The sequence below is a fragment of the Triturus cristatus genome, chromosome 9, assembly GCF_964204655.1.
Source record: "Triturus cristatus chromosome 9, aTriCri1.1, whole genome shotgun sequence".
Taxonomy (NCBI): Eukaryota; Metazoa; Chordata; class Amphibia; order Caudata; family Salamandridae; genus Triturus; species Triturus cristatus.
The window spans coordinates 712,303,903-712,375,991 of record NC_140592.1 but is presented as its reverse complement, the minus strand read 5'-3'; the positions used below and the strand labels follow the sequence as shown (position 1 = coordinate 712,375,991).

General features: G+C 45.0%; 1 protein-coding gene across 1 annotated transcript; it reads right to left on the bottom strand.

Moving 5' to 3' along the window:
* Positions 1-26,020: 26,020 nt before the first annotated feature.
* On the bottom strand, positions 26,021-46,589 carry LOC146798570 (transmembrane protein 272-like). The gene is made up of 6 exons (XM_085627987.1): positions 46,539-46,589; positions 37,595-37,723; positions 37,120-37,165; positions 34,201-34,263; positions 31,789-31,968; positions 26,021-28,369 (listed from the first exon to the last, which is right to left on the bottom strand). Exons 2-6 carry the CDS (start codon positions 37,625-37,627, stop codon positions 28,149-28,151), a joined length of 543 nt encoding a protein of 180 aa, XP_085484113.1. The 5' UTR covers positions 37,628-37,723; positions 46,539-46,589; the 3' UTR covers positions 26,021-28,148.
* Between the last annotated feature and the right edge of the window lie 25,500 nt (positions 46,590-72,089).

Sequence of the window (72,089 nt, the reverse complement as noted above, 5' to 3'; positions counted from 1 at the left end):
ACATGTGAAAAAGGTAACATTGTCAAATCTCTTTCTAAACACACAGCACACCAGCCCTCAAAGAATTTGGCAAGGTTTTATCCCTGACACAAGCTCTTGAATCTGTTTGTGAAAGGGCTGCCCTCCCCCCTCAGTCTGGAACTGCATCCAGCCTTTAAGCTGATGAAGCTCATTTCTGGGGATGTCTGCTCCAAAAGACATTACAAGGGTTGTCCTTGCTGTAATCTTTTGTGGAGCCTGGGTCGAAAGGTTTTGTGGGGCACCACGTGGATTTCACCTGGTAAACAGAAAAAAAACATTCTTTGGGAACAAAGGAAAAGTATTTGTCTTCTGCTTTGTGCGATTATTAAAGTTAGTTTTCCAACGGCAGAGCCAGTGGCCCACATGACTTAGAACAGAGCAGGCAGATTGAGGGGTTGGAAGACACAGTAATCCCTCAGTTTGTGAGGGATTACCCTGCACCCCAAACTCTAAATGAGGCCCTAAGACTGACATACAGTTACATCATTTTCAGAGTTCTGCCCTTGTGTGCACATGCCACCCTATTTTAACTGTTTCATTTGGCTTTGTTTAGTGGTTATAACTTAACTGTTTTGCATGGTGTCTGCGCCCTGATGTCACTCCTTTTTAAAGTTTTGTAATTCCCAACATTATGCCTTTATTTACTCTATGAAATTGTATGTTATTACTCTGGTAAACGGTAATATGCCTTTGATCAAAGCGCTTTGTCACACTCTGGGGTTAGTCAGCGCTATGAAAAACTGCTTATAAATGCAGAAAAGAAATACTAACATGTCTGAAATATTCTGCTGCTGAGTCAGAATACTACCCTTGTGAATGGACTTGTTTTCGGCAGGCTTAGATATCACTCCCGTTTCTGTTTCCTTATCGGATGCTCTCACATTCTCTTGGTAGTCCTAATAACATCCCATCTGGTTATCAGCCAGAAAAACGTAACAGCATGACTCACGACTGCACAGTGGAACGTGCACGCTTCGTGCAAGTGACATCATGGACTGCAGTTTCACTCACGCGGGTGACAGCTTCATTTTAATAGAGTGACTCGGCAGAAAGGCTCTGATTCAGAGAGTCAACGACACAACACTAGAAAGGCTATCAAATCTCAGTCAGTCCCAATTCCCATCACAATGTATTATATAAACGTATTTGCAATACTAACAGTAAATACAAAAAATACATTATCACGTTTAAAATAATTACAATATGAACAATATCCAGAATATTACCAATCTATGTTATTAAACCCTAAAACAAACAATTTAAGACACGCCTAACTGACAAAATCATAGGGAAAGCAATAGTTTTGCTAATACCTCCACTAAATGAATTAACATTTGCATATCTCCTACACACCCTCCCCTCCAGTTGGTACAATCTTGATTCACTTAATTAAAATACATTTCCCAGATATTTGGCACGCTTCTAATTTGAAAAACGGGACTATCTTTAATCACCAGTAATATGGTTTGATACAACAAGGCAACTGTGTTTACAACTGGGGCCGTATTACACAAAGTGCTTCGGTGGCACAATGGGCGTTTGTGCCCGATTTACGCGCCCGAGGCACTTTGGTATTACAGACGGGACTGCAGATGCTTCTGCGGCCCCTTCTGTAATGCCGATAGCGATGGCGCACATAAAGCACCCAGCACTATCTTCACGGGGCGTTCCTTCATTTGCATGGGGGCGTGCAATCATTTGAGGTGCAGGCCAGGGTTCCAGCAGGGCAGTCCTTCTTCTCCTTGTAGTTTCAGGCAGCAGATCTGAGTTGCAATGCAGCTCTCCCATATTTATTCACAGTTTCTGGGTGTCAAGCGGGGGGCTCCTCTGACCAGTGAGATGCAGGGTGCCACCCAGGTGTATGAAGGTGAGGATAGATGTCTCAGAGTGCGAGTCTGAGGCTGAGTCATTGCCTTACTAAAGTATTCACTGATCAACCACTGCGTTGGTTGGGCTGTTTAGCCCCCTGGTGTTGCGAGGATTGGCCCGCGGGTGGAACCAGTGAAGTTTCAGCCCAAAAAGTGGTGCCCTTTTTCTGGGGCAATAATTTTCTTTTCGGTATAGCCCCTGGGCTTTCCTTGCTGCCAGCTGGTCTTTTCAGATGGGGACTGTTGTAGAGGGAGCTTCACAGGAGGAGGGCAGCAACCTTCTCAGTCCTGCCCAGGTCAAAGGTGGGTCTCTTGCAACGCTGTCGCGCTTGCAACCTTTCTCCTGCAATTCTTTTGTACCATTGCTACTTTGCACGTTGTTCAACTTCATTTTTAAAGAAATGGAATCTTTTTATAACAGTTCTTTTTAATCTGTGTCTTTTACCTAATTGCATCCTGCACTTGCTCGCTCCTCAGCGTGTCCCCACTTCCGGCCCAAGCACTTCCGGTTGGTTCCCAGTCTAGTGCATAGAGCAGACAGCCGCTGCACAGCAGGGCTGAGTAGTGGGTGGGCGCTGCCTCAGGGTATTTTTATTGAGCTGGAGCAAGCGCAAAGCGGGCGCGCGCAACGGGCGTGCCTAAGGCAAACCCGTCTGGGCCCGTCCGCGCCCGACCCGACCCAGGGGCCAGAACCTCTGGCCCGGGCCATGTTTACTCACTGGCAGAACTCCACCACCTAAATCATAACATAGCACCGCCTGACAACTTAATAACAGCAACACTCCAATCAGAAGGGCTACTAAGGCCACGTAAATCTACGGTCCACCGCAATCACGCAGATCTTTCTCCAAATCCACTTTGGCACACTAACCCTCCGGGACTCAGTTTTGCGACCTTGAACACTCGGTCCTTGCAAAAACATAACCTAGACGTTTTCTCCCTACTGCAAGACGAAACCACAGATATATTAGGTGTCACCGAGACCTGGCTTGAGGAATCCTCAACCCAGACCTGGTAGCCACTATGACCCCTAACTACGCAGCCCTCTATCATAATAGACCAGGCAGCAGCAGAGGGTCGGGGTCCCCTTTTTCTACAAGCATCTCCTCAAGGCTGAGATGCTCTTTGCAGAAAGCATTGAAGGGGCGGATGTACTAGGGGCAAAATTCTATTTTCAGACGGCTTGCGTTGTCGCCCTGATTGTATACCGCCCCCCGAGAACATCGCCCAGGTTCGTCGAATACCTGATGGAACTGACCCACGATATGCGCTCACGGTACCAATATATAGTAATAATGGGAGACTTCAATTTCCACTGGGAGCAATCTCCCAAAGAGAGCCAAGCTACATTAAGGGACGAGGCTCTGACCGCATTGGAATTCCACCAAATTGTGATAGGTCCCACCCATGAGAAAGGCCACACACTTGACTTGGTTTGGACCTCCCAGCCACATACTGACCCTCCGGTCATTAGGCCCTGCTCCTGGTCCGATCACTATATCATTAGTGGCCGGCTCCCACCTTTGGAGCATAATACCCTTCCACCCCCTGAATGGAAAGTCCTTAGGAGCTGGAATAAGATCAGAGCAGAGGACCTGGTCTCGACCCTAAAAAAATCCAGTCCCCGAAGTCCCACTCCAGGTGACCCCGATGCACAAAGTACCGCCCTGATACAAAGGCTGAACAGTGCTATTCGCACTTTTGCACCTGCACGTAGGGAAAAAATAAGGGACAAAGGGAAAGGGGCTCCCTGGTTCGATGATACCTTACGAAGTTTGAAACAAGAACTTCGCCAATATGAAAGAGCCTGACGGAAAGCTTATGAGCCCGAACCTCGATTAAAATACCATGCTAAATTCACTGCATACAAAAAAGCTATACTAACAAGAAAATCAGATTTCTATGAACTCAAGATCGCGTTCGCTAACAATGTACAAAAAGAGACTTTCAAGATCCTGAAAGAACTTAGACAAGTGAAGCAACAGAAGCCTTCCTTTTGTACGGAAAACAGCAATTTATTTCAAGCCTTCTTCACCTCTAAAATAGAGGATCTTCTGACCGAAATCCAGCGTACCCCTACGCTCCCCTGCCTTTTAGAACCTGTACCCCAGGCCCCCTTCTTTGACAAACACCTCACCTCCTTCCCTGTGCTCATGCCTGACTCTCTGGCTTTACTTATAGGACGTGTGAAATCAGGTTCACCCACAGACCCCTGCCCCCCTAGGATTTTCAGGATGGCCTTCCCTGGGATCAAGGCCGAGATCCTTTCACTTCTCAACACATCCCTGGAGACAGGACAAGTCCCTAAGGATTTCAAGGAGGCACGTGTGATTCCGCTGTTAAAAAAAGCGGGGGCCGATACTAGGAAACTGAAGAATTTTCGGCTGATCTCTCAACTCCCGTTCCTTTCAAAGGTTCTAGAACAGCATGTACTTGTCACACTGTCACATCACCTGGAAGTTAATCATCTCCTGCAAACTAACCAGGCGGGCTTTCTGGCCCACCACAGCACGGAACTGGTTATACTCTCAGTGTTGGATGGATTGAGACTGAGGGCAGACACCAAAAACCCATGCGCCCTGATTCTGCTGGATCTATCCACGGCATTCGACACAGTCAGTTATGACTTACTCCTGTCGCGGATATCTGATCTAGGAGTTCAGGGCAAGGCACTAACATGGCTCACGTCCTTTCTGGATGGCCGTTCCCAGAGAACACAACTGACTGACGCTGTATCCAATGTAGGCACACTTCCCTGTGGGGTTCCACAGGGGTCTGCACTGTCACCCCTTCTGTTCAATGTCTATCTCCAACCTTTGATAGCCGTACTGAATCAAATGGAGTGCCAGATTTACAACTACGCCGACAACACCCAAATTATCATTCAGATTGATAATTCTCTAATCGCCCAGGCTAGAGTTCAGAACATCCTCAAATTCACTGTCAACTGGATGACGGCCAACTCTCTAAAGATCAATCCAGATAAAACAGAGGTGCTGGCCATCGCCACTGATGCCAACCCCTGGAGCAATCTCTTCAGGCCTCAAGAACTAGGCAAATACCCAGAGCCGGCACAGGCTGTAAAAAGCCTGGGCTTGAATATCAATGCCAAGCTATCCATGACCCAACAGGTATCGGCAATAGTGGGCACTTGCACAGGCTTACTGAGACAGCTACGCAAATTGGCCCCCCTTCTTACCTTTGACACCCTTAGATTAGCGGTATCAGCCCTAATTATCTCAAGACTAGATTATGGCAACTCCCTCTACCTCGGTCTTCCAGGAAAACTTGTGGCAAGATTGCAGATAGTTATGAATGATGCCGCTAGACTGATCTTTAAGGTACCCAGACAAACGCATGCCACGCCTCTCTTGCGCCAGCTGCACTGGCTCCCAATCAGACAGAGGATTACATTTAAAGGCCTCTGCATTGCACACAAAGCTATTTATGGCCAAGCCCCAAGATACATCAAAGACAGTCTAGCCAAATACAATCCAAGTAGAACGTTACGGTCATCAGAGGCCAGTCTCTTGGTCTGTCCTCGCTTTCGCTTGTCCTCCATTGGAGGAAGGGCGTTCTCCTCTTGCATCCCCCAAATCTGGAACAAGTTGCCTGAGAATGTACGAAAGGAACATTGCTTGCTCCCGTTCAGGAAAAAGCTCAAGACAGTTCTCTTTCAGGAGGCATGGGGCACGCAGTAACTTGCGCCATCCCCCACCTGGACTAAGGCAGCACCCTCTCACAGCGCTTAGAGACCGCATGGTGATAATGCGCTTCACAAATTCCAATTCCAATTCCAATTACATCCTGGTTACCTCCTTAATTCCCCTTGATCCTTCTGGACCTCCTGACTCCTAGCTCCTACCACCTGCCTTTTACCCTTAGAGCTTTGTTGCATTTGGTGAAGGGCCTATAGGGACCTCCTGACAGCCTCCGAGAGCCTTGTGAATCTTGCTGCTTACTGTGTGCTGGCCATGTGTGTGCAAGGGCCATGCAGGACCCAGAGGCTTGCCGGGGCAGCAATTGTGATGAGGTCCAGCTGTAGAACCCGGGTCTTGCGGAGGTCTTGCGGTGGTGTGTGGGGGAGAAACAGCTGACAGACGAGGCCTGCCTGCCCCTGGACAAGTCGCACCAGCCTAGTGCAGGCCACTTCCATCGGCGATAGGGCGTCGTCTCAGGCCTAGCCCACTGTCTGCCGCGATCCTTCGTCCTCCTCCACTACCCCTTCACTGCCTGGGGGTTTGATGGTTGATAGTGGCCGTGGCAGTGCCGCGTTCTGCGGTGACGGTGGTGGAGGGAACTGGTGATGCGGATGGTGCAGCTGATAGTTGATCATGGGGAGGGTAATACGGGCTGGTCTTACTCCTGGCTCTGATGACCGGGACCCCCCTTTCCTTCTCCCGATCCCCGCACTTCGCACGTGCTGCGACTCACCAGCACTGGCACTCTGTTTGGTCACTCGGCCACACCGCTCTTAGTTCTCGGTCCCGCTCTGCTCTGCGCCACTGTGTCGGCTGCAACTGCCTCCGCACCAATCTGCTCCAATCTGAACCAGTGTTCTCTCCTCGCCCAGACTGTTTACACGCATCTGTTTCCAGAAGTGGTCTAATGCACATTTAGGTTTAGTTTTCTGGAACATCATTGACCTGTTTTCAAATTCTATTTAGTATTTTCAGGAAACACAGATTTGTCATTCCTTTGAACTCAATGATTATAATGTGATTAGTAATGCTGCAAAAGATCATCTCACGACCATGCCAGTGGTGGATTAACTATTTTACTCTTACAAAAGTAGCTTGTTGCTGAAATACACTTTCTTCTATGTCTCTGCACTAGTTGGGTAAAACACTGTTTCTGTCTCATTATTTACATATAATCTCTATGTTTCTCTTTAACATTTACATTGCCCCAGAATGGAAATTTAATAATGATTTGTTGCAAGTTTTGTATGCTATGTCAGTATTTGTAAACGAGGAAGCAGATTGTTTTATTATTACAGGGATGTAAATACAAAAGTATCATACAAAAAGTTGGAGCTATCTCAGTCTCCCGAGATGGAGCTGATTTGAAATATTCCCAAAGCTTTTTTCCCAACAAGTCTAAAAAGAGACACTGGATATACTCTTGTAGATACATTAAGAGAAATGAGATGTATAACTTTGAAAGATTCCCACCTATTATTCAATAATAGATTATACAATTGTAACGTACAAAACATTTTGTTTCGTTAATGATTTTAAAGTGGATATTTATGAACATAGTGACAATTATTTTTTCCATTTAACTCTTGACTTTACCACCTCTGCCAGTCCCTCCAGGAATTTACTAGGTGCCAAATTAGAAATAAATTACATCCGTGTCTAGACAAATATCCTCCATCTATTGCTGTTTTACTCTGTTTGATCTGGTCTGGGATTGGTTAAACTTCCCCACAACCCTTTTTTAGGTCGAGCATTCGAGACCTCTTGTATATACTTTGTCTTCCACGAGCACCCGTAGACAATAATATTTTTTTCAAATCTTGTATTTTCAGTGATATGACCACCAAAGGCCCTGAATTTATATCAAAAACAGAGCTTTGGACTATACCATTTCCTGCTGAAAGGCAATATTTCTCTCCATGTGTTCTCATACCTGGCGTGTCACGCAGTTTGATGCTTACTTTCCCTCCATGTTACAGAACAGTAGATGTTTCAGCACCCAGGCTAATGTGCTGCATAGCTAAATACATATAAGGTCCCAAAGGCGAAAACGATTGCATTGCAAATGCTTGTTTCAGATATTATTACAGAGGACATCACTATACGAAAGAGCAATGGACCTTTTAGTCATTCAAATTTAGATGAAAAATGATAAGCCTACTAGGAGATGCACTACAAAACGAGAAGTAACTAAGCAAATGTTATGTTATAGTCCAAACAATTTAATTCGTAGGCAATATATTAAGCCTAGGCAAAAATTTTATTTCGCCAAAACAATCATAGTAATTTGGTAAACTTGCATTACTCTTGTGATGCAAAATTACATAAAATTACGCAATCTCAAGAGCACAGGAACAGAGAGTGAGCAGCTGATGACTCTCTGCTGCAGTTCCTGTTCTGTTGCATTTAGCACTATTCTCTTAGTGTGAGATTGTTAATTTTGGATGTGGGCTGCTAAGAAAATGCAGAGAAAATAGTACTAAATGCAGGGCTACCCGCCTTGAGTAATTTAGCAGTAATTCCGCATAATTACAATATAGCACATTATGCAATTAACGCCCTTCCCTACAATGTGAGTCATACTTCAGAATAAGAGTGAAACGTATAAGATCCCGAAAGAAAAAATTGTGAAAACTCTGTAATAACTATTTCATTACTCTGCGAGGATGTGCAGGGCACCATTTATAAAAAAAAGCAGCACCAGAAAGTTATTCAAGAAAATACTGGCATTTTATTGCTCTTTCCTTAGACGCTTGGTGCTCTCCTAATCCAATCACTATCCCTGAAAATGTATAGTTTCAATATGTATCTGAAATCTATACTCAATATACAAAATCTCTGAATAGTTTTCTCACAAACACACATTTACACTCAATTGTTCAGCCCCTTTGGCTGATCAAATTGTTAAGTATATTTATTCAGCCTTATTATCCAATGAACTAGGTCCAGTTCAAGTCCCCATAGCTATAAAGAAACAAGCATTGGCATAGCCAATAGGTCTCGCCTGGCTTTGGGACCATATAAGTGTTTAGCCATGCAACAGTTGCATAACTAAACACTTATAAGGTCCCAAAAGCGAGACCTATTGGCTATGCCAAGCGGCCGTGCGGCCGAGAATGTGATCGAACATCACAGCGGCCGTGCGGCCGCTAAAGTGAAAGTAATCGCGGTAAAAGTGGCGCGCGCGCCCGCGCACATGCACTGTAGCTCTAGGCTGGCCTGGTAGCACTTTTTGGAGCCCTCTCAATAAGTCTCGCCAGACCAGCGCATGCGCTGGGTCAGGAGAGACCTAAAAAGACTATGAGCTCAGGGGGATATCTTGAAGCCAGTACTTGATGAATTCCATCTTTCAGGAACAATTGCATGCAGTTGAAAGGGTAGCATGATCCTGCCGTCAATAAAAAAGGTTTGCAAAAAGATCCCCTCATTTCTCGACAAATTGCTTTCCTTGATAATGCCGGGAATGTATTATTATTATTAGAGCATTCAGAAACATGGGTTGCAGAAAAGGGCATCATTCCCATCAGACAAACAGGTTTTCAAACTAATTATTCCTATTTAGACAACATTGCTGTATTGAATACAATATTATAAAAATACCTTAAAATAAGAAATCAGACAACCTATGTTGGCTTTTTTGATTTTTCTAGTGAATTTGACAACGTAGACAGACCCACACTATGGAGGAAATTAGCAGCCCTTAATATTCCTGATGGAAATCTAACTCTGATAAATGAACAACCAACTGCGGCTTGAATTAGGATCCAGAGGGGCCTGAAAGAGTCCTTCCTCCCCATATTCCAACTGAGAATGGTTTCAAGCAAGGGCGCCTCTTACCCTCTCCGATTTTCTTTATACAAGCTTCCAAAAAACATAGGGCCATATTATCAAGGAACTGCGATAACATTATCGCCGCTTTAGCGGCAGGAAACTGTCGCTAAAGCTGCGATAATGGGCTTGATAATATGCCCTTTTAAATTCCCATAGAAGCCCAGGTTCTGGTGTGAACCTGGGCTTCTATGGGAATTCACAAGGGCATATTATCAAGCCCATTATCACTGCTTTAGCGGCAGTTTCCTGCCGCTAAAGCGGTGATAATGTTATCGACGTTCCTTGATAATATGGCCCATAGATACTACGTTTTCTGTCATCCCTACAGTAGGAGGGCGTTGTCTCCATACACTAATGTACTAAGACGATATCAAACTCTTATGTCTATTTCCCAAAGACTTACAGTATGCATTAACTGTACTTCACAAATACCACAATCAAAGTTAAATCAAGTTGATCCTCCTGGACCTCCTGGACCTCAGTGCCGCCTTTGACACGGTGGATCACCGTGTCCTTTTACATCGCCTGGCTAGGGCAGGAATTGTGGGCTCAGCACACGCCTGGATTAACTCCTTCCTATCAGGCCGTTCATTTCAGGTGTGGGACGGCAACTCTCGCTCAGACCCCCTTCCACTGACTCGTGGAGTCCCGCAGGGGTCCTCGCTTAGTCCCACCCTGTTTAATGTTTACATGGCCCCCCTGGAAGACGTCGTGACCCCCTATGGGATCAAAATTGTCAACTACGCTGACGACACCCAACTTGTCGTCTCCCTCTCCCAGCTGGACAAACACCCAGACAGCCTGCGGAACTGCCTCCAAGACATCTACTCCTGGATGTGCGAATCCTCCCTAAAATTGAACGGTTCTTAAACCGAAATTATGCTCCTGGGCAACAAATGGTCATCAATCCCCGCTTCGGTGTGGCCAGACACCTTTGGTGAGATACCCACTCCAAAGTCAGAAGTCAAAACGCTAGGCGTTTGGCTGGAACCAAGCCTCACCATGAAGACCCAGGCAACCAAGACCGCTGGATCATGCTTTGGCCTCCTGCGGTCAACCCGAAAAATTCTCCCTCTCCTTCCTCCAATATCCAGGAAACTGCTGGTTCAAGGGCTCATCCTAGCCAGACTCGACTATAGCAACGCCGTCTACCTCGGTGCACCGGAGTTTACCTTAGCCAAACTCCAACGGGCACAAAACGCCGCGGCAAGGACTATAATGGACCTCCCCCCCAGAGCCTCTGCCAAATCAGCCCTCAAGGCCCTGCACTGGCTCCCTGTCCGCCAACGAGTTGAGTTTAAGGCAATGTGCACCAGTCACAAACTCATTAATGGTGCCGGCCCTGCCGCCCTGAAAGACCTTGTCGCCCCCTACAAAGCCCCTAGGGCACTGCGCTCGGACGACGAGCATTTGGCCATCGTCCCTAAATTTAAGAAGGCTCGGACCGGTGGCCGTCGCTTTTCGGTCAAAGCCTCCTTAGGCTGGAACGCACTGCCTCGCCACTTGCGCCTGGAACCCTGCCACGCCCTCTTCCGGAAAAAACTAAAAACTTTCTTATTCCCCACATAATCCTCCGGTCGCCCCTCCTCGTGGGATATCACAGCTCTATAGCGCGGGGATGCCTCCGGGTCACCAGGCGCTTTATAAATTTATAAATAAGATTACCACTGCTTAAAGTAAAATTATGATTTTTAAAGCTGGAAAAACAAATCTTTTTGGTTGGCACCTTGGAGGAGAAAAAAGTTGAAATGTATATGTAGAAAATCTGTGCTTCCGGTTGGGTCAACTGGGATTTTTTGCCTTTTTTATTAAGCCCTATGTTTGTTGGCTATAGAACTCTGTGTACTTTACTCCAACTAAAGTGCCTATGTTCTCCCTGTTGAACGTAGTAAAATGGATAGACTTCTGATTGGCACATTTAATATACTGTAAGTCCATAGTATAAGGTATCATCTGTACCCAGGGCCTGCAAATTAAATACTACTGATGGGCTGCAGCACTTATTATGCCACCCTCTATAGTAGCACTGTAAATCATGTCTCCAGGCCTGCCACAGCATTCTTGGTGTGCAGTTTTAAACTCCCATTACTACTTGTCAAAATTAACCTTTTGCCAGGTTTAAGCCTTCCTTTTTGACACTTATAAGTCACTCCTAAGTTAGCCCTTAAGTCCAGAGTCAAAAGCCCATGCAGTTAGGTGTTCTAACGAAGTTTGATCATAGAGTTTGAACGGATTATCAGGAAGAGAAATCAAACGATAATTAGCAGGCAGATCCCGTTTGTCTTTTTGTGAATGGGCTTCACTATTGCTCCCTTTCAGGAGTCTGGGATAATGCCAGTAAGCATTACCCATCAGAGAAACCAACTCAACATTAGTCCCCATTTCTTATGATCCTTTCTAAATATCACAGATGGAAACCCATCCGAACCACCTGCCCTAGAGGCATTCACATTTCTGATTATGTTGGAAAGCATTACTGCCATCTGAGTAATTGCAATCACTTTCACTACAGCACTAGCCTGGAACACAAAATATTTTTCAAGGTTTTCACCCCTATATAGTGAATATATAAAAGTGTACCAATCATCCTCACTTATCAGAGCCTCAAGAGAGGACTGCGATAAAAGGGTTACTGAATTTACTAGCCGCCAAAGCACTTACTATGTTTATCAACAATGGCAGATAGCATTGACTCCCAATTTAACCTACAAAACTCTCTCCTTTTGTGGGCACATAATTTGTGATAGGCGATGTTCACAGTCACCATTGCGTTTTTTTAGCTAACATCACTAGGATTTGACTTGAAGTGACAACTACTACTATTTGCCAGACTTCTACCCTCCCTCCAATCATCATCAAACCAACTGTTTCCTTTACTTCTTATACTACTAGCTGAATGAGGTTTACCAGTTTGAACTGGGCTAACAATTGCTTTGTTAACCCGGAATACCAATCCAATACATCTTGAACTTTTTCCAGGTCAAAATGCTCAAATTCCATTGTGGAAAAAGCCTGCAATATATCTCGGAAATCAAAACTCGTATTCTCATATAGTAAATTACATCAAGAGATGAGTTGGTATTTGGACAGGGCAAAATAATCTTCGCTGTACTTCAGACTAAGGGCAATATGATCGCTGGGCCCCATGTCTAAAACTCTGACATCTTTTACCTAATGGGACAGGTGCACTGGAACCAGCAAATATGCAATGGCCAGATTACTAGTACCATGTTTGAAAGTTCTCATAGCAGAAGTATCGTCATTACACCGACCATTAAAAATTATCAAGTTCAATAAACGCGACAGAACCTCTGCGTCTCATTCTCTAGGAATTTCAGGAAAAGTGCTTTCTGGAATGTGTAATGCTAATCATACCTCTTTCATAGCCACATCAAGCTCCTTAAAAGTTGATCTTTCATTAAAATCCCTCCCAACCACCAACAATGCATCTGGATAATCACACATCAATTTCCCCATATCATTAACCAGATTCAGCAATTCACACTGTGGCAGGGGATGAATTGGAGGAACATACCCTGTTTTCTCAGGCAGGTCGCTCCCCACGCCGCACCGCACCACCTGTGTATCCATGTCCCCGTGAGCCCGCCGCTGCTGAATGCCAGAAGTTCAAGGACTGCCTCCACTCGCAGGCTACCACCTGCGCCTCATACCTGGTGGCCAGTGGTAAGCCGTAGGTTCTGTGCGCTCGCTCTGCCCCCTTTCTGCCTGTCTGCCCTGCTGCGATTTGCGATTTGCCTTTTGTAATTGTGTTGTATTCTGTTGATTCTGTGATTGTGTTTTTATTCTGTCTTTGCCCCTTATTTGATTTTGGTATTGTGTTTTTATTCTGTCTTTGCCCCTTATTTGATTCTGGTATTGTGTTTTTATTCTGTTTTGGCCCCTTATTTCTCCTGTACTGTACTGTGCCTCTCTGTTATTTCTGCCCGTTCTAACTCCCGTTTTCCCCGCCACTGCATCCCCTGCTGCCTCGCCCCCCTGCTCGCCCATTCGCCGCCCTGGTCCCGCCTCCCAGCTGCTGCTACCTCCTACCTCCCCTTATATGGCAGGCGCACCAAAGGCGCGCCTAAGGCAAGCCCATCTGCGCCTGGACGGCGCCCAGCACCAGTCCCCTGGCCCCCATGAACGCCACGACTCCCGACACCGCTACGACGCCAGCACCCTCCATGCACTCAACGCTGAACAACTGCACACCTGCTTTCTGGCCGCCCGAAGCACACCAAAGGACCCTTCTCCTGCCGGAGCTGCAGCTTCACCAGTCTCCGAGCTGCCAACCCGCCCACCAGGACAAGACGCCACCACCTCAGATGCATACTACTGAACACCCGCTCCGCACGCAAACACGCAGTGGAACTCTGGGATCTGCTCGCCACATCCTCCCCGGACGTCACCTTCCTGACAGAGACCTGGATGAACGACTCCTCGGCACCTGACATCGCCATAGCCATCCCGGATGGCTACAAGATCACCCGCAGAGACCGCACCCACGGAGTAGGAGGCGGAATCGCCATCATCCACAAGTCCATCTTCAAGGTCTCGACCAATTCCGACGACACCCTCAGCACCGCCGAACACCTGCAGTTCCAGATCCACACTGATCCCAACACCACCCTCAGAGGAACTCTGATCTACAGACCCCCCAGACCCCGGCCTCAGTTCAGCGACTCCATCGCCGACTTTGTCAGCACGCACGCCCTCGCCTCCACGGACTACATCCTCCTCGGTGACCTGAACTTCCACCTCGAGAACAACAACAACACCAACTCCACCCCCCTGATCGACAACCTCACCAACCTTGGACTCAGACAGCTCGTCACAACACCCACCCACTCTGCCGGCCACACGCTTGACCCCATCTTCTCCGCAAGCTCCCACGTCTCATTCAGCCACACCACCGAACTCCACTGGACCGACCACCGCTGCATCCACTTCACCTTCCGGAAACCCACCACGCACCACCGCACCCAACAGATCCCCCACTGCAACTGGAGCAAAATCACTGAGGACCAGCTAAACACCGCCCTCGCTAAAAGCACACCCACCCACCCCACCGATCCCGACACCGCCGCCAGCAACCTCAGGCGTGGGATCGACGACTGCGCCAACACTCCCGCCCCGACCAAGAAACTCTCCAACAGACGCACCAACAAGACTGCCAGCTGATTCTCCACGGACTACCAGACCTCCAAACAAACCTGCCAAAAACTAGAGAGGAAATGGCACCGCAAACAGACACCGGAGAACCACGCAGCCCACAAGAACGCCATGCACCAACACCATCACCTCATCAGATCCGCCAAAAGGACCTCCTTCAAGGACCGCCTCGACAACAACGCACACAACAGCAAAGAGCTCTTCAACATCGTGAAGGAACTCTCCAACCCCAGCTCCAACACCAACGACATCCCACCATCGCAAGACCTGTGCAACTCCCTTGCTACCTTCTTCCATCGCAAGATTGCAGACATCCACGACAGCTTCGACAACCTGACTACCCCAACAGCCAACAAAACCTTCGACCCCACAGCCACCACCCACAGTGACCCCCTGCTCACCTGGACCTACATCAATGACGACGACACCATCAAAATCATGAACACCATCCACTCCGGCTCCCCATCAGACCCGTGCCCACACCACATCCTCAACAAACCCAGCGCCACCATTGCACCCCATCTCCACAAGGCCATCAACATCTCCTTCGAGACCGCAACCTTCCTGGAGAGCTGGAAGCACGCTGAGATCAACGCCTTGCTCAAAAAACCCAAGGCGGATCCGAAGGACCTCAAGAACTTCTGGCCCATCTCACAGCTCCGGTTCCCAGCGAAGGTCATCGAGAAAACCGTCAACAAACAGCTGACCCGCTACGTCAGGGAGAACAACATCCTGGACCCGTCCCAGTCCGGGTTCCGCAGCAACCACAGCATCAAAACTGCCCTCATCACCGCCACCGACGACATCAGGGCCCTGTTGGACAACGGCGAGACCGTGGCCCTCATCCTCCTGGACCTATCAGCCGCCTTCGACACTGTCTGCCACCGCACCCTACGCACACTCCTCCACAACGCAGGAATCCGAGACAAGGCGCTGGAATGGACCACCTCCTTCCTCTCCGTCAGAACCCAGAGTGTCTGCCTCCCCCCTTTCCGTTCTGAAGCCTCCAAGATCATCTGCGGCGTACCCCAAGGATCATCCCTCAGCCCGACATTGTTCAACATCTACATGGCCCTGCTCTGTTCTATGATGGATAAACCCCTGGCCACCCTATCCTCTTTCCCTCCTATGTTTGTCTAACTGAGTGTGGTGAGGACGATGGGACCAACTTTGACTCTTTACAATGAGGGCTCTATCATTATGGAACTTTATTGTAACTATTCATTCATGCGAACGGTGTCGCACCCACCAACTCCTTCTAGCGCCTATTCTCTGGCCTCCACCCGGGGGCCACAAGAAAATCCTGGTTACATTTTAGCCCTCCATGTTCATTTAGAAATGTGGGAAATTCAGTATAAGAGCCCTCCCCTGATTTGACAGCGGGTGCACATATTGCCTCACTTCCATCACAGAGACTAATGCAATTTGTCACCAAGACTGAGCCTGAGGACACCACTGCGTTCCCTGTCTCCTCTGAAATAAACAGTACACTGGTCAGGTCATGCAACCTTCCTGAAACCAACCAGGGCCAAGTCCTTTTAGGAAATCTTCCTAAATCTTTTAATATTGGCAAAAGTCACTTAGCAGCCTGGATCTATCTAGAAGGTGACAAACTGAATGCTGCATTTTCCTTTTAGAATGCATATTTGGGAATAACAATGGAGGTGCCAATTGCTTACAAGCACCTCCTGCCTGAAATAGGGAGAAATTGTTTGTATCAAGACAGGATTTTCTTTAGTCAAATCACTACTCAAACGTAAGGGTTAGGCAACGATCTCCCCTTCAAAATTGTAATACTTTGAGTATTTTGTTGTGTATTTTCTTATTTTTGTCCCCAGAAACCTTTTTTGCCACTTTTGAACTTTCCTTGATTTCCTAAATGTCCCCACTCCCTTTCTCTGGAAGTTTTCCTAACCTCACTGTGCCTTTTTCTGCCCGGCTTTCCCTTAGTGGTTAGTTGTTTACACATCTTAGGGGTAACCCTTGGAGCTGGCAGCTTGGAAGAATCTAGGAGTCTGGCTCAGGGACTCCATTCCATGTGGCCTTAAACAGCTCCTATGCTTTCTACCTACCCTCACTTCTTGAGCTCTCCTTCTCACCCCAGGTCTCAACAACATAGTGAGGCTGCACTTAGATAAGACCCTTTGTTTCCCAAATACACTACCCTTTTTTTTAAATAAGAAAGGGGCATCTAGAAACATATATCTCATCATTTATGGTGCGAGTAGATAAAGGGAACCCCACTATAGGAGAGGAGAACTAGGATCAGTGATAACACCATTTAAATCTCCTTCTAAAATGTCCTCCCATGAACCATCCTTTAGTGATTTAATAATACTTTTGAGTAGGTGGATAAGCTTAACATTTCGAGTAATGCTCAAAACCAGTGCCTTTAACATTCCCTGAAAGGTTGTTTGCATTAGGGAAAGGTGATTCCACATTGACAATTGTTGGGCAAAATCAGAAACATTTCCCAGGGAATTGGTCTTTTTTGTTTGTTCATGCTTAACATGCTTATCATCATCATCGTCAGTCCTTCACCTGGGCCCAGCGGTCGAGTCCTTGCACTCCTCGTACACGGCAGAAAAAATACAATCCGATTGACCATTATACGGTGGCTCAGACAAGGTTACACCAGACCCAACTCCTCTCCAAATTATTGGGTAGGATGAAGATCCTGGGGTTCTGGCTCCTAGGGCTCCCCCTTCTGATATTGGAGTCCCTCATTCAGGTCGGAGAGACTTGACGATTCATACCTCTCCGAATCTCACTGACTAAGCTATGCTCCTGAGTGTATGTGGAAAACCTGTAAAACGTCCTGAACATTGGGAGTTGGGGGGTGTAGCACTAGATATTCACTGCTAAGAAGGGGCTGCCTCTTTGTATAGCAATGTTCCACTTTTCCTATTTTGCTGAGTAAACTTGTGCAGGCCTCACGTAAGCATACAAGTGGTCCAACTAATCTCTGACAATATACAGTTGTCGACGTTATTCTGCGTATTAATTTGTGATCTTATAAGGTCTGGTACATCCATCAGTACCAGCTATGGATTGTGTCCTGCAGTATTATTAAAATCAAAGGACACGGGCATCCTGGCCTCACTCTATTGCTGTTACCTGCAGGACTGTGGCAACATTTGTTTTCCCTTTGTACTGACGGATATGCGTGGTGGAATCCCCTAATGCAGCAGACGTCACATCCGGTCTCCTGCAACAGCTCATAGGGTTTTCTCTGCTCTCTGTTTAACCTGTAAAGAATGGCACCGCATCAACAATGCTCATTCAAACAGGTGCACACACAAACATAGTATATTTCCTTGACATTGCAACCATGTTTCTCTTTCTTGTTGCACTGGTCAAATCACTGAAGAAGGTTCAGAAGGCAAATCCAGCTACACTCAGGCGCACTTCAGACTGTAAAAATTATCCAGAACAGCACCAAACCTACAAGTCGAGCATGATGCAACTCTGCATGATCATCAACTAGTCTTTCAACTTCAAATGTAAATGTAATAAAGAATGCTGCTTCCTTATTTACATATGATTAACTATGGTTCTTAAAAAGCTGATCATATTTTGTGTAATTCTATCACTTGAAGGCCAGTGGGGTTATGTAAGAAATGGTGATATTATAAAGCGGAGAGTACATTTATATGGTCTGTTTACCTAAACCAATATGCATGAATGGTTTGTAGAAATGATCGACTTGCAAAAATGCAATGACATATCTGGTACATTTGTAGTAATCAAGATGTGCTAGCTACTAGGTAATGTACGTGTTATATGTGTTTGTTTTGGAAAAAGAAACGCTTGGTTTTCTTATGAAGGCCCTCACCCACCAACCTAGTTGGTGGCATGCTTCATCATCGGGCCCCACCCGAGGCACCGAGTGTGCCTCAGGTGTGCTACGACGCCTGATTACAGCGGAGCAGGTTTTGTGTCAAGTGAGTGTGCAGCGGGGGTGTATTGAGTGAGGTTTTAAAATACTGTTCTCGAGGTCCCAAAAGATTACTTTATTAGTGGGCCCTGGGCAGGGTTAAAAACAAGGCTTTTTAGACGTGGTTGGAGAGACTTATAGTCTTCCACGTCCAGTGTGGTCAACTAGTTTCAGCCAGGCCTTATTTGTTATAACCGGCTTTCTTCAGGACCTATGTGTAAGGGGGTGAAGCAAGGGACTCACGTGTTGTCAGTGCCTTTATGTGAAGCACACGCTAAGGTGCTATAATTTTAAGAGGAGGTTTTCCTCTCGGTTTGTACTTGGAAGGAAAAGGGACGAGACAAACACATAAACATATAAATTATGTAACACGTAGTTTTTTAGGCGCATGATGTGTGATGGCGAAGCCATGGTGCCTAAAGGTGAGCGAATCAATCGACCGTGAATTTGCGGAGGTGTCGGTTGTGTGGCATAGGCCGGATAGTCATGCTATGCGATAGCGGTGCTAATACCTGTAAGCGAGTAAAAGCCTTTGGCTTCTCCTGAGTGCGCATTATTTACCGCTCGCAGTGATTTTTTAACCCTCTTAAACCCTCTCTCCCTCTCAAACCCCCCCCCCCCCTCCCAGAGTGCATAAGACTCTCAGATCCCCGCCGGAGACTCATGAAGTGTGTCCTCCGAATTTAGGGAGTAAGCTCTCCTTCTAATCGGGAATTGCCTTTACCTTGGTCACCACAATATTTTACTCGCTTACAGGTATTAGCACCGCTATCGCATAGCATGACGCTCCGGCCTATGCCACAAAACCGACACCTCCGCAAATTTATGGTCGATTGATTCGCTCACCTTTAGGCACCATGGCTTCGCCATCACACATAATGTGCCTAAAAAAACTACGTGTTACATAATTTTTATGTTTATGTGTTTGTCTCGTCCCTTTTCCTTCCAGGTACAAACCGAGAGGAAAACCTCCTCTTACAATTATAGCACCTTAGTGTGTGCTTCACATAAAGGCACTGACAACACGTGAGTCCCTTGCTTCACCCCCTCACACATAGGTCCTGAAGAAAGCCAGTTATAACAAATAAGGCCTGGCTGAAACTAGTTGACCACACTGGACGTGGGAGACCATAAGTCTCTCCAACCACGTCTAAAAAGCCTTGTTTTTAACCCTGCCCGGGGCCCACTAATAAAGTAATCGGGTGGGGCCAGATGATGAAGCATGCCACTAACTAGGTTGGTGGGTGAGGGCCTTCATAAGAAAACCAAGCGTTTCTTTTTCCAAAACAAACACATATAACACATACATTACCTAGTAGCTAGCTCATCTTGATTACTACATATCCCTCGGGGAAGCGAACTAGCTACTCTAGTTCCTCACTCTCCTCTTGATTTCAAACATTTGCGGCAGCGCACAGCTGTGAGAGACGTATACCAAATGGCCGAAAACCAAGGTCTAACTTTCACTGAAAATGAGATCAGCGAGCTACTTGCTGACCCTCCCTTTTCGCTGGACATCAACATCTCCCAAACTATAGCCCAAACCACTGACTGGGATGCACTCACCGAGAAAAAACTCAACAGGATTCTTACATGGGGTCATCCTAACGGAATACCTACGCACCAACACAGCCTGAGGGGCTTACTAGTTACCAATGCCCCTAGAATCTTCCTGGATGATGCCACTTTCAGGAAAGACTGGGCCCAAATAGCGTGGCATTGCACAAGAGACTGGCTTGTGCTTATCATCAAAACTGCCAAACGTCTCTCAGATGCAATGCTTATTGACATCCAGGCTACAGAGACACACTTCAGAACCACCATCACCTCATATAAGAAGAAACTTGAGGAATCTAACAAGGAACTCACAGAGTACAAAGAATACCTGACACAGGCAAAACTCAGCAAATTTCAGAAGGACCTACAAAAATTCAGTTACACCAAGAGTTACCCATACTCTGATGACAACTACACGGCACTACAAAGACAGGACAGATCATCAGATACATCAGGGGACAACTCCTCCATATCAAGTGACTCAAGCATGGGATCACTAAGACAACAAAGAAACCGAGGACGGGCACCAAGATGGCAACAACCATGGGGAGCACAATACCATCCAAACTCGAACTTTGGCCCAACTCACCCTAACTTTGGACCACCAGCATTTACCCACCCCCACCAGAATCCCTACTTTGGCTGGCCCCCAATATACCACCAAGCCCCACAAACGTTCTTTGGACAACACCAGAAACCGCCTTTTTTAGGCCAGGGCAGACGATCCAGGGGCCGCAGACTGAACCAACAACAGGTACACTGGTCAGACGAAGATGGCCCAGTGAGCGCGAACACGAAAAACAAAACGAAGGAAGCACAACCGGGACCGAGCGGGAGTCACTAACCACTCCACATCAACCCCCTTCACTTGTCTTCAACCTATCCTCTTGCCCATTAACTATGATGGAAGAGAAGATACTGAACAAAGGTCTTTCCTTCGTCCCTACCAAACGAGTGGACAAATTCCACCTGCACATGGAATTAGCTGATTTTTTCAGAAAACTAAAGCTCAAAGCTTTCTTTGAGAAACAGCAACCTTCTGAAAACACGGTGGGCGCCAACGAAACTGGCCTTAGACCAAAATATACGTTTACACTCCCACCTTCCAGCATTTCGGTTGAAATAACAACCTTTGAGCAAGCAGTTTATAATGAAGTAGAGAGAACCAAACAACCTGAGACCTATAACAACCTCTCCATACAAGAAAGAGAGGCCCTACGGAACCTCCAGGATAACCCTAACGTCACAATCAAACCCGCTGACAAGGGTGGAGGAATAGTGATCCAGAACAAACAGGATTACACTGCTGAATGCGTCAGACTCCTTGATGACACACGCAACTATAAACGCCTCAAACAAGACCCCACTGAAGCCCTACAAACAACCATAACTAACTTGGTCCTAAAAGCTGAGAACCAGAACCACATCTCCAAACAGGAGGCAGCCTACCTATGTAAAAAAAAAACTAAAGTCCCTTACTTCTACACGGTCCCTAAAATCCACAAGGAAACAAGACCGCCAACTGGACGCCCCATTGTGTCCGGCATCAATTCACTCCTGGAGCCACTCTCCAGGTTTTGTGATTTCTTTCTCAACCCCCTGGTACAGGCAGCTTCAACCTATATCAAGGACACCAAACACCTGCTATCCCTAATTGGGGACAAGAGCTTTGATCCCTCTACCCAACTACTAGTGGGTTTAGACATTGAGAGCCTGTAAACGAGCCTCCCCCAAGATGCCACCTTAAAAATGCTTGATGAAATGCTAACCAGAACTCACTGGGAACACTCTACCCCAAGAGAGTTCACCCTAGAATGCGCCAAACTGGCCCTAAAAGAAAACTACTTTGAATTTGAGGGCAATTATTATTTACAAACAAACGGTACCTCAATGGGCAGTGTTTTCTCACCGAGTGTAGCGGGGCTCTATGTATACAACTTTGAACTCACACATATCCTTTCAGCTACCAACCCCTACAAAGAGAGGATATGTTTCTGGCGCCGCTACATTGACGATATTCTAATGATATGGACTGGTACACAAGACTCACTCAACCACTTTCTCGAATGGCTTAACAAAAGAGACCCGTTCTCACGATTCACCAGAACAGCCAGCAAAGAAAGAATACCTTTTCTGGGTCTCATGATAGAGGCCAAAGAAGGCACACTAAAAACTTCTACATACTATAAACCCATGTCAAGAAACTCTTTACTCCAATTTGAGAGTTTTCATCCACGACCCCTCAGGGAGAGTCTCCCACTCGGACAATTCTTGAGCATCAGACGCAACTGCAGTTCCCCTGCTGACTACCATAAGCAATCGGCTGACTTAGTCTCAAAACTGCAGGAACGAGGATACCCTAAGAGGATAATTGAAACCACCAGGAAGCGCGCTAGGAATCAGAACCGAGACGCACTCCTGGAAGAAACCAGACGACCAGAGATGACAACTCCCCTGACCTGTGTCACAACATACAACGGTATATCCAACCAAGTGGCCAGAATTATCCGCAAAAATTGGAGAATAATAAACACTGGCAACAGAAACTGGACTCAACCATTGTTTGCGTACAAGAAATCTAGCAGTTTAAAGGACCAGCTAGTGTCAACCCGCCCTAAGGATACTACACCCCCGCCTAGAAACACACTAAAACAGCATGGGGCCTACCCAATGTGGTCGGGCACTACCCCTGCGGTGACTGCAGCGTCTGCCACCTCACAGGTCACAGCAAAACCCTCGACCTGGAGCCAGGCAAAACATGGCACCAACTAAAACACACTAACTGCAACTCCACTAACTTGATATACCTTATAGAGTGTCCCTGCAAACTGCGATATGTGGGAATGACCACAAGAAAGGTACGGACAAGAATTGTGGAACACAGGAGCACGATCCGTTGCAAAAAAAACAACAGTAGACTCATGACCCACTATCTACAACTAGGTACACACACCCAACGATCTGCGATGGACGGTCATTGAGCAAATACCTGTCCACCAGACCAACAATGAGAAAATAATCCTCACCAAGGAGCAACGCTGGATCTACAGACTTTCAACCCATACCCATGGGCTGAATGATAATATACCGTGGAATAGCCTCAGCAGCTGAGCACTGGCTTTCTCTTTCTGGCATCCTCACACGCCTTTATATAAATTTGACACACAAGACATAACATCTATTGTATGTCATAGCTCTCAGAGTCACCACTACTTGTGACATTACACGCACTAGCTAGCCCTGGCACCCCCACATTAACATGTGGCAGGACATGCACCCGGTCCTCATTTTTACTGTCAGGCATTCTCTACCCCCGTCATCCACATGGGGTAGCATTCTCCCTTTGCCGCATTCTAATGAACAGTGGCCTCCCAAACGTCACAGCCCTGGGAAACCCCCTTCCAGTGGAACCCATCAAACCATCATGGGCCGCTTTAGCGATACCACGCTTCACTTTTTACTTTTTATTTTTACTTTTACCTGTTACTTTTAATTTTATTTAGCCTTCACATCCTGGCTACCTTGGATTACATTTCTATTATTTAGAACACATTTCCATTATTTAGAACTCGTATGCCATAGGAGTGTGTCTTCTGTGTTTACTCTTCCCTCCACAGACGCTTTCCTCTTGATGCTACTCACATGGGAGCCACGCCCCGCGTAAATGATCCCCAGCTGCGGCGTTTCAATGCATACTTAAGCCACACCGGCACACGGCTTCCGCATCCACGGAGCTCCGGGCCAGACACTGCAGGTGATCCAGAGGATCCAGGGACAACGCCAAGTAAGAGGGGAGAACCATGCTCACTCGCGGTACCGCCACCAGGATATAGCCTTTGGCTTCTCCTGAGTGCGCATTATTTACCGCTCGCAGTGATTTTTTAACCCTCTTAAACCCTCTCTCCCTCTCAACCCCCCCCCCTCCCAGAGTGCATAAGAGTCTTGGATCCCCACCGGAGACTCATGAAGTTTGTCCTCCAAATTTAGGAAGTAAGCTCTCCTTCTAATCAGGAATTACCTTTACCTTGGTCACCACAATATTTTACTCGCTTACAGGTATTAGCACCGCTATCGCATAGCATGACTATCCGGCCTATGCCAAACAACCGACACCTCTGCAAATTCACGGTCGATTGATTCGCTCACCTTTAGGCACCATGGCTTCGCCATCACACATCATGTGCCTAAAAAACTAAGTGTTACATAATTTATGTTTCTGTGTTTGTCTCGTCCCTTTTCCTTCCAGGTACAAACCGAGAGGAAAACCTCCTCTTACAATTATAGCACCTTAGCGTGTGCTTCACATAAAGGCACTGACAACACGTGAGTCCCTTGCTTCACCCCCTTGCACATAGGTCCTGAAGAAAGCCAGTTATAACAAATAAGGCCTGGCTGAAACTAGTTGACCACACTGGACGTGGGAGACCATAAGTCTCTCCAACCACGTCTAAAAAGCCTTGTTTTTAACCCTGCCCAGGGCCCACTAATAAAGCAATCTTTTGGGACCTCGAGGACAGTATTTTAAAACCTCACTCAATACACCCCCACTGCACACTCACTTGTCACAAAACCTGCTCCGCTGTAACCAGGCGTCGTAGCACACCTGAGGCACACTCGGTGCCTCGGGTGGGGCCCGATGATGAAGCATGCCACCAACTAGGTTGGTGGGTGAGGGCCTTCATAAGAAAACCAAGCGTTTCTTTTTCAAAAACAAACACATATAACAAGTACATTACCTAGTAGCTAGCTCATCTTGATTACTACATATCCCTCGGGGAAGCGAACTAGCTACTCTAGTTCCTCACTCTCCTCTTGATTTCAAACATATCTGGTACATTAGCAAGTGTTGTGCTCAGGAAGTAAAACATCCAAGAACACAAAAGAACATTCAAGAAGAAAAATGCGACAGTGTATGTAAAACAGAATATTTTGATTGTATTTGTTCATCCCATTCATATCCAGGTGTGAATTATTTAAAGGATGCCAGTTTTCCAAACAAATTAATGTATTGAAACCACAATAACAACGACAACGAATAAAAATCATATATACATAAGGCATCCTGGAGCAAATGGTTGAAAGCCTTATGTAGAAACATGGGTACCAGGTGTAGCTCCGTTGCAATGAGAATACTGCTGACCCATACAAACAAATCTAGTGTAATAGCAACTGCTAAATTCCTAAGCCGGATGTGGTTGATTAGTGAAAAAAAGAGTCCCAAGCCCATCCAACCTAGTGATTAGCAAACTGAGTAAGCCGACGTACAAACGGTTAGGATAACATTACACTGGCAGCCCGACGAGTAACGTCTAATGCAAACTTCTGTTTGGCATAACTCCAGTCATGGGCATAGAATTTTATGCTTATATTAGTGTTGCATGTACTGACGCATCATTGACAGTTCTTATGTTGATCTCTTTACTGCCATTCGAGGATGTATATATATTTTTTTCTTATCAATTGTTCACTTTTATGATATTTTTATGGAAATCAACATTTTTAAGCATTTTAGAACAATATGTGTGGTTTATTAATGAATACAATGGTCTTACGCTTTTAGTGAACTTCTTAACTTTTATACGGTTCTGAAAACCTTGAATAGCAATGTTAAATAATTTTGTATACATACAAACTACTATGATAATAGGGTGTACCTATCCTCTAATGGAAATCTTGTGTGTATTGTTGTGATTGTCTTTTGTGGTCTCAGTGATCGAAATAAAGATTATGAACTAAACTGAACTGAAAAATGCAATGGCATATATGGTACATTAGCAAGTGTTCTGCTCAGGAAGTAAAATGCCCAAGAGCACAAAAGAACATTCAAGAACAAAAATGCGACAGTGTCTGTAAAACACAATCTTTTAATTGTATGCGTTCATCCCATTCATATCTAGGTGTGAATTATTTAAAGGATGCCAGGATTCCAAACAAATAAATTTATTGAAGCACAATAACAACGACAACAAATAATAATCATATATTCATACATGATTTTGAATGTGTTACCAGTCACATTTTCTTCATTAGTAAGAAGTGGTGGGGTACTGGAAAAAACTATTCGCTATGCATTTTTCTACCTCTAAAGTTGTATGTCAGTCATTACCCTGTCGCAAAGGAGTTAGACACCTGTGATTCCATGACCCCCAAATGTTTTTAATTTTGACTTGTCACATTAAGATAAAATACTGAAAGGAGAAGCACGAAATAATCACTCACATAAAATAAATACTATTGTTTTAAATAGAGAAATGTATAACTTATGGCATTCAGCAATTCGCCTTAGAGGTACTTTATCACTTTTTTGTTTTATATAGCGTGTGCTTGACCCAAAGGTATCAGGTATCGGAGCGCTTTACACGAGCACCAGTTACATTACACAAGGAAACATTAATTTCAAATTAGATCTATTTGTATACCTTTCTTATTTGAAATACACATTCAGGCCCGGATTTACATATTTTTGACCCAGTGCAGCATAGCACCCACATTATTTTCGAATCTACCAAAATTGGCCTTAAACTGGTGTTGCTCAGTCTGATAAATCTCAAAGGGGCTGGCTGCCTTGCGCCACGCACAGCGTCACATCATGGTACATCTGTGAGTGTTCACTGTCGAGCATAGGGTTTAAACTGGAGACATACCATTCCAGAACTAATTCCTACGTGTAAACAAACTCAGAAGGCTCCAGTGCATAGGATATGTGTTGTGCACTGCATCCCATATGGAATGAAATGATTTAAAAGAAATAAAAAATAAAATGTACCTTTCTTGAGCCTTCTTCTGCTAGGCAAGGCCTGGTCTTGCTATGCTACATAGAGCCGGATTTGCGTCAGAACCTGTGCATGCTTGCGTTGATCCACCCTAGTAATGCCACCTTCAAGCAACTGTTTGTGTGATCTGTAAGGTTCACCTTCCCATTGGAACATAGATTGTGCTGTTAATAGTGAATAGCATGCGCCACTTTGTGGATGCTTGCACAGGCAGGAAGCCTTAGTAAACCTCGGCCGCCTTCTCTTTCCAACAAACGCTTCCATCTTACACTATTTCAACAGTGTGGCTCAATTTTTTCAATTCCCAGAAATGTTGGCTGTCTAGGGTCATCATAGTGATCTGAAAAAAACCTTTGTTGTGAGCCGTAGGTGGTAATCTTTTATTATTTACCATGATAGTTCGCTGGTGCACCAAATTATGCTCATTGTTGTGTGCTGTACCAGCCAATTAACAAAACTATTCTAGAAAAAATGATTTCCTGTGCAAATCTTGGTTAAGAGTTTACTGATTTTGTAGCCTGTAAAATAACTCGAATCGCAACACCTGTTACTTTTTTGTGACAGCGAGCAACCTTATATAAATCAATATTAACCCTCCTTCGATAGGAAGAATGCAGTCCGAATTGCTGAAATACATACCCTCTAAAAGGAACAACAGCAAACCCAGTAAATCTATTAGTTCTGTGTCACTAGGATGTTCAAAATACAGTTAATTACTTAAGTAGATAAACAGTTCATGCAGCTGCAGCCTGTGCAGTGTGGTCGGGCCAAGTTGGGGGGGATTCGACAGACGACCACGAGGGAAAATTAAATAATTATTTTTTCATCGTCTTCATCTTTCAAAATACCCCTTCTCCCCCACTCGGCCCTGATGCCCCACAGGTCTTACCTACACCGGCCGTGGCTGAGTTCATGCCATGTTTTCCGTTGGCGCTATACATGGGCCACTTGTCAGTGACCCTCTCTCATAGCCAAGTTTTACCTTTGGTCCCTACATGTGTCCTGCCTTTGTGCAAAATCAGGATACACTACACCTTTGCTTATCATGTGGTCTTTATTGTTAAACTACGTGCCTAATAATAATAGGGTTGGGCCATCATCCTGGTGTGTAGATGATGTGTCAGTCAGGAGGAAAGGTGGTCCCTAATTGTCAGTGCAACAAAACCATCCATTAGCAATTATGAATTTACAAAATAACCAATTTCTTTCTTGAGGCACCGTTGTGCAAATAGTCCATGGAACTGCAAGTTTTCTAACAAAATGTAAGGATTTTGGGGCCTTAAGTTCATCATTTAGTAACACAGGAAACGCAAAAGGAGCACTGAGAACAAAGACAGCAAGAGGAACAAGAAGAACAAGCGAGGAAAGAGGAGAAAAGTTTGACAATGATCGCGGGGAGAGACAGCGCCAGGACGATCCACTGGATGATCAAGATGGAGAACGTAAATAGGTAGACGGTTCTGTTGCAGTTTGTGTAGTTGGGGTACAGCGGGAATGTCCAGACGCTCCCTGTTGGGTGAAAAAACAGAGATTTATCATATCCCCAGCACTGATCTCAGATCCTTGCCGGACCATCCTTAAAATAATCCTACATTTTTGACTAACCCACATTTCCACAAAACCCATGAGTGCAACAGCCACCATGTGTCACTTAAAACTCTACTTATGTGTACAACTCCCTTTTCCTGGCATAAGATGTAATCTCCAGAAGGTACATTGATACCAATGATAAAACTATGAATCTTTCAGTTAAACAGTTCTATAATATAAGCTTAAAGACACTGTATATTCGATTTACATTAAACAATTCGGCCAAAGCTCTCTTAACGCATGAGGGGGGGATTAGAGGACTAATAACATTAAATATCACAAAAGATACGTGTAAAATTTCACTTTAAATATTTACCATGGAAATAACAGAGATGCATTTAGATAGCGTAACCTTTTTGGAGAAAAAAATATTCGCAATCAGGAAGCAGTCATTGGGGGGCTACAGTAAAACTGGATGGACCTTAGCGGTACTAAGTGAGATGTGTCGCAGATTAAGGAAAGTCTCTCCGAAGTCCCTACTTCAGGTGTTTTCACTCAGTGGGGCAATCTCTGACCCCCACTGATAAAAGTTTGAAACTTTAAGGTTATTTTTTATGTTAAAATGGCTTTCTATCAGTGGTGAGTAAGGTAAGGCTCTGTTTGAAATACTTTTTGAGTAGGATATATATGTTTTCCCTTTATCATAGCGCTCAGCCTACAACTGGTGGTAAAATCCAGTTTACCACTTAAAATATAATTTTCATTTCTGTGCTGGAAAAGCTGCTTGGAAGCTTCAGCCAAGATGGTAGAGACCTGGTCCAATTGTTTTAAGAAAACAAACCCACTCTAGCCCAGTAGATCAGGTAGGCCTTATTGCTTAACACACCACATTCTGCATCTCATGATAAACAATGTACTTTTCAACTGTCAAATCTGGCAATTCTGGGTTGCCCAAATTTTATGAACAGTGTGGACTATATTGCCCCTGGTAATTAGTGGGTGCTGTAAACTCCATACAACATGGAATTCCGACCCCTGAGCAAACTCTGGCCTGCTCACAGGCAGGGCCTGCAGAGGAACTACATGTCTTGTGCTTATGTTTGAGTTGTGATTGATGCTGGGTTCCTCCATTCTAGTCAAGGCGTAAATAAATATGTACCTGTCTCCCTTTACAGACCATTGAATAATAATTGAATGAGGGTGTCAAGATTTGAGAAACAGACAGGTGCCAAACTCCCCTGCCCGTATCTCCACGAAAGAACTGAAACTCTTCACCGTCTCCGTTTACTTCTCTCCCTACCCAATGTCCCCTCTTGGCCAATCCACAGCACCTCCTATCAATTTATGCAGATGTCAATGATTGTTCTTATATGAATTTTACCTGGCCACACCCAGTTTGTAAGTTAACCAGACATTTTTTTTGAAGCTGCATCTGTCAGTACAAAATATCTGCTGATGTAAAGCACTGTGATAACCTCTGGGGCTACATCAACCCAATATAAATATCGCCAATAAAATGCAAAAAATAAGAGATCTGGAGGCAGGAAAATATAGGTATTTGGAATCAATTTATGGAACAAGCTGTTACAGGAAATTTGACTTGGGACAAATATATCATATTTTAAATGATGCTTCAAAAAATTACATTCAGACCAATTTTAGTAACCACTATAAGTGCTCTTAAATACAAAAATACACAAAGAATCTTAGTATTTTATTAAGAAATAGAATGTATCACTTGTCTTACCTTGCCCAAAAATGTAAATTGTGGTGGGTATTTTCTGTTGTGATGTTAATAAATTGTACAACTAGCCATTCAGAAACAGGAGCATATCAGATCACTTTATCTGTAAGTATATTGATAATGATAATCAATATACCCACCACTTCATGCTCATTCACTATCTTGTAAATGGCTTGTTGTCTCATTTTAAAGCCCTTTCTTCATCCACCATCCTATGGATGGCACTTTGTGTTTATAAATTATGTTGCAAATGGACTGCTAATTTCATTAGTTATCTCGTGATTGATAGCTTCCAATCGTTGATGATAACTTTCCCTAGAACTGTACGACATAAGTAAAGGTATTACCTGTGATAACACTACATGAAGGTCCTAAGTCAAAAAATAAACAAAATGCCGCATGATGCTGTATGTGCTGTCCCTTACATCAAAACTTCAGAACATTACTGCATCACCAAGCAGGAAGATTAAAGGGTCTATCGGGCCACCCTTAATGGCGGAGCTTCGTCATGTATGACCCTCAGGGATCAGAGTCAGGGCCCCTACTCATTTGAGCCACCCGGCTCTACTGGGTACCCGTCCCAGTGATCCCTGACAAAAGAAATCTCCTGCCAACGGTGTGCAACCAATAGTTCAAAGAATACAAGAAAGTGCAGTGCGATAATGTGATGGTGTACTAAAAATGACTACGTGGTCAAAAAATCTGTTTAATGTGAATTGACCAGGTGTCATGTCTAAAAAACCAAATTAGTCAAAAACTTAAACTTATATATGACTATTTCCTGACTTGGTCTGTCTAGGTCAAACACTATCAGGCAAGGCAGCACGAGGAAGGGGGTAGGGCCGGTAGGCTGTTGGCATGGCTGATTAGACCAGACAGTAGGGGTGCGCCGATTCCTAGTGTCACCAAGGTAACAGGGCAAATACTCTGTTCTATTAACGGGGCGTTCCGAGAATAATTATTCAAAGAGACGGAATATTAGCGTATCTCGATGAATTGGGGTTGCCGGGATTAGAGCGATACATTAGTAACTCACTAGCGACGCCGGTCAAACTGGGTGAAATCAGGAAGGCAATCAAAGAGAAGGCACGGGCGAGTTTTACATTGCATTTGTGAATACATTAACCCTACGATTGGTACAACTGTCAGGAAATAGTCATATATAAGTTTTTGACTAATTTGGTTTTTTAGACATGACACCTGGTCAATTCACATTAAACAGATTTTTTGACCACGTAGTCATTTTTAGTACACCATCACATTATCGCACTGCACTTTCTTGTATTCTTTGAACTATTGGTTGCACACCGTTGGCAGGAGATTTCTTTTGTCAGGGATCACTGGGACGGGTACCCAGTAGAGCCGGGTGGCTCAAATGAGTAGGGGCCCTGACTCTGATCCCTGAGGGTCATACATGACGAAGCTCCGCCATTAAGGGTGGCCCGATAGACCCTTTAATCTTCCTGCTTGGTGATGCAGTAATGTTCTGAAGTTTTGATGTAAGGGACAGCACATACAGCATCATGCGGCATTTTGTTTATTTTTTGACTTAGGACCTTCATGTAGTGTTTGTAGATATGCTTTGGGGACTGAAGGTAGTATAGTCGTTAAACTGGTCCCTCTCAGACCCTTTTGTAGAGCTTTTTGTAATTACCTGTGATAAGCCAAGCAAACCAAAAGAGGCTCAACAGCGCAAGGATGCCATAGACGAGCTTATTTGGCCTCAGTCCAGCCACAATAGAGAGGAGGGACATGACGATGACGGTGACGCCATTGACGATGAGGTAGATAGGGATGAAGCGTTGTGCTGGGCATTCATGCAGATAAACATAACCTGTGAGTATGAAAACAACAGATCAGAGAAATAACTACATTAGGTGTTACATTACAAAGCAATGAAATATTGCCAAAGAAATCTTCAGTAGGGTGGCTGATATTTAGTTTTATCATCTACCAGGAAATAACACGTTGCCAGATACTCCAGACTCACCTGATAGGAGGAACTAGTCTTATTAAAATGTATAGAATGCAGACAGTATGGCCTCAAATCTCCAGGCCACTAAGCACATTCCGAGACAAAACCATCTTGGGATATGCAGTTGTGTGGTTTGTTGTTGAAAGACAATGGACCTCATTCCAAGTTAGGTCAGAGAAGGCTTTTACTACACTTGGTAATACCATTACCACAGAATGAGGTATTTACCACCCCAGTTATGGTAAATGCCTCCTCTTCCTAGTTTTCATCTTGCAACTGAGACATAACATGTACAATTATTAAGGTAGCACACCAAATTCTGGTTTGTGTGTGTTTCTGTTCAGGAAGGTCCTGGCTTGGCAGTTCGGGCTGGACTATTCCTATTGGAGCAGGGTCAAGGTTGATTTGCATAAAGCTGGGTCCAAAATGAGTCGGCATTGTGTGCCAAATAATGATGGATTGGGATGCGGCCTGAGTAATTACCAGTGTCTTAGATTAATTCAAGCATTCCATCCATCACGGTTTTGTATACACACCAAGTTCCACATATTTTGGCATTCCTAATGGCCTTTACCTTAATTTATTCCATCAGGGAAAACTGTGAGGGTATGTTTATCAAACAACTCAGAATCCCCATCCCTTAGTTTACACAGAGATCAGCATTTAGCCCTGAACTTGAAATGGGGCCTAAAGCAGTTTAGCTTAAAAACATATGATTTAACACACCGCCTGACTTGACTCTGGTTTTCTTTTTAAACCACCTGTGCCTTGTCAACTTCTTTTTCTCATTCTTTTCTCCTCCCTTTCTCCAATCCTCATCTCCTCCTTTGCTTTGTTCTTTTGCTCTCATTCTAGCCATCTTCCAATCAATCATTTCTATTGGACCCTCTCTTTCTCTTTCTTTCTCTCCCTGTCTCTCACATTCTCACTCTCTCTTCCTACCGGTCAGTTTCATGTTCTAGCTAATTCTTTCAATCTATTATTTTAATTGTATTTTACATGCTTTTCTTATAGCTCATCGGATCATTTTGGGATCACATGACAATCCATGACTTACACTACTGACTCAATTGTAAGTTGTGAGGCATTATATAACACCCGCAGTCACACCTCAGAGCTCTCACAAAAATGTGAGACAAAAGATTTCATGCTTATCAGCAGTGTCATAGCAAGAATGTTAATGAAATCCTATCCTATGAAAATTGTAGAGTGTATGCTTAGGTTGGTTGAATCTAAACACAGAAACCAACGTGATTCCCTTCGGATGAGTTACCTGCAATAATTTCAAGAAGTGAGGTGAGTCACATCCTGAATATTGGCAGAGGTTCCCTCAACCTCTTGCCCTTGGATTACAGTCGGGGAGGTGAGAATTATTTTTAAGAGGCACTCAATTAATTTCCTATGACAGCTCTCTTTAGGGAAACATTTGAGTCTGTCACGGCTACTCAGACATTTGTATCAGTGCATTTTGGTGCTTGCAGTTCTGTTCTTCCAAAAGAAAAAAAAAGTGCTGAAGAGTGAGTAGCATTAGGGTTTTGGCCAAAAGAGGTATTTAAATAACTATCCAGAGATGTTGTGTGTGACTGTTTCCAACAGAGACTACTTTACGTGTATTTATTGAGTTTCAAAACATTGCAAATGGCCAACAGTCCAGAGATAGCTCCTTTATAGGGTGAAATTAGGGATGCCTTAGTTGAGCGGAGAGGTTGGGGTGGGCCTGTCGCCGGAGACATCCCCTTGGTGGGATGTAGTATGGACTTAATGATCTACCACAAACCAAAGTGTCACAGCAGTTCTGCTAGAGTACTAAAAAAATCTTTCTTAAAAGAGATAGACAAAGATCGACCACGTCCTCGTTAATGAGTTAGATCCCAAATCGCATGTTGTACACCAAATAAGGCATTACTAGTCAACAGGTTATAAGTATGTACCCATTCAGCATAAAAAGAAAACTTTCCAGGGATGGTATCTCCTAATCTCATGAGGTGAACTGGAAAAAGGGATGAAAAGAGGATAGAAAAAGAGATGCATATGTCAGGGTAGAGGGGAGACGAAGGAGTACAAAGAGGCAATGAGATCTTTTGATCTTACCAATGACAATCTCAGCGATGCTCAGTGCTATCCAAACAAGTGACATTAGACCAAGAAGCCATTCTGAAAAAGAAGAAAACATATCAATCTCTGAAATGCCTACTGCTACTCATCTGTGATACTAAAGGTAGAAGCTATTTATAAAGATTAAATAAACAAAAAACAACTTTCAAATTAAACGTTCAGTCCCTAACCACCTCACCATCTCGCCAACAACAGGTTAGCATCGAAAACAGCTGATTTAAAGGCCATCCGGACCCCGCTAATTTCTATAATTCTCATCTCGTTCTGTCGTATAATTCTCAGCCCTTTACTTCTTGTAATTCTCAGCAAAACATGTTTCAAGTCACACAGCAATTGATTTTTCTTTTTAGTTCATTTCAAACATATTTTTTGCATATTTATTGTTCTTTCCTATTTTAAGCAGTGAATTATAATTTCCAATTGCAAAATAAGTTCATGCCATACTGTTACTCTACTTTGTAAGTTAAGAACTCATGTAAAATCTTTTTTGCCAGCACGCATTTCACTCTCGGTTTTATTAACTGTGTGCTCTCTGAAGGCAAGTATTGTCATCCGACTCAATGTGTGCCTTTCGTTCTAAGAATATATCGAAGGAAACCTCAGATCCCTCTTCTAAGTTGTTACTGAATAGCAAGATTGGTTTGCGATTCGGTATTTTGAAGGGGAGTGTTTAGGGCATCCTTTCCAAACAGCGATTCGCAGTGGTATGTATTAATGTTTTGGGACCAAATTTCGTTCACAAAACATAAATATTGTACCACCAATTCAAAGTTGGTGGTAACCCATTCAAAATAAGAATGAATACCATGGGGCCACTTTCCCTTTGAGAATGTAACACAAATATTTTTTAAGCGCGGGCAGTGGTCCCAAAGACCACTGCCTACTCTTAAAAATTTACTTTTAAGCATTTCATTTTTTTCTTTTTAAACATTCAGTTTTTCATGAAAGTTAAACGGCTGCATTTTAAAGTAAAAAGTGTTGCTTTAATCAAAAGCAATCACAGACAAGGTGGTCTGCGGACCCTAGCAGGCCACCATCCCTGTGATGGCTATGATTTCTAATAGGTCGCAAACTGCGACCTATCTCATGAATATTTATGAGGTAGGTCAATTTACGACCCATTAGGAATCGCTAATTGAAACTCAACAAGTTTCATACCTTAGGAATAGTGATTTAATAATTGCGATTTGCAGGAAATCGCAACTAGGAAATCACTCTTCCCAATGTTTGTACATCTGGCCCATAGTTGACTCCACCATCACCCCAAAAGAAGGACATTCTCCATACAACCACCAGCCTCAGTGTGACCACATCATCCCTATCTTCAGGGCTCCTCTGTAGCTCCCAACCCCATTATGCATTAAGTTCAAAACGTTTTGTATCATTTAGTAGGTGATCTATTCAAGCAAATCTAGCTAACCAGCTGAAAACGACCTTCTTTCCAGGCCCCAGCCTCAACAAATAACTGCTGTAAATCATTGATTGAATACTAATACCCAAAGCTGTGGTATCCATTCTAATAGAAGAAGTAGGGTCTGAGGGACAGCTTCCACTTTGCAAATGTGGGATATTGGGAATGGGAGCCGCCAGAGTTCCAAGGTACTGCTGCATGCATCCAGCAAGGCATTTGCCAAATATGTCTATTTTTTATTGCAGCTCCTGTTCTTTTAAGCGCAGGAAGTGGAACGATAAAATAAAATGTTGTTTAAGAATGCAAAGGCAGGGATGAGGTTCGCTGCCTCTTCAGTCCTCCGTCCCTGCCAGTCCGCACCTTTCGCAGACAGAAACCTGCCTCATTGATGTTAATAGGACAGGATTCTGCAAATCCTACTGAATGTTCATTTTGTGCTCAAGAGTAATATCTCTATCACAGTCGAAAAGGAAGGTATGGTAACAAGGTGTTCGGTGTGTACAAACACCAACTGAATTGCGATTCAGCCCATAGTACATCTGGAGCCGTGTAACAAATATGGTGCCTTTCCCTCTTTGTGCAATGGTGCACCTTTAAATAGGTGCGCCGTGCGCAAACAGGGAAAGAGCGCAATATTACATGAATGCTCTGCCCCTAGGGCAGCCGCGAACCAGTGCTGCCCTTGGGGCAGCGCATTCCAGATAAATACGGCGCAGCTGCTTTGAAGCTGCTCCATGTTTAACCGTGCAGGTGGCACCTGCTTCCACTTTCAAGAGGGGTGAGAGATTCCCTTGCAGGTGGATGGAATGAGTGACTGCACCCGCCCACAAGGGGATGTCTGTGAGGTCCATGGAACTCCCTTTCTCCCCTCTAGAAGGCTGCCTTTAGTCATGTCTGCGTCCAAAATAGGGCGCAGGCGCAGAGTCAAAGTGCATGGGCTGACGGCTCTGTGCAAATGAGGAAACACCCTCTGATGATAGCGCTGGTGTTCCACGTGCGCCAGAGCTATCTGTAACACAGAGTGGGCTGTAGAAGCCTCTGAGGCCCCTTCTGTAATACCAATGTGTCCCGGGGTGCACAGAGCAGGCGCACATGCCCTTTGCCCTTTGCACCCCTGAGGTTCTCTGTGTAATACGGCTCCAGGTCCCCAAAACCACAGGGACCTGGAGACTGCAATGACCTGTCATCTGTGCAGATGTTTGTGTCGGATGGTATGTCAAGGCATGAATGGAGATGAGGGTGAAGACTCCATCAGTGAGCCATTCATGGAAAAGCTCAGCAGTGACTAGGCACAAAGGTGGAACTAATTCATGTGCATTTGTGAGAAAAGCAGTGACTGGAAACTTATTTTTCCAAATAGAAGGCTTTCCATTTCCAGGGAAACTCAACCATCAAACACCAAGAAATCTCCAACACCAAGAACGTCCCAGAATAAAATGATAAACCTAGTTAATTTAAATGCAGTAAAATAACCAAATACTCACTGAAACACTGAGTGGCACAGCAACAGCAACTCTTGACTGATGTGTCCTGTGCAGACATAAGACAGTGATTGCATTAGAACTGAGATCAAGTTGGGCATTGAGAAGCTTTGGGTCTGCTTTGTACCAGCAGGGAGCTGTGACAGGCGTGCCTTGATGCCGCCTTTAACCATGAAATGCGCTACGAAGCCTCAATAAGGGTGCGCTATACAAATGCTAAGTAAAAATGACAGTAAAGAACGAGATGAATTTTCCATTGAGATATGTGTGTGCGCCCATGCTGTACCACAGGTCCTCTTTGTGTTTCATAGTGGCATTTGTGAGCATCACATCTGTCCTTCCACAGCCAACAAAGAATGTTCTAGAAGTGAAAGAGAACTACACTTCCAATCTTCTCTTTCAAGTATAGTAGAAGCCCTTATTGATTCCATATTGATATTTGTTGATGTTTCTACGCTTTTTACATCTGTCTATTTACCTGGCAGTCCTGATGCACTCTGTCTTGGGCCATGACTCTGTTGCTTGTCGGTTTTCTTCGGATTCAGTCCCACGGCTCACCAAGGATGTTCTTATGAGCCAATGATGGGCGTTTTTCTTGTTGGCCGACCTGCAGAAAATTTAGGATTAGTTAGTTCGATAATCCCAAATGCACAACTTTGTTTGATATATTTTGTTCATCTCAACTCCACTCTTTCTTTCTATTGGTCTCCCTTGCCACCTCACTCCTGACTGCCTTGAACTCTTTTTCTTTGTTGTCAGTGCTTCTTTCCCTGTTTTATGCTGCAATCTGACTCTTTCTTTCACTCATTAGCTTGCTTTACCTTTCTTGCTCACTGATCCTTTCACTTGTATGTCAGAATATCGACCAAAGAAATATCATGCTGCAAGAATGTTGTAACAAAAAACATCTACTGCCAAAATATTGTGGAGGTAGGTTCCAGGGAGAAGGAAGAAAATAAAAATACCTTCACTTTAACCATAACTCTGATCACACCCAGCATGCCAAGTGAGCAAACCTGCGCCTAGGAGAATTTTGTTTACCTTCTCATCCTCCTTCCATCAATTCATACATTTATGCTTTCCCCATTTATATATTAATCCATCCATCCATCCATCCATCCATCCATCCATCCATCCATCCATCCATCCATCCATCCATCCATCCTTCCTTCCTTTCTTCCTTTCACCATCGTTCCTTACAATCTTACCCATCTGCCCATTCTTCATTCTTCCTGCCATTCACCCTTTTATCTGTTGATCATTTCACTCTTCCATCTATCCTTGTGTCCTTCCATCTACCCAATCTTTCATGCTTCCATCCATTCATTCTTTCACCCTTCCATCCTACTTTTCACCTTTTCTTCATTATATCTTACGACATGTACTTCCTTTCTTGCAACCTTCCTTTGACCACCAGCTCTTTCCTCTCTCTTTCCATCTACCCATGTTTATGTCTCTCATCCTTATTTTGTTCTTTCCTACTATTCTTTCTCATGCTCACTTTTTTATTTCACCCTCTCTGAGCATTTCCCCTACTTTAAACATTTCATCATGTCTCTGTTTATTTTGCAATGAATGTCAACCCACCTACCAAACCTCTATGTTCATTTTTTAACTAATCGTATTTATTAGCATTTTGTTTGCAGACAGGAAAGCACCATACAAATCGAATTAACGTTTTCGGGGGACCCAGTTACCCCGCTCGTTCACCCAATGAGCAACCCCCGCATATGCTGCTTAAGGGGGTGGTTCACTGCATCACTGGTTACGTGTATATTGGTAAGTATAGATTTACTATTTTAACTTGACATCTACATACTTTAAAAATCAATTTTTGGACAAGAGACATATATGTAGTGATAAGTACAGCAAACAATTACTGACCTAGCTGATATTTTGGTTGTCAGTATTGTTGATATGATATTTTTGTAGTGTGACAGTTACACTTGATATTTCATCACCATCCTCCTCCCCCATTTCTATTAGGCAGTTAAGAGTGTACCAATAACGGTTAAGAAGCCCAATGACGTCCTGACTTTCAGTTTCAATTTCCCAAACACTATCTGATATTAGACAAAGGGCCAGATGTACGACCCGCCAATTAGCGAGTCGCAAATTGCGTCGCAATTGCGACTCGGTCATTGGAATGCACAACAATGTCTCAGACACTGTTTGTGATTCCTAATGGGGTCGCAAATTGCATGCGTCATTAATATGAATGAGGCAGGCGCAATTTGCGACCCCTTTAGGAATGGCTAGCATTCACAGGGATGATGGCCTGCTGGGGTCAGCAGGCCACCATGTCTGTGACTGCTTTTTTAATAAAGCAGTTTTCTTTTTCTTTAATGCAGTCCGTTTTCCTTAAAGGAAAACAGGATGCATTTAAAAAAGAAAAATGAAACTTTTCAGTTTAATTTTTTTAAGGGCAGGCAGTGGTCTCTGGGACCACTGCCTGCTCTTAAAAAATATTTCCCCACATACTCACAAAGGGGAAGGGGTCCCCTGGGGACCCCTTCCCCTTTGCGAGTGGTTTACCACCTACTTGAAGTAGGTGGTAAGCGGCAAGTGTTTTGCTGCCGCAAATGCGGCTGCAAAACATTAGTACATAGCATGTTGATTCGCTATTAGGAAGGGACGCCCCTTCCTAACAGCGAGAGTGGCAAATGCTATTTTGCGAGTCAGTGACTCGCAAGATAGCATTTGTACATGCTATTACACTTTTTTGCGGCCACAAACGGGAGGATCTCCAGTTTGCGGACGCAAAAAAGGGTCGTACATCTGGCCCAAAAGTCATTTAACTGTGACTATTCCTAGCCTTTCTCTCGGGATTATTTCACTACTTTTCACTATTCATAAGCCTCCCACCTGTTTTCTCTTATGTGTTTATCCATTTTTCCACTCCACGCATACCCATTATAATATGTCACATTTAATAATGTGGAAACTGTCTGTTTTAGGTGTGGGGATACATTTTGCGCTTAAACATAGAGCGAAAACGCTAGAGGCATGAACAAAAGCTGCTTATATTCAGGTCGTTTGTGTTATTCCCGTGCTCTGTGGGATTAGTTTTGGGAAATTCACATAACAATTGTAAAGCAAAATTCATAAAATTACGCATGTTGCACCGGTGTATTAGAAATGTTGACTAGGCTTGCTGATAACTACTGAGTACATGTTCTTATCTGAACCAAATCCCACAGTCCCATCTAAACGTAATTAGCACTTTAATCACATCATCTCGTCCATTCATGAAAATCCGTGATACTTCAGAGAGTGGGAGTTTGCCTAAGTAGGTGAATTCATACAATAAAGGACAGAAGTTGGGGGCATTTTAGAGGGGGCTACATGGTCCAGCATCACCATGGCCACAGGAGGCAGTCCCTGGTCTTCCCCCTCGCGTGATCTACCACGTGCTATAAAGCGCGAAGAGGAGTCCCACTCCACGGATGAAGTTGGCGGCATTTTAGAGGAGACTACATGGTCCAACACCATCAGAGCACCAGGAGGAGGTCCCTGGTCTTCCTATCACCTGATCTACCAAAAGCCATAAAGCACGGTGAGGAGTCTGGCTCCACGGGTGAAATTGGCGGCATTTCAGAGGGTACTACACAGTCCAGCATCACCAGGACCCCAGGAGGCGGTCCCTGGTCTTCCCCCTCACCTGTTCTACCAAGCGGTATTAAGCGTGGCGAGCAGTCGCGCCACATGGGCCATGTCCGGGCCAATGGTGGTCCCGTCCTGCGCCCGTCAGCGACAGGAAGAGGGAGGGCAGGCCACCCCCCTTGGCCTTGCGGCCGAGTTGCAAATCCCCATGCTAAATAAGGTCAACTCTTACGAACATATATCTGCTGACTTTTGTGGTGCCTGTTTGGCTGTCCTTTCAGACTGAGACCAAATATGTCAAAGACCGGATCCAGGACTCATCATCAAACAGTCTCCCCCACTGAGGCAAGCGGTATTAGGCATTTAAAATAATAGTAACCCCTCATGGTGTTCCCACATAAGCTTGTATCCTGGCCAATTTTTTGTGTATTTTGGAGGGAAGGCTGTTATTTGTAGTATGACTATTTAGTTAAAATACCTGCAGAGGGATATTTAACCTGTCGACTGTCGGGGAAAAGGAAAAGCACCGAAAAACTCACTGGTGAACCAATCGGGAAAAAGGCAGTAGACTGTCCATCCCACAGCAGTACCCTACAAGGTATAGACCATCTTATAAGGAGGTAGATCAAATCCTTCAACCTGATGCTTCTGGTGCTAAGCCAAAAAAGACACAAGTTGCCCAGTTGTTTAAAAAAGTTGGGAAGGGCAAATGGTCTCATTTCATGTCAATTAGCTCAATAAGAAATGCCCCGGGGGAGTCCACTATCGGCAGTTCTCCGTTGTGTATTTCTTCTAATTCATCTAAATCCCACATTCCACTAGAACCTGTGGTTACATGATCTAATCATTTTTCTGTTTTGTACTCTAATGATACGCCGCCAAATGACTCTGGAGCGCTTGCTAATCCCCCCACAACGGTCAGATGTAGCGGATGATACCTGTGCCCCAATCAAAGAACTATGGGTGGTTACTAATTCTTTATGGGCTGAGATTAAGGCCCTATGTGATGAGTTACAGTCCTCGCCGAAATACCAGCACCTTGAAAACTCATCGACAAGCCAGTTTGAGTGTTGCAAGGATTCACATAACCAGGTTCCATTACTTTACCCTGATTTTACTCCTAAACCTATACTGCCTCACCCTAGTTTCCAATTGTCTATAGTCTAATACTAACCCTAACGCTTTTTTCCACAGCTGTATGTTATATATGACTGGTATCCCAAGGTGCCCTTGTGTGTCGAAGATGACGCTTCCCTGCTAAATAAAGTGACGCACTGGATTAGAGACGTGATTAAATGCTGCACTGTAATACATTCTGACATAATTAGAGCGAGTCGTATTTCACACTCTGACTCCTTTGACTGCATTAGTTTACAGTTCTCACATTAAGCTTTTGTGAATGGTCTATTGTCTTTACAGGCACAAACCTCTACCCCCAATAACTCCCAGATACCGTTCAAAACAAGGGTCCCCCTACTTTAGAGACAGGAACACCCTCAGACCACATCTTCTCTTTCTTGTGTGGATTGACTGGATTGTTCTGTGAATCCTTCATCAATTGGTAGTCATGACCGAGAGCAGCCCCGTGTGTAGGTTCCTCCAACTAATTTTTGCATCTTGCACAGTGGACAATTTTTCCACTCTCTAGACGTGCAGGTCCAGTGATTTTTGTATCATCTCTTGGAACTTTGCGGGACTGGGGAGTAAGTTTGCCCAGGGGGGCTCAGGGCCCTTTATGAACACAGCCAATATTATTATGTTTAAAGAGTCCTGGGAGGTTGTCCCAACCCATAGAAAAGGGTATAAGAAATTTCATGTACCTGCTCGCAAACCCAAACCCGTTAGACTTCAGGTGGTTTATCCACATGGATTAAGATCCCTCCGGGAGACCACGTTAAGCAACTGCCAATCAATTCAATGGATCTACTTGGCCTCGAGGTTGCCCTTTAGGTAAATGTAACACTACTGGTATTTTAATGTTTATAGCAGGAGCATTCCCAAGTAAGCAGAGTCTTCCATTCTAGACCAACTGAATGATATTACTAACTCAAAATCCAAGTGGGAGGTAGTAGTAATTGTAGCTGGGAGTTTTAACACGTTTCAAACCTACCACTTTCCAAAGGGAAATAATCGGTGACGAAGATCAATCCTGGGGTATTCCCCAGATTGCGGGTCCTTGTCTAAAGTTCACATCAAAGGTAGACCTGCAGTTGCTGGACCTCTATATATGTTGTCATCTGAGGGCCTGCAATGGCAGGGTGACATCCTATGTAGAGAGGCGCCCAACTTTAAAAGGCATTTCAGCCAGAGTTGTATTGATTATTGTCTTCTGGACCTCCGATTCTGGGAACTCATTATAGATATGGAGGTTTATATGGGACGGAGAGTGATCATTTTCCTCTGTTTCTTACACTGCATGACAAAACAGACAGGCCAAATAAGGACCCTTGATTACCTTGTGGTGATATATAAGTTAGCAATGATTGAAGGAAGGTAGGATGGGAGACTGTATTGAATAATGAGAATACATACGCCCACATACGCCAGGGCCTGCCCCACATCTTGCTCCTATTAGTTCATCCTGAGCTGCCTTCCGATAGGGTACTGGACGTCCATGCTAAATGGTTCGCGGAGTTAAGAATCAGGCTTTTTCACCAAACCCTACTCAAATAAGAACTCTACTGTGACTGCATCACACTCGTGGTTTAACAGAAATTGGAGAATAGCAAAGAGCCACCTCCTCCGTGCCATCTAGGGTGGGCTGCCAAACAACATCCAGACTGCTAAGCTGTCAAAAAATGTGCAAAATCAAACTGGGATATGGCCATTTGGACCAAAATGTTGACCGCTGTGTACCCGGGGAATCAGGCAGCCTTCTGGCATGTCATCTCACAAGGCTCCAAGACAGTGTGGGCGAAAGCTGAATCTAACATTGCTCCCCAGAACTTGTAACCCACTTTAAAACCCTATACTCCTCTTCCCCCTCCCACCCCAATCCGGAGACCCAAGATAACTATGGTCCCTTACCAGCCACAACACTCGGTGTCATTATCTACAACTCTGACACCTCCAGAAATGAAGAATGTTTCACTGTGTCGCAAATCACAGAAGTTTGGGGAAAGCCCTTGGCAGCATTGAATTCCAGGGGGCCTGTTCATCTCCGAATCCACTATTTGTTCACCATACCTTACCCGTCTCAATAACACCATCATGGCAGGAGCAGACCTCCCAACATCTTGGAAAGGTGCGGAAAGAATCTCTAACCTTAAAAAAGGCCCAAAGACAGATCCGGCAAAGTATCTCCCAATTAGACTCATTGACTCCAGTCAAACAAATAAGCTAATACTACACCGATTGTTACTCTGGATCAATGAAACCAAGATTTTGACATCCTTTCAAGCCAGATTCCACACCAACACTAGTATGGTCGACCAGATTTTTAGGTACCAACCAATAAGTTAGAAGGAGGTCGACTTAAATGGGGCTAGTCTTTTGTAGACCTTAAGGCGGAATTCGATATGGTCCCTAGAGATAAACTATGGTGTATTCTCAGAGACCTGGGACTCCCTGGCCCCCTTCTTAATATAATTATTTAGCTCCACTGAAGTTAATTCTGCACAAATCCGTTGAAGAGCCAATGGGGAAGCCACTGATGCTTTTGGGATAGATAAGGGGGTAAGGCAAGGCTGTATACTTGCTCCCATGCTGCTTTTGCTGTTTGTTAATGGGGTATTGACTATCTACTGGCCTGCGACAATGATTCCCCGGTGCAAGGAGAAACCAAGAAACCTGCTTTGTTGTTCTCAGACGATACGTTGTTGGCATTAAAGACTCTCAAAAGCCTGTAGACTCTCCTGAATAACTTCAATTTAGTTTACTCAGACCATGGCCTAGCAATCAATGAAAGCAAAACTAAGTTTACGGCCATCCACCCCTATAGAGGCTTTATAGGGAATATATCCCTTGAGGGGGTGGAACTAGAGTGAGTGACAGACTTTGACTACCTTGGCATACACTTATCCAGCTGCAACACCTGGGTCAACTACTTTGTAAAAAGCACTCTCATTTTTAAACACTGGGAAGCTCCTATTTTAAATTTTGCAATTAAGACCAACTCGCACCCAGTCTCCACTCTTCTTGTTGTCTGGAGGGCCCAAGCCGCAGCTGCTGCTACATATGGGGCAGAGCTCTGGGGCCAAAGAAATCGAAATGGTATGAAAAAAGACGAGAATAATTTCCTGAGAGCAGCACTCAAATTACCGCTAAGTACTCCATTAGCCTTTAAGCAAGACTTAGGGTTATGGCCTATAGTTTCTGTAACCCGCCTAAAGCCAATCCTTTGTAGGTGTTGTGTATGATCGACTCCTGAATCTGAATATTACAGGGACGGTTTAAGTTATGTCTTGAACAGATCACAGGGCGTGACGAAAAATCCGGTGGTTGGCTTCTGTGATGCAGTTTCTCAGCTCCAGGGGTTTGCATGAGCATTGACTACATCCAAGTTCTATTACTCCCCTCGCTATAAAAAGCTGATGTTTGCCCACTGGGAGAACAAGGAGGTTAAACTATGTAACCAGATAGGCCTGGGGCACCCGACTGAAAGCTTCCTTGAGTTCAAACCAGTATCACTGTTTGAGAATTACATGACTGAGATAGATGCTCTATTAACTAAAGCACTTTATTTAAGGTTCAGGCTAGGTTCACTCCCTCTTGCTACACTCACATTCAAATGGAAACCTGACCAAGGTGGATCCAAAATGTGTCCTTTATGTGGCTAGGGTGAAGAAACGTCCGACCATCTCCTATTCTTTTGCCCTACCTACAAACAGAGGAAAAGCTGATAGTTCCCCAACGTCGCTATCTAGGAGCCCGCCACCATAAGATAGCCTCGAGGATATGTAGAGCAGATACGTCCTCTGTTAAAGTTTCACTGTAGGCAAGTATCTCCAGAGTATATGGCCCATTCGGAGCAAAATCCTCTCTGTCCCACTTCAGACAACCTGGCGGACCCTTGGTAGGCAGTACCTAGGCCTCTGACTGGTCAGATACAAATGTATTTTAATGTATGGTACGGTTTAATTGTTTTTACTTAACTGGTGCTGTTTTTGAGTTCATAATTCATCCATCTTAAATAAATTGTTTTTTGACTCTAGATATCAAAGTATAACATTGTACTGTTTGGTTTTACTGTTTTTATCAATCTAGTGCTATTACTGAGTATGTAACACATCCTGAATTGTTTTTATCTTTTTATGGTATGATGTATTTGCACTTCCACTGAAGAATTGTTACTTTTATGGTCTATGACCGAAATAAAGCACCAAAATGAAATGAAATGACTGACTCAGTTAGAATACAAACCACCTCAAACCGTGGGAAAGAATTGCCTGTATACTCCTGCTTTAGGGTTGAGACACTAGGGTACACTGAGAACCTGCCGACTTTCTTAGATCCCCCTTCATGTCTTTACGGACACTGAGTATATAGTTCACTGGTCACTTTTCTAGACACACTCCTAGCTCCGAACTAATCCTACCCGAGAGATTGATATGAACTGCTTTCGCCGGGTTTCAAAAACCTTGGAATAAAAATTCATATGAATATCCCCCAAACACTTAAATAGCACGTGCATCTATAAATATTACAGATCAATAAGAGAAAGGGCGCTTTACTCACACTCTCAGGAAAATTCAATAGTACACATTCCAAATGTAGTTTGTTGAAAACTAAAAGCAGTCGCTATTTTACAGCAGCTTCAAATCCCAACATGGCAGCAACCGTACCCTCCGCAAATAAAGAGCGTGCATTCAAGCACTTACCTTCCTGTGAGTCTGAGGATTGTTGGCAGAGAAGGTGCCGGGCTCTCCAAGTGCTGGTAAATGTGTGTGCCTCGAAAGAGGTTTTATAGCACCGCTGCCACATTGTCTAGTATGTAATTAACGGCACACACCCGACACGAAAGCTCATGAATATTCATCACCTGCTAGGAAACAATGAAACATGTTGGCTACTGAATTAGGAATGTTGAAGAGGAAAGTCACGTTTATACTATCAGCTCGACCAGGACAAATTCTGCAAATTGATTAGGTACAAAAAAATCCTAGAAACAATGGATTCTTAAATACATCACCCACCGACACGTGAAGCATGAGCAGCACATTCGTACCTCTCAAGCAAGGGCTAAATTCGAATTCTGTACTTTCTGGTCGACACTTTGAGAGCGACATAGAACCAGCTGTGACATGAAGGCTTTTAGCAAGGAAGCAGGGTGATCAGGGGTTCTATAGATGTGTCGATCTTGGGGGTCTATTTTCTTCCTTCTGAGGTGCCCATGTAATGCCATTTATTACACTGTAGTGCACTGGAGACTGTAATTCCTATTTAAAACGTACAAACAATGTCCTTGGTTCAGACAAGAGGTGGTATCGCCACTAATTCTGATATTGTCATGGAGTGCCTACTCAGTTATGGTGGTCGTCAATAACACCATAGACAGAAGAGTGCGCTTCCCAATGCATCGCCTCCTTTGAAAGTGGGGATATGGGAGATCATACAGGAGAGCACCATGTTTACCCAAGTCCTTATGTTTTAGGAGTAACTTAGGGTTAGGAAGGGTGCTGGCCTTGACTGATCCTCACCCTCTGGAGGCCCTCAAGCTCCATCAGAGACTGAGCTGTGGGTGCCTATGTACTGTGTGCACAGTCTAAAAAGTACTCACAGACTCAGTCCCCCTGTGGCCAGCAGTGTTGTCTTAAAGAATTTTTGGGGCCCCGAGTCAAAAATATATTTCGGTGCCCCTGTTTGCAAAAACTTTGAATTTTATTACCTACGTTTGTGCTAATTGTAGCCTGTTTGATGCCAAACAAACTTTAGGAAATGGGTTTCGCACAAAAACAGTTGAAGTATTCCTTTTTGGGGACCCAAAAAATTCTTAACATGACACTGGGCAAAGAGACCGAGGTGGAGGTAGGCAGAGAGAAGAAGAGAGGTTCAGATATAGAAAAAGACAGAGGTGAGCTAGAAAGAGATCAAATTTCCTTCCCCTGTGGGCCCCATGGAAGGTGAGGGCCCTGGGAAATTGCCCACTTTGCCCATTCCTTAAAACATCTCTGATGGCCAACCATTGGATGCGACTGCACCCATGTGAAGGGAGGGTCTTGAAGGGCAGCCCACAGTCACACTAGGATGTTGTCGATGTATGGGTGATGAATGTATGACGTTACAACGCATACATTCGCAACGCGGTATTTTACATTGCATTCGTTACAACGACTTGCGCTGGAGGGTGCTGGACTTAGGAATAGTATGATTTACTATTCCAACTCCAGCCTACGTTACAGTAGGGAAGGTGTTGGAATAGTAAATCATACTATTCCTTAGCTTAGAGAGCCATCCAGTGCAAGTCGTTTTAACGACTTGCGTTGTAATGCCCGCAATGTAAACATACCGCGGTGTAACGACCTTGTTGTGAAGGTCATTCTCCATGGGTAATCGGTGTCTATATTTCCTCCTCCGGTCCTCCTTTCACATTTAAATGCTGCCTTACTAGGAGTATGAGCATGCGCAAAGTGAATTCTCTCATTTTCATGGGGTACGGCTCTGTAAATGGGAGAGCACTCTTATTTCCAAGGCATGAATGGGGGCTACCTTTTAGACTCTCTCGTGATCAGTATTACTGTGCAAATTCTTGTCTCCCCTTCAGTAATATCAGTTGTCAGAGGGTGTCAACCAGGGATTTTACTCTGCACATTTTATGCAACATGCAAGAAGAATATAACATTACTGCTTAGGTGTCATCATTTGGGTGCCTAAAGTTCAAAGGTTAGATTTGGCGATTTTAGAACTGAAAATATTGCCTAGCACAACTGCTTTAATTGTTTCATTCATTGCTAACTGATTCTGCTAAGTTCTGCCCATCTCTGACATGTAAACCTGTCTCTCATGTCTAGCACCTTAGCCACACAATTCTTTTTTTTAGCATCTTTTTATTGTAAAAGGAAAAATAAAAAGGACAAAAGGACACTTGACAGCAGTGTTTATCACACCCAGCGTCAGATCACAATTGCATGTCTTATAAATATCAAGATATTTATCTCCAAGTTTTGATGAGTTGCTCACCCATTTCCCCCTTTTTAGATCTCAACAATATTGCTATTGTTCGTAATCCTCAGTCCCTTCCAAACTGGGAGGTCTTCCAACGGGCTGACAGAACATCCCCCACCCCCGAATTTTTGTCCATTTGTGTGGGCAAAATCTCCCTTCGTAAACCACCTTCTCTGCCTGCATGCACTAATCCATGTTGGTTTCCAAATCCCGGGATGTGGGCCCCATCTCCATCCTCATTTTCTAGCTATGTTACGTTTGGCCACCATGAGGCCTAATGTGACCCACAGTCGTTGCCCGGCTCTTAGATTTGCTGTCTCCCAAATATTTAATAAACACCATTGAGGAGAAGCCTCTGCCTATTCCCCACACAATATCATCAAACGTGTTACAATCGCCTTCCAACAGGTCTGAATCATTGGGCAATTCACCCACAGGTGTAAAAATGTGCCCTCCTGGCTGCAGTTCCTAGGACATTTTGTTGACTCTAGTTTGCTCATTTTTACTAGTGTTGTGCATGTATAATTTGTCCTGTATAGGATCTATTGTCCGACCAATCTGAATTGTGACCGTATGGCCACCTCCCAAGGGGACGCAAGCGCCTCTAGCCACTCCTGATCACTCAGGTCCCCCAGATCTTCCACACATTTGACCCACACTTTCTCCAAGATGTCAGGGGAATTGTTTAGTATTTTTCAATAGGTTAAAGATATTGCTTTTTTTTCAGATAGTCATCTAGCAACCTATCCTCCTGAGGGGAGGAGACCGGGAGATCGGTACCCTTTGGAATGGCAAGTTGTAGATCATTCTTTATGTGACTATATTGGTAGGTTTTTTACGACACCAACTCGTAGTCCCTTTGGAGGTTCACCCACATGTCACCTACCCTTGAGAGGCCAATAAGGTCCCATTTATCAAAACCTGGCTGGTTTGCTAGAAATCCCAACTGTGCCGTATCTGATAGAGGAGTGGCTTGGGTTATTTTCTCCCTCCACCCTATAGCCGCTGACGCTATATGCCATATATTGATTGAGCTTGATGTTGGTGTTTGCTACTCATGTTCCTCCTTTGACCCCCCCGGATCACATATTGTGTTTATCCATCCTATAGGCTGGGTCATCATGTGCTGTATGTACCCACTGATTGATCACTATAAGCTGCGCTGCCCAGTAATAATATTGAAGCACCGGCAGAGCAATCTCTCCATTATACCATCGCTTAGTCAATTTTTTTAACGCTATTCGTAGAGTCCCTCCATCCCACAGGAGTGTCCATAGTCCACTTCAGCTGCTCAAAAGTATGTTGGAGAGGCCAAGTAGGGCGAATTTTGCAAAATGTATAAGAAGCGGGGAAGCGCAATCATTTTGTATGAGGAGGCCCTGCCTATCACCGACAAGGACAAAGACCTCCAATGTTGTACATCTTCCCAAAGCCGACTTAATGGGGGGACTGAGTTGCGTTCATAAAAGACCACGGGGTCTCTGGTGACATAAATTCCCAGATATTGGAATCCTTCTGTTGCAACTCTTGCTGTGCACGTTCTGGGAAGTTTCATTCTTGGGCCACAGAGGACGTATATCATCAATTTATCCCAGTTTATGGTGTAACCAGAGTAATTTTGATACAGGATAAAGATATGGAGCACCCTGTGTAGGGTGGAGTAGGGTTTCGCCAAGTAGAGAAGGATGTCGTCTGCATAAAGGGAGATCCGATTCTCCTAATCTGCAGTCCATCTAAGTCCCCTAATAAGCGGGTCACCCCGTATCAAAACCGCTTGTGGCTCCAGGACCAGCGCAAATATCAAGGAGAAAGGGGACATTCATGTCTCATCATTCTTTGTAATTTAACAACAGCCTAACGCCTTCCCATTTACCATCACTTGTGCTAAAGGTTCCGCATATAGCAGTCGGACCCATGCTCAGAACTTACCCCAAACCCTAATCTCTCGAGGACAGTGAACAGGAAGAGCCATTCTATCATATCAAACGCCATCTTGGCACCCAAGGACACCACAACCGCCTCTTCTCGAATGCTGTCAGCTCTCCCCAGTACTTCCTGAAGACGCCGCAAGTTAAGTGCGGTATTTCTACCAGGCATAAAGCCTGATTGGTCGGGGTGGATTAACTTGCGTAGCATTGGAACCAATTGGGTTGCCAACACTTTCGCTAAAATATTGACCTCTGCGTTTAGCATGGATATTGGTCTGTAAGACGCACTACTCCCCGTGGTTTCCCGGTCTTGTGTATCACTACTATATGTGCAAGCCTTTGGTTTTCGGGTAATTTCCAGATTTTAAGACTTTCCTGGTACATCTTCACTAAGTATGTGGCAGTTTTGGACTCTGTCAATTTGTATAGTTCAATCGGTAAGCTGCTCGGGCCCATTGCTTTCCTGGCTTTTAATAATCGGCTAGCCTGCACTACTTCACAGTCTGTAAGGTCTGATTCTAAATGATCCTTGACCGCTGCCTCCAGTGAGAGCATATCCAGAGTTGCTAATAGTTCAATCGCTTCATTTTGGGTGAGCGAGCAGCTGGTGTATATAAGTGCCTATAGTAAGTTGCGAAGGCGTCTGCTATTGCCTGCTAATCCCTCACTTTCTCTCCCCCCCATCTAGAGTGATCTCAAATACCCATAGGAAAGCTTCTTCTCTCTTGTTCAACTGTGCCAGGATCTTGCCCGCTCTGTCCCCCACTTCGTACAAGCGATGTAGGGTCGCTAGGTGTTTGGCTTTTGCCGCATATCAGCAATATCTCTATATTCTTTAATTCATAGCCTATGTTGTATATCCGTTTGATCTGCAGTAGCAGTTCAGACTCTAATTTTTGGATTTCTCCTTCTTTGTCTTCCAACAGTTTCTGGTTTTCTTTTTTGAGTCTGGTGATCAAAGAAACCCCCTGGCTTCTAACCACAGTCTTGAAGGCCCCCCATAAGACCCAGGCCGATTCTACTGATCCCTCATTTTCTTCAAAATAACAAATCGTCACCTTCTGCAGAGCAGCTTGAATTAGCCACACAATCCTTGAATTCTTTGGTCAGCTCTGAAAGTTTAAATTTTTCAGTTTCTGCATCTGCACAGGTTTTGTTTCAGTTGCATGAGATGATGTCCTCTGCTATGGAATAACAACTGGTGGCCTATGGCGGCGGAAGTCTGTCCTAGTCCAGGTACCAAGGTTAAGAACTTGGGGGTGATTCTGGATGAGCAGCTTAATCTGTCAGCTCAAGTTAACCAGCTAACTTCCTCCTGTTTCTTTCTCCTAAAAATATTGAGGAAAATGTTCCCGTTTAATGCATACAAACTTCAAAAAAAAGTTGGAGTGGCACTTTTTCTATCCAAACTTGACTACTGCAACGCACTCTTTGTGGGAATTGATCAGGCACAGGAGAGGAAGTTGCAATCACTGCAAAACGCTGCTGCCAGACTGCTCATGAACATCCCCAAGGGACGCCCCACATCAGAGGCTATTAGAGCTTTACATTGGCTTCCCGTCCAGCAAAGAGCCAATTTTAAGGCTCTTTGTATAGTACACAAGACCCTCTATGGAGGAATATCTGAGGAGGTGCGGAAACTTTTTACAATGTACTCTCCAGCTAGATCTCTTAGATCCTCTACGAAGGGCTTTGTTTGTATTCCAAAAATACGCAAGGCAAGATGGGGGGGTCGTATGTTGTCATTCTGTGTGGCCAAACTCTGGAATCAGATGCCATCCACATTGGGACTTTAACCTAACCAGATGATGTTCAGGAAGGAGCTGAAAACCTGGTTGTTCTCTCAAACTTAAAGCTTCAGAGTCTCACGCTAGTTATCCATGTGTAACAGTCAGCACCAAGACGCCACGGCATTCGTGCGCTTAATAAGTAATATTTCAAATCAAATCAAATCAATGTCTATTAGATCCCTGTGTAAGAACACATATACATTTCCATTCTGTACTAGTGTGCTTTAGCTTTATGCTACAGTTTCCCTGGGATGCCCTTGTAACCCAGCTCTATGGTTCACAGACTATTTCATTTATTTAATACATATTTTCAGATGTCAAATTGGCATGAGCAGAGACTTTTTTTAGCACAATAGGTAACGGCATGACAACTATTGGCCGCAAATTTGACACTACCTTTTTCACTAATCTAAAAACAGCCTGTAAGAAATTGGGGGATTAATTGAGGGGCGTGAAACTCTCCTCAAGCTGAAACCACAATCCTTGTCAAGGTGAAGTTGCAAGCAAACCCCAACATAATCTGTGCTCAGCCCTCTAGTAGCTTGGCATTGAGCAGTCCGACTTAAAGGCAATGTGCAAAGTATTTGTGCAGCACTTCAAAGAGTAATACAGTGGAAAACACCACACAAAAAAGATGCCACACCAGATAAAAAAAATTGAGAAATTAAGAAATCAAGATCAAACCGGCAAAAATCCAATCAGTAGAACTAGAGATATGCAAGTTTAAATATTTCAGTAAAAATAGCACCAAAAAGCCCAAAGAGGCAACTATGGATATCTGGTCGCGCCAGACTGGGACAAAGCCACATGTTCAGGCCGACCGTGATGGGAGCATGGACCGGCTACAAGGACCCAGGTAAGCCCACTGAAAAAGAGTATTTTAAATCCTGCTTTACGGAGTGTAGCGAGGTCCCGCTCAGAAGATGAATCGCTCAGGCAAGATGATGCATTGGTTTCAAGAAGCGAAGCTGTGATGTGAGGTCCTGCATCATTGTTGAGGATCCTCTTGGTAAGAGCTTGCAATGGAGAAGTCCGGTGTGGAAGATACAATATTGAAGGTGATGTGTGGGTTCCGAAGAGCTATGAGGCTGAGATGCAAGAAACTGTGTCGCCATCGAGGCTGCTGTTGACGAGGGGTTTGTGATGCAAGGGCAGGTGTTAGGAAAGGTTCGAACTAGTGACAGTTCCGATGCAGGCTGCAGGATCGATACGGAGTCCTTGTATCAGGAGAGCCCTCAAAGCACAGACGATGCATCAGTTCCGAAAGTGATGCGTCAAACAGCAAAGGCAATGCTCCGGGTGTGCTTGTGTTGTGCCATGCCGCGGAGGAGATCCATCGGTTCTGCTGACTCCATAGGTAGTGCTGGGGGAGCACCTTCAGGCCCACTTTGAAGGGTCCACAAGTGGGTTCAAGGTTGTTGAAGCATTTGTCCCTGAAGCTCTAGTCAGGATTCACTTTGGAGTCCAGGCATCAACAGATGCAGGTCCAGTCCTTCTCACAAAGGCAACAGGGCAGCACAGCAGGACAGCAGTCCTTCACAGCTGCGGTCCAGCAGAGTGGCAGTACTATCAGCAACACAGCAGTCCTTCTTTCTAGCAAAGTATTGACAGCACCAGAAATATACTGAAGGGTTGGTATCTAAGGTCCATTATTTTTACCTTGGCCTTACTTTGAATTGGGGGATGCTTCTAGAGGTTTTCATTTGAAATTCCCAATCATCATGCCTTCCCTGTCCTGGCACCAGCCTAACTGCAGGGGGTATGAAACCCTTTGTGTGGGGGCAGGACACAGCCTGTTCAAGTGTAAGTAGGGCTGTACCCTGTCCCGCTCCCCCATCCTGTCAGTGATGGCCCATCCAGCCGCCTCTAAGCTCTCTATAGTGTGTGGCCGTCTAAGAGGAACAAAGCAAACACAAGGAGACGATGGACGGAGCCCTTAAACTTTTCAGACACTCACTCCCAGGCACAGATCTGGGTTGAATCCATCATCATTCTTTAGCTCACTTCTCCACACCAGTTCAGACCCAGCCATATGCAAATCAGTCTTGACCCTGTGCCTCATGGGAACAGTCCAGCCCAAACTGCCATGCCTGGTCTTCCCTAGACCAGAAACAAGGATCCTGAGAGCGATTTCAGGGTAACACCCCCCATCAGCCAGGCTAGCTTGAATCCAGTGTCAAAGTGAGCAAAGGACCCATGCTTGGGCATACCCTGCCAATTTGTGAGAAAGTACTTCAGGCATGATATGCAATTAAGTTCTTAAAGTCCACCACAAGTCAAGTCCACCACAAACTCAGGATAAGGAAAGTCACAAAATAGTCTCCTGACCTTATGAAGAAATATAGCCTTTGGGCATTTCACTGATTTGGGTCACTTCCTTGGATACATTTTTTAATGATGACAGACAGGAGACATGTTATCTCAAATATTAGTATATTTTACTCTTAATTTGTGGTCTCATTTAACAAGCGGCGATGAATGAACACTCACACATTCTTGTATGGCACTTAAGGGGCTTAGGACCCACATCCACGGGAATTCTGGTGCACCGGAGTCACATCAGCATTTTCTGGAGGATCCATTTCCTCAAAATATCTCACACTTCATCATACTTTGAATTTTACCTTGTAGCTTCTACTCTTACACTGTTATTTTGAGCGATCAGGCTTGTAGGCTGATGTTTCTCAAAATGTACAAGGTGCACCAAGCTGCAAACTGCGTTTTTATTTATAAAATAAAATACTTTTGATACTGTAAATTAGAAAAGAGATTAACATTTGAAAAGAACCAGTTGCAAAACATACTTTTTTACTTTGTCCCCAGTCTTCTCTGAATGAGATGCTACTTCTCCCTAAGTCTTAGTCTAAAATTTGTCTGGATTGGGTTAATCAGCAAGTCACACACCACTCCTGTTAGTAAACAAATCTATGCGTTACCTAACTTGTGCAGATCACTGACATGTCTGTATGCCAAGCATCATGCCTGTGAAACGTGAGGTCAAAAACAAGTATAAACCATTGTTATATATGGCTGACCATATGTACACCATGTGGAACGATAGTTTGTCCATGACCATAACAGGCCACACCCTATGTATTTTATACACCTCTCATGTTGTTGAAACATTTAACGATTAGTGGAGGCAGAGCAATCAGGACACTGAGAAGGCTTAGATTCTCTGGAGCGCCAAAATGGTTTTCTCTCGCTGGCCTTTGGAGGCCTGCTGATGTGATCAACCTTTTCCAGGAAGAGGCCAGTGCTGCAGTGTCTCTGAAAGTCCTGCAAGCAGAATGAGGATATCATGACACCATGAAGGAGAACTTTCCGAATAGAAGATCTACTTATGGATAAGGGAAGATAATAAGTGCATCAACAAATACGTTTTTATCTTGGAGTAGACTAGAGAGAGGAGCAGGGTGAAGAAGACTATCACATCACAGGGGCCATTTTGAATGATCTGCCATTCCCTCCATCATTCATTGGCAGACTAAAGTAGAAATGCTGGAGAATACGGTGAGAGGTTCATTTTGAGGAAACTGGCTCCCCTTCAATCTACAGAGGGCGAAGTCTTCCAAGACATAACAGACATAACATGCATTCGGGATTGAAATACTCAGGGTCTCAAAGCTTCCTGAGCTGGGCCCGGTAGACAGTATGGTGAGGTTGGGCTCACTGTGGTTGTCTAACTCCAGTCAGAGATAAACAGCGAAGATAGCAGGAGTCCGGAAGCTTAACCTCCATTTTAATGTCAGTAAATTGCATGTATTAACTTTTTAATACATGGCATTCTGTAATCCCTGTATCGACGTGATGTAATTTCTTTATAATCGGTGACTTGTGATGCACCATTCTAAAAAGAGAGGCCATAACTCAACTATTACGAGGTTATTACTATTACGAGGTAATTACAGTTGAGTTCTGAGGTCATAATTCCTACTTCTAAAGCCAGCAGCCGAGGAGAAAGGTAGGTCAGTTCACAGAGCATAACTGAAGCAGCTGTTCAAAGCAACAAAAACGGAACACTACTTTTCTTCCTTCTTCTCTACTCTTTAGCTTACAATGACAAGCAGAGAGAACATGTTTATTTTTTACCCTCCTTAGATAATTAGAGAAAAACTAGAATCTCTCTGCATGTTCCTATGCATTCCAAACTAGTGCTGCTTTTTATTTTTAAACTAGATTTCTAATATATCTTTGCAATAAATAACTAACACGTTATTGATTTGTTTAATTTTGACCTAGAGGTTAATTTTTATTCTTCATTTTTGTAAATGCGCTCACTCTTTCATATGAAAGAGTTACGCACCAAGATTTTAAGTTGTTTGTGTGAAAGGTAATAGTGTGACCCTGTATTATTATTGGGATAAAGTACCCCCTGGTGTACCTGATAAGGATATTGGAGTTCCTTAACCTTATAAAGTATCTCAACCATTGGCCTCATTCCTCTATATGGTTATAGAAGTCCTTGGTGACTTGCAATACCCTTAAATGGTACAGCGGGGGGGGGGTACTTCATCACTTATAATAATTTTATTGAGGAGAGAAGACCTGTAGGTGCTCAAAAAAGAGATGATCTCTAAAGACAACAAGGTACCGCTGTGGTTCCATCACATCTGCGGATAAAGGATGAGGAGGAGATCTTCTAGTTCACTCATCAGGCAGCATCCTGAGAGTTTTTGAAATCCCACATTTTGAGTGGAACGGAGGGGGGCGTCTCAACAGCTTATAGGGATATATTCATTACACTATATTGGTGCAAGCTAGCTTCGCTCACCTTAAGTGTCACGTCAGCCTGATAATGTTTGTCTTTTTTACTGGATACAGAGACTATTCACAACTGACATACGTGTTTAGTTTTGGATCGTAAAAGATCAAGTGTTATTCATGTTCCCTTCTTCTTCCCCTATACAAGTAGGCAGTTCAAGAGAATAACTGTGGTGACATTTCTTACATGTAAAAAATTGTTCGCTGAAATGGGTTGAGTTGTGCCCTTTCTTCAGTTGTACAGGTTTACGATTTATCTGGAATGTGTATTCTTTGAAAAAGATGTTTTCAAAATGTGTTTTATCTTATATTTAATGAAAATCATTTAAAAATATTCCAATGGGTAATCCAGTGAATGAAGACACAATATGACTTAACACCCCAACAGACGGAACATTCTAGAATTCTGTTCTCGGTAATATTTCGAGATGCAGGATGGGGGAAGCAAACTGTTATTTCCTCTTTACTGGATTAGACATTTGAAATTGGTGTACGAGAGGTTTCAACTTCAAGTGCATGGGAAAAACATAACCAGTGATTCTCTACACCTGCTTAGACTGCTGAAGGGCATACCAAATGTCATCCCTGAGGTTCACTGCTATTGAACAGTGAAAGCTTTGGTCCCTTTCTGACTGGATTATTATATTGCTAATTTATTTTTTTAGACAATAATTACATTATTTAAACTTAATTTATACATAATATTTATTAACTTAATAGATAAATATAAACATTTTTATTCATGTGGGTTTTTGAATCAATCTTGAAAAAATAATATTAATTGTATTTTATATACCTAGACTAATTAAATATTCATTCAAAATTAAGATTAAAGTGCTGCAGAGTTAATTCTAATTTGTACTACCTTTAAAAGAAATATATAACATTAATTAACATTAATATTTAACATAAAATATTTTAACCATATTTGTTTTAAACTTTTTAAACTTTCATTATTTTCCCGTAGACTTTACCATACTGAGATCTCTGCTCCAGTTGCAGAGGTATCCACCAAGTGTGCGGAACTTAAAAAACGGTTGTAAACTCATCAATCGTAGAAAGCTTTGGGTCATAGATGACGTTTTTATTGACTCCACCCATTGTTTCAGGGAGTGTTGACTATCTACACTTTTGAGTAACTTTAGACTTGGAAATAGTGGTTAGCCAAAAGTAGTAAAATTACTCCAAAAGAGTAAGAGTAAACTTGCAGGTGTAGACATACTCGTGTGTAAATTTACCTTTGTGAATAGCCCAATATGTTTTGTTTATCTGCCCTTGCCTTCTGTTGATATAATGCACATAAATACTGCACTTTATGGTTTGGTGTATGTACCCATGTTCCCCAGAGGATATTAGGATGCCATGTATTTTTTTTTACAAAGCATTACCTCAGGCATAAATTCTATTCCTAGACTAGTGGAGAAGTGTGGCTCAATGGTTAGAGTGGCAGACCTCGCTGCAGAGCACTGGTCTGGGACCAAGGTTCAATTCCCGACGCGGCATGGGTCTTGGGCTATAAATTCCACGGACCTGATATTTTCGCCTCAGTGCCTATTCTAATCATGGGTCCCAGGCTGCAACTCTGGGCAATAGCTTGCTTAATCTCCACAAAGGCCCCAACAGCGCTGGGATGCCTGGCTTCACCATGGAGGTGCCCAGGAGTGGACACTTCACACGGATAGCCAGGACGGGTTCCTACAGCGGTATGAGTACAGCGCTGAGATACCCCTAGGGGTGATTTGCGCGCTATATAAGTACATATACATTTACATTTACTATCTGAATAAGCACAGCTAAATCCCTTTGGGAGGAAGATGCGGCTTACAAATGCTTCAAGTAAAACAATTCTTTCATTTTTGGATATCCTTTAGTAGAACTATGGCTTCTTTGGATATACTCACGCTCCTTTGGCACCCAAAGATATTCCTCACATTCCAGAAAACAAATTTAAACTCAGAAAATGGTTCTTGTCATACATTGAGAAAACATGTGAAAAAGGTAACATTGTCAAATCTCTTTCTAAACACACAGAACACCAGCCTTCGAAGAATTTGGCAAGGTTTTATCAAGCTCTTGAATCTGTTTGTGAAAGGGCTGCCCTCCTCCCTCAGTCTGGAACTGCATCCAGCCTTTAAGCTGATGACGCGCATTTCTGGGGATGTCTGCTCCAAAAGACATTACAAGGGTTGTCCTTGCTGTAATCTTCTGTGGAGCCCGGGTCGAAAGGTTTTGTGGGGCACCACGTGGCTTTCACCTGGTAAACAGAAAAAGAATATTCTCTGGGAACAGAGAGAAAAAAAGTATTTGTCTCCTGCTCTGTCAGATTATTGGAGTTAGTTTTCCAATGGCAGAGCCAGTGGCCCACATGACTTAGAACAGAGCAGGCAGATTGAGGGGTTGGAAGACACAGTAATCCCTCAATTTGTGAGGGATTACCCTGCACGCCAAACTCTAAATGAGGCCCTAAGACTGACATACAGTTACATCATTTTCAGAGTTCTGCCCATGTGTGTACATGCCACACTATTTTAACTGTTTCATATGGCTCTGTTTAGTGGTTATAACTTAACTGTTTTGCATTGTGTCTGCGACCTATTTTCACTCCTTTTTAAACTTTTGGAATGCCCATACTTACACCTTTATTTACTCTGTCAAATTGTATGTTATTACTCTGGTAAACGGTAAATGTAATATGGCTTTGTACAAAGCGCTTTGTCACACTCTGGGGTTAGTCAGCGCTATGAAAAACTGCTTATAAATATAGAAAGAAATACTAAATGTATGAAATATTCCTCTGCTGAGTCAGAATACTACCCTTGTGAATGGACTTGGTTTCGCAGGCTTAGATATCACTCCCGTTTCTGTTTCCTTATCGGATGCTCTCACATTCTCTTGGTAGTCCTAATAACATCCCATCTGGTTATCAGCCAGAAAAACGTAACAGCATGACTCACGACTGCACAGTGGAACGTGCACGCTTCGTGCCAGTGACATCATGGACTGCAGTTTCACTCACGCGGGTGACAGCTTCATTTTAATAGAGTGACTCGGCAGAATGGCTCTGATTCAGAGAGTCAACGACACTACACTAGAAAGGCTATCAAATCTCAGTCATTCCTAATTCCCATCACAATGTATTATATAATGTCTTTGCAATACCAAGAGTGAATACAAAAAATACATTATCACGTTTAAAATAATTACAATATGAACAATATCTAGAATATTACCAATCTATGTTATTAAACCCTAAAACAAACAATTTAAGACACGCCTAACTGACAAAATCATAGGGAAAGCAATAGTTTTGCAAATACCTCCACTAAATAAATTAGCATTTGCATATCTCCTACACACCCTCCCCTCCAGTTGGTACAATCTTGATTCACTTAATTAAAATATATTTCCCAGATATTTGGCACGCTTCTAATTTGAAAAACTGGACTATCTTTAATCACCAGTAATATGGTTTGATACAACAAGGCAACTGTGTTTACAACTGGGGCCGTATTACACAAAGTGCTTCGGTGGCACAATGGGCGTTTGTGCCCGATTTACGCGCCCGAGGCACTTTGGTATTACAGACGGGACTGCAGATGCTTCTGCGGCCCCTTCTGTAATGCCGATAGCGATGGCGCACATAAAGCACCCAGCACTATCTTCACGGGGCGTCCCTTCATTTGCATGGGGGCGTGCAATCATTTGAGGTGCAGGCCAGGGTTCCAGCAGGGCAGTCCTCAGAGGCGTAGCTAGAGCTTGTGGCGCCCGGGGCTATCCCTCAGGTTGCCGCCCCTAGTGGGAGGAGGGGTGCTGGGGAAAAATGCAGGCGAGCACTTGAAAGAGGTCCGAGAGATACATAGTATCGCCGCTAATACTTACCTTGATCATGCAAGTTACATGCACATACATGACACGGTCCAAGGCTACACAGTTGAATATACCGGTGACCAGCAGTACAAAGGAGAACACACAGACTGCATGATCTATCTGGGGAAAAACCGCATGTGACATCCATCAGAGAGCTGTGTGAACGATTACCTGGTAATTCCCTCAGCACAATGCAAACATGCACATACATGACACTGTTTGGGGATCCATCATCTACAGCTGACATTAAATGACCAAACATCATGGTTCCCCCATTAAAGCAGTGGAGACATGCACAAACGCGATGTGCTCTGACTTGAGGTACAATAATGCAATGACGAACTCGGAACAGCATGAACTACTGAGGAGAGGTGGGGGCGAGGTGGTACACATAAAGCCTGGCCTTAGAACAGAGTCACACCAGTCTCAACAGTCAGACCCACACCATTGCAGCCAGAGAGTTTCTGCCAAACTCCTAGTGCCTACTGTTTGGTGCCAATCTAAGTTGGAGTGTGTGCAACAGCTAAGTTCAATTCAAGTCAAGGGAGATTTCTAAGATCTCACTATCTTGTCACCAACCTAGCACCAGCCTGCATTAATTGAGAGTCGCACTGGTGGCCCACCACAGCAGCAAGCCACTATAGCAACAACAAGGTACGACCCTGCATCACCATCCACCAAAGCATCCATGCCTATCAACAGTGCCAGCTTCTTAACTGATGTCTTCTCATTCCTTGGGAATCCCAGGCCCTGCCAACTTGCCTTACCAGCACTGCCTCATTGCTACAGGACCTCAGGAGTATGGCCTTACCACAGAAGGGCCTTATCAGTGTTGAGGTACGCATGATCTTCCTCCACTAATGCCTTATCAGTGCTTTCAGATTCCAGGTATTATTAGCTTTCTCCAACAATGCATTATCAATGCCACAATAAATGCTTTGCTACTAAAATCTCCACACTGTTGCTTCCCCAAAATTTTCAGATTTTACACTCATGACAGTGACATGTCTTATAAATAAAAGGATGTTTGTGGGATTACCGATCCATATCATGGTAAATCTCGAAAATGCTTTAATGGTAAAGAAAACTAGAAAATAGCATACTGGGACCCATGTTAATGGATGCTTGTATCCTTTCAGGCGCCAACCATCACTTGTGGTATTGAGGGGAAAAACTGCCATTTGCATAATTTTCAACACGCTTGCCGCGTGAACATACCTGTCTGCTCCTCTCCTTTCTTTCCTGTCTTCAGACGTTCCAAACAAACAACTGTGGAGATACCTGTGATGCACTGTAGAAGTTCCTCTTGGGTTGGCTCTGGTCCTCCACTCGCCCCTGGGACGTACCCATAAGCAACCACAACAAACACGGTACGTCGGGGCGGCAACAATCAGAGAACAATTCAAAGCGTACTGTAGCAATACAGACCCTTGCACGCCTACATCAGTGTTGCCAGATTTTTTCACAACTTTCAAGCCCAAAAGCAACAAAAAAGTAGCCTAAAATAGCCCAATGTTGCCACTCCATTAACTTACGTGTAGCCTGTCTACAACATTTAAAAAATATACTTCTATTTCAAGGATATGTTTAGTACCCACATTAATCAGATTACCTATATTTTATACACTAAAATCAAAGTTGGTCTGTCAGGAAAACTGTCACTCACTTGATATCGCATGGTGTGGAGAAAGCTGCCCAAAAATGTTCTTGGTCCAACTTTGAGGACTGCAACTGCGGAAACGTTCTTCTTGGGAAAGGTGCTCTTCAGCATGAAGCTCCTTTTGCATACTCAAGTCAGGCCCCTCAGAGTAATGGCAATATAGGCCAATGCTCCATGTTTTTTCACACTTGTTTGAATGCTCCAAGAGCAATGCTGAACATCTCTTTATATACGCAAATTACATATGTTACGTACTTTTTGGTACTCATCTGAAGAGAGCAGTCCATGGCATGGGGTGCAGAGCTTGCTGCTTGATGTTCCCATGAGCTAATACCCGATAAAGTGCAAGTGCATTCTGAAGACTCAGAAGAATCTCCATCTCCTGTTCTTTGCAAGGTATCAGTATGGTGGATCCTTGTTCAGCCAGTGGAAAGGTAAATGTTTACTGCCTTAAAGACGTATACTATCATTAATGCAGTAGGTGCAGTGCCAACGGGGTCCGTGGGTGTGAGAGGCCTACTTCCCTCCAATTAGGGGTGAGAAGCCTTTCCTCCATTAGTGCGCCCATCTCAACGGCCACAGTGGTTGCAAGAACCTACCTACCTTATGACCCTTCTACTTACAGAAAAGGGTGTTTTAACCCACAAACTCACCACAATGTGAAAGGAACACGATTTTTAAAGTGTGCCAAGCTTAATACAAAACATAAACCTCAAATGAAGGTCTGCGTGCATTACAAACCTGCCAAATAAGCTAGGAACTACAAAGACACCAACAATGAAGTATGGACGAATTACACTTGGACATTCACATTGCCAATAGCACCAGCTCCAACAAATATGAGAACAATTGAATTCCAATGCTTATTTCACACAGCTAGCACGTTTCTGTGTGCGAGGCAACATGAAGTATTGTGGCCTGATCAAAGAAAAATGGTACGAAGGCAAAGAAAAATGGTACGAAGGTGCCTGCAGGCGATTCATAGCTGCCAAGGTTTCAGATTGCTTAAGTGTGACATTTTCACATTTTTTGTGTAATTATGAGTGACATTCAACGACTACGAGTGACATTTTCTCAGGAACAAAAATCAAGTAAAGAAGATGAGGGAAACATATAAACATCAGAAATTATAGCTATTCCAGCAACAAGAAACTCTATGAATTTCTTAAAACTATTTCAAAGCACCAGAAATAGAAGGACACTATCCGATATGGAAAATAAACTGCATAGTTGCCACGTTTTAAGAGTGCTTAGGTGAGCCATTTTCAAAGTTTCAGAGTACTTATGAATGACATTCAACTACTAATGGTATGACACTAAGAGTGACAAGGCAAAATCAAGAAATTAAGTACATGGAAACAGATAAAACAAAAGAAATTACACTGATTTGAGCAAGGCCAAACTATAAAAAGAACTGCTGCAGAGCACCTGATCCTACTGTAAAATGATCGTATGCCCACAATCTACTCACATTGTACATGATTTTACTCTTGTGATCACTACTACTGCTTGCGAAACCACAGACAAATTGCACGAACACCGTGACAGGAAGCTAGTCGAGTATTTCATATGATTTTGCCTTGACCCTGCCAGCGTAGCAGCAATGTGTTTATGGGGGGCCAGCAGGATTTGTTTAAAAGAAAAACCTGATCTGTCTGGTGCTAGTCACGCGCTGACCAGTGACAGAACCAGGCAGGCTGCTGAGGCATGAGTGCATTAAAAGGAGCCTGCCCTGCCAATAAACGAGTATTTCATACCGTGTGGGGTGCCTAAGTCTGCTTTTTATAATCATCAATGTTATTGTTAAGTGTGACTGATGTGCACACATCTGTCACCCCAGCATCCTTCTGTACTTATACCCTCCTTGCCCTGTATTTTAATCACAACGTCCTGTGTTCCACTCTGTGTACTCAGCCGCCCCCTCACCCCTCTAGTCATCCCTCTTTTTGCACTGTGTTTTCATCATCCTTTCCTGCCCCCAGTGTTGCACTGTGTGCTCATCTGCCACTCCTCGCCCCGCCTATTACCCTCTGTTCTCATCCTTTTCCTTGTCTGGTGTTATCTCGCCCTTTTTTGCCCCCTGTGCTCCACTTCCCAGTGCACAAATCTGACACCCTCTGTTCTCACCCCCTCCTTGACCTGTGTTTTCATCACCCCTTCCTGTCCCCGGTTTTCCACTCTGCGCTCATCTGCCACTCCTCGCTGCCCCCTGCACCCCTCTGCTCTCATCTCTCTCCTTGTCCAGTGTTTTCATCACCACTTCCTGACTCTTGTTTTCCACTCTGCGCTCATCTGCCACTCCGCACTGCCCTCTGCACCCCTCTGTTCTCACCGCTCTCCTTGCCCTGTGTTTTCATCACCCCTTCCTGTCCCGGTTTTCCACTCTGCGCTCATCTGCCACTCCTCACTGCCCCCTGCACCCCTCTGCTCTCATCTCTCTCCTTGCCCTGTGTTTTCATCACCTATTCCTGTCCCCGGTTTTCCACTCTGCGCTCATCTGCCACTCCTCGCTGCCCCCTGCACCCCTCTGCTCTCATCTCTCTCCTTGCTCTATGTTTTCATCACCCCTTCCTGTCCCCGGTTTCCCACTCTGCGCTCATCTGCCACTCCTCGCTGCCCCCTGCACCCCTCTGCTCTCATCTCTCTCCTTGCTCTATGTTTTCATCACCCCTTCCTGTCCCCGGTTTCCCACTCTGCGCTCATCTGCCACTCCTCGCTGCCCCCTGCACCCCTCTGCTCTCATCTCTCTCCTTGTCCAGTGTTTTCATCACCACTTCCTGACTCTTGTTTTCCACTCTGCGCTCATCTGCCACTCCGCACTGCCCTCTGCACCCCTCTGTTCTCACCGCTCTCCTTGCCCTGTGTTTTCATCACCCCTTCCTGTCCCGGTTTTCCACTCTGCGCTCATCTGCCACTCCTCACTGCCCCCTGCACCCCTCTGCTCTCATCTCTCTCCTTGCCCTGTGTTTTCATCACCTATTCCTGTCCCCGGTTTTCCACTCTGCGCTCATCTGCCACTCCTCGCTGCCCCCTGCACCCCTCTGCTCTCATCTCTCTCCTTGCCCTGTGTTTTCATCACCTATTCCTGTCCCCGGTTTTCCACTCTGCGCTCATCTGCCACTCCTCGCTGCCCCCTGCACCCCTCTGCTCTCATCTCTCTCCTTGCTCTGTTTTCATCACCCCTTCCTGTCCCCGGTTTCCCACTCTGCGCTCATCTGCCACTCCTCGCTGCCCCCTGCACCCCTCTGCTCTCATCTCTCTCCTTGCCCTGTGTTTTCATCACCCCTTCCTGTCCCCGGTTTTCCACTCTGCGCTCATCTGCCACTCCTCGCTGCCCCCTGCACCCCTCTGCTCTCATCTCTCTCCTTGCTCTATGTTTTCATTACACCTTCCTGTCCCCGGTTTCCCACTCTGCGCTCATCTGCCACTCCTCGCTGCCCTCTGCACCCCGTTCTCACCGCTCTCCTTGCCATGTATTTTCATCACCCCTTCCTGCCCCCTGTTCACTCCCTTTGCTCCTCTGACGCCCCAGTCATTCCTCTTATTGCCCAGTGTGTTCATCACCCCTCTGCCCTCTTTCCCAACTACACTAAGCCCTACAGCTGGAACCTCCGACGTCACCATACCTGCTGCTGCTGCATGCGAATGGAGGCGGGCCTGACACGCCGATCATTGAACTGATCTGACCCTGGATTAGGTCAAACAACTCCAAGGCCGGTCGGAACATTACTGGGGGCAGGTCAAAGGTCACTGCAGGTCTTGCAGGACCCTAAATGGAAAGAAACTTCCCGCCCGCATAGATTTATTGCCCTGGCGGTGTTACTTGTGGGCAGGGGCCGCATGGCATAGAGCCACAGACGCACCTAATTTAGGAAAGAGGTGTGGGATGCAAGGCATCCATGTGCTGCAGCGCGGCGGCGCCGTAGGCGCCGCACAAAGCTTTGAATCCGCCGCAGCCCAAATTCCAGTAGCCCGCCCAACACGATTTTTCCTTGCACAATCGGGCAAAATAACGCCCAATTGTGCATGCGAGAAGTAGCCCAATCTCTCTGCCAGCCCTGGCCTCCGTTCGATTGCCTGCACACTACGAAGGGGCGGGCTCGTCGGCTGGATCTCTGAGCTGAGACAGCTCATTGGCTGATTGGAGTCTTTCCCCTCTGACCTCGGTTCGGTCGCGCACCACACCACCACGCTAGGAGGTGATGCGTGCGCTGCAGGAAGCAATTGCGCTTGCAGTTGCAATCAGGGGCACTTGTGCTTCAAACGGAGCCGCATGCGCTGCACTGCTGGCCCTTTGCGGCAGCCTTTATAATTTATTTGGGAACTCTGACACTACTGTAATGACTGACAGTAGTGTCAGTAAGTGTCACCAAATAAATTATAAAGGCCTCCGCAATGGGCCACTAGTGCCGCGCGGCCGCCGCCCCGAAAATGGTGCCGCCTGGGGCGGACCGCCCCCACCGCCCCCCCCCTAGCTACGCCAGTGGCAGTCCTTCTTCTCCTTGTAGTTTCAGGCAGCAGATCTGAGTTGCAATGCAGCTCTCCCATATTTATTCACAGTTTCTGGGTGTCAAGCGGGGGGCTCCTCTGACCAGTGAGATGCAGGGTGCCACCCAGGTGTATGAAGGTGAGGATAGATGTCTCAGAGTGCGAGTCTGAGGCTGAGTCATTGCCTTACTAAAGTATTCACTGATCAACCACTGCGTTGGTTGGGCTGTTTAGCCCCCTGATGTTGCGAGGATTGGCCCGCGGGTGGAACCAGTGAAGTTTCAGCTCGAAGAGTGGTGCCCTTTTTCTGGGGCAATAATTTTCTTTTCGGTATAGCCCCTGGGCTTTCCTTGCTGCCAGCTGGTCTTTTCAGATGGGGGCTGTTGTAGAGGGAGCTTCACAGGAGGAGGGCAGCAACCTTCTCAGTCCTGCCCAGGTCAAAGGTGGGTCTCTTGCAACGCTGTCGCGCTTGCAACCTTTCTCCTGCAATTCTTTTGTACCATTGCTACTTTGCACGTTGTTCAACTTAATTTTTAAAGAAATGGAATCTTTTTATAACAGTTCTTTTTAATCTGTGGCTTTTACCTAATTGCATCCTGCACTTGCTCGCTCCTCAGCGTGTCCCCACTTCCGGCCCAAGCACTTCCGGTTGGTTCCCAGTCTAGTGCATAGATTAGACAGCCGCTGCACATCAGGGCTGAGTGGTGGGTGGGCGGAGCCTCAGGGTATTTTTATTGAGCTGGAGCAAGCGCTCAGCGGGCGCGCGCAGCGGGCGCGCCTAAGGCAAACCCGTCTGGGCCCGTCCGCGCCCGACCCGGCCCAGGGGCCAGAACCCCTGGCCCGGGCCATGTTTACTCACTGGCAGAACTCCACCACCTAAATAATAACATAGCACCGCCTGACAACTTAATAACAGCAACACTCCAATCAGAAGGGCTACTAAGGCCACGTAAATCTACGGTCCACCGCAATCACGCAGATCTTTCTCCAAGTCCACTTTGGCACACTAACCCTCCGGGACTCAGTTTTGCGACCTTGAACACTCGGTCCTTGCAAAAACATAACCTAGAGGTTTTCTCCCTACTGCAAGACGACACCACAGATATATTAGGTGTCACCGAGACCTGGCTTGAGGAATCCTCAACCCAGACCTGGTAGCCACTATGACCCCTAACTACGCAGCCCTCTATCATAATAGACCAGGCAGCAGCAGAGGGGGCGGGGTCCACTTTTTCTACAAGCATCTCCTCAAGGCTGAGATGCTCTTTGCAGAAAGCATTGAAGGGGCGGATGTACTAGGGGCAAAATTCTATTTTCAGACAGCTTGCGTTGTTGCCCTGATTGTATACCGCCCCCCGAGAACATCGCCCAGGTTCGTCGAATACCTGATGGAACTAACCCACGATATGCGCTCACGGTACCAATATATAGTAATCATGGGAGCAATCTCCCAAAGAGAGCCAAGCTACATTAAGGGACGAGGCTCTGACCGCATTGGATTTCCACCAAATTGTGATAGGTCCCACCCATGAGAAAGGCCACACACTTGACTTGGTTTGGACTTCCCAGCCACATACTGACCCTCCGGTCATTAGGCCCTGCTCCTGGTCCGATCACTATATCATTAGTGGCCGGCTCCCACCTTTAGAGCATAAAACCCTTCCACCCCCTGAATGGAAAGTCCTTAGGAGCTGGAATAAGATCAGAGCAGAGGACCTGGTCTCAACCCTAAAAAAATCCAGTCCCCGAAGTCCCACTCCAGGTGATCCCGATGCACAAAGTACCGCCGTGATACAAAGGCTGAACAGTGCTATTCGCACTTTCGCACCTGCACGTAGGGAAAAAATAAGGGACAAAGGGAAAGGGGCTCCCTGGTTCGATGATACCTTACGAAGTTTGAAACAAGAACTTCGCCAATCTGAAAGAGCCTGACGGAAAGCTTATGAGCCCGAAGCTCGATTAAAATACCATGCTAAATTCACTGCATACAAAAAAGCTATACTAACAAGAAAATCAGATTTCTATGAACTCAAGATCGCGTTCGCTAACAATGTACAAAAAGAGACTTTCAAGATCCTGAAAGAACTTAGACAAGTGAAGGAACAGAAGCCTTCCTTTTGTAGGGAAAACAGCAATTTATTTCAAGCCTTCTTCACCTCTAAAATAGAGGATCTTCTGACCGAAATCCAGCGTACCCCTACGCTCCCCTGCCTTTTAGAACCTGTACCCCAGGCCCCCTTCTTTGACAAACCCCTCACCTCCTTCCCTGTGCTCACGCCTGACTCTCTGGCTTTACTTATAGGACGTGTGAAATCAGGTTCACCCACAGACCCCTGCCCCCCTAGGATTTTCAGGATGGCCTTCCCTGGGATCAAGGCCGAGATCCTTTCACTTCTCAACACATCCCTGGAGACAGGACAAGTCCCTAAGGATTTCAAGGAGGCACGTGTGATTCCGCTCTTAAAAAAAGCGGGGGCCGATACTAGGAACCTGAAGAATTTTCGGCTGATCTCTCAACTCCCGTTCCTTTCAAAGGTTCTAGAACAGCATGTACTTGTCACACTGTCACATCACCTGGAAGTCAATCATCTCCTGCAAACTAACCAGGCGGGCTTTCTGGCCCACCACAGCACGGAATAGGTTATACTCTCAGTGTTGGATGGATTGAGACTGAGGGCAGACACCAAAAAACCATGCGCCCTGATTCTGCTGGATCTATCTGTCGCGGATATCTGATCTAGGAGTTCAGGGCAAGGCACTAACATGGCTCACGTCCTTTCTGGATGGCCGTTCGCAGAGAACACAACTGACTGACGCTGTATCCAATGTAGGCACACTTCCCTGTGGGGTTCCACAGGGGTCTGCACTGTCACCCCTTCTGTTCAATGTCTATCTCCAACCTCTGATAGCCGCACTGAATCAAATGGAGTGCCAGATTTACAACTACGCCGACAACACCCAAATTATCATTCAGATTGATAATTCTCCAATCGCCCAGGCTACAGTTCAGAACATCCTCAAATTCACTGTCAACTGGATGACGGCCAACTCTCTAAAGATCAATCCAGATAAAACAGAGGTGCTGGCCATCGCCACTGATGCCAAATCCTGGAGCAATCTCTTCAGGCCTCAAGAACTAGGCAAATATCCAGAGCCGGCACAGGCTGTAAAAAGCCTGGGCTTGAATATCTATGCCAAGCTATCCATGACCCAACAGGTGTCGGCAATAGTGGGCACTTGCACATGCTTACTGAGACACCTATGCAAATTGGCCCCCCTTCTTACCTTTGACACCCTTAGATTAGCGGTATCAGCCCTAATTATATCAAGACTAGATTATGGCAACTCCCTCTACCTCGGTCTTCCAGGAAAACTTGTGGCAAGATTGCAGATAGTTTTGAATGATGCCGCTAGACTGATCTTTAAGGTACCCAGACAAACGCGTGCCACGCCTCTCTTGCGCCAGCTGCACTGGCTCCCAATCAGACAGAGGATTACATTTAAAGGCCTCTGCATTGCACACAAAGCTATTTATGGCCAAGCCCCAAGATACATCAAAGACAGTCTAGCCAAATACAATCCAAGTAGAACGTTACGGTCATCAGAGGCCAGTCTCTTGGTCTATCCTTGCTTTTGCTTGTCCTCCATTGGAGGAAGGGCGTTCTCCTCTTGCATCCCCCAAATCTGGAACAAGTTGCCTGAGAATGTACGAAAGGAACATTCCTTGCTCCCGTTCAGGAAAAAGCTCTAGACAGTTCTCTTTCAGGAGGCATGGGGCACGCAGTAACTTGCGCCATCCCGCACCTGGACTAAGGCAGCACCCTCTCACAGCGCTTAGAGACCGCATGGTGATAATGCGCTTCACAAATTCCAATTCCAATTCCAATTACATCCTGGTTACCTCCTTAATTCGCCTTGATCTTTCTGGGCCTCCTGACTCCTAGCTCCTACCAACTGCCTCTGACCCTTAGAGCTTTGTTGCATTTGGTGAAGGGCCTATTGGGACCTCCTGACAGCCTCCGAGAGCCTTGTGAATCTTGCTGCTTACTGTGTGCTGGCCGTGTGTGTGCAAGGGCCATGCAGTACCCAGAGGCTTGCCGGGGCAGCAATTGTGATGAGGTCCAGCTGTAGAACCCGGGTCTTGCGGAGGTCTTGCGGTGGTGTGTGGGGGAGAAACAGCTGACAGACGAGAGCCTGCCTGCCCATGGACAAGTCACACCAGCCTAGTGCAGGCCACTTCCATCCGCGATGGGGCGTCGTCTCAGGCCTAGCCCACTGTCTGCCGCGATCCTTCGTCCTCCTCCACTACCCCTTCACTGCCTGGGGGTTTGATGGCTGATAGTGGCCGTGGCAGTGCCGCGTTCTGCGGTGACGGTGGTGGAGGGAACTGGTGATGCGGATGGTGCAGCTGATAGTTGATCATGGGGAGGGTAATACGGGCCGGTCTTACTCCTGGCTCTGATGACCGGGACCCCCCTTTCCTTCTCCCAATCCCCGCACTTCGCACGTGCTGCGACTCACCAGCACTGGCACTCCGTTTGGTCACTCAGCCACACCGCTCTTAGTTCTCGGTCCCGCTCTGCTCTGCGCCACTGTGTCGGCTGCAACTGCCTCCGCACCAATCTGGTCCAATCTGAACCAGTGTTCTCTCCTCGCCCAGACTGTTTACATGCATCTGTTCCCAGAAGTGGTCTAATGCACATACTGATAGGAAGCACCTTTAAGTTTAGTTTTCTGGAACATCATTGACCTGTTTTCAAATTCTATTTA

Bases quoted from the DNA above. Each gene is read 5' to 3' on its own strand.
- LOC146798570 (XM_085627987.1), bottom strand. From the start codon at position 37,627: ATGGCCCAAGACAGAGTGCATCAGGACTGCCAG. The intron at 37,166-37,594 runs GTAAATAGACAG...ATGTCTGCACAG, and splicing joins GAGTGCATCAGGACTGCCAG to GACACATCAGTCAAGAGTTG. The intron at 31,969-34,200 runs GTAAGATCAAAA...TCATACTCACAG, and splicing joins CATCGCTGAGATTGTCATTG to GTTATGTTTATCTGCATGAA.